The sequence below is a fragment of the Microtus oregoni genome, unplaced genomic scaffold, assembly GCF_018167655.1.
Source record: "Microtus oregoni isolate MIOR12 unplaced genomic scaffold, Mior012 000006F_ref0000085, whole genome shotgun sequence".
NCBI lineage: Eukaryota > Metazoa > Chordata > Mammalia > Rodentia > Cricetidae > Microtus > Microtus oregoni.
In genome coordinates this window covers 53,250,145-53,321,238 of record NW_024543065.1, presented here as the reverse complement: position 1 = coordinate 53,321,238, position 71,094 = coordinate 53,250,145, and the positions used below count along the sequence as shown (strand labels likewise).

The window sequence follows — 71,094 nt, the reverse complement described above, 5'->3', positions numbered from 1 at the left end:
CCAGTGATTGTTAATTCCTATTATTTTTCAGTGGTAGTGTTTGTGTTTTGCTTCTTTGGGGTTTTTCTGGTATGAGGTTATGTGTTGCCTGTGTTTTTGTGGGTACAATTAGCTTCCTTCAGTTGGATTTTTCTTTTTATTACTTCCTATAGTACTGGATTTGTGGATAGGTATTGTTTAAATCTGGTTTTGTCATGGATATCTTGTTTTCTCCATCTATGGTGAAAGCTTTTCTGGGCATAGTAGTCTAGGCTTGGATCCATGGCCTTTCAGTGTCTGCAGCACATCTGTCCAGGACCTTCAGGCTTTCGTGATTTTCACTGAGAAGTCAGGTGTAATTCTGATAGGTCTGCCTTTATATGTTACTTGAACTTTTTCCTTTGCAGCTCTTAATAATCTTTATTTATTCTTTATGTTTTGCGATATGATTATTATATGGCAAGGGAATGTTTTTTGGTCTAGTCTATTTGGTATTCTGTAAGCTTCTTGTGCCTTCATAGGGATATCCTTCTTTAGTTTGGGAAAGTTTTCTTCTATGATTTTCTTGAATATATTTTATGTGCCTTTGAGCTGGATTTCTTCTCCTTCTTTCCCTATTATTCAAAGGTTTGGTCTTTTCATGGTGTCCCAGATTTCCTAAATTTTTGTGTTAAGAATTTGTTGGATTTAATGTTATCTTTGACTAAAGAATCTATTTCCTCTATAGTATCTTCATCACCCGAGATTCTCTCTTCCATTCTTGTATTCTGTTGGTTATGCTTGCTTTTGTAGTTCCTGTTCATTTACCCAGATTTTCCATATCCAGATTTCCCTCAGTTTGTGTTTTCCTTGTTGCCTCTATTTCAGTTCAAGTTTTGAACTCTTTGAACTATTTGTTTTATGTTTCATTTTTTCTTGGTTTTCTTGGTTTTTTTTGAGAGATTTATTGATTTCTTTTAATTTTTGTTTGTATTTTCCTCCATTTCTTTAAGGTAATTTTTCATTTCCTCTTTAAAGGTCTCCATCATCATCATAAAATTACATTTAAAATCATTTTCTTCTGCTTCTTCTGGGTTCAAGTCTTCCTGTTGTATGAACACTGGGTTCTTGTGTTACCATGCTGCTTTTTAGGTTGTTGAATGAAGTCTTGCATTGGCGCCTACCATCTCTTCCTCCAATTGGTGCGGGCAGTGTCTTTGCCTCTTGGTCTGCTCTGTACTGTCGCTGTCTGTGTCTCTGGGAGCCGCTGAGTTCTCTTTTGGCCCACTTTCATGGCCTGCCCTCTTGCTTCACTTTCTTGGTCCATTCTGTGTAGTCACAGTTTGTGCTTCAGAGTTCCTCTCTTGGTCCTCTCTTGGTCCTCTCTGTGTACTTGTGGCCTCTTGGTCCTTTCTCTTAGTCCTGTCTCTGTAGTGGAAGACTGTGTTTCAGAGTTTTGCTAAGGTTTCAGGGGATCATGGATGGAATCTTGTTAGCTGATTCAAATGTAGATGCTTTAGAAAGAATGTTTGAAGAAATAAAGAAAATTTCGCCTTGTCGGTGATTACAAATAGCTCTGGGGGAAAAAATACAATTATTTAGGCTATAAAATTGGTTGACAAAAAATTAGACCCAGAAAAGTGCAAATTAGGAGAGATCAATTTCAGACTCTTATTGACTTTCAGAGATTGCTAGGAGCATTTCCTAACTACTTCCCATTATTGCAATAAGTCCTGATGAACTTTGCAATGAGTTCAAAACCTTAGAGGGTGACAAGGATTTAAATACTCCCAGGAAATTATCAGCTGAAGCTGAGAGAGAATTGGCTTTGGAGAAAGAAATTGCGGAAGGCACATGTGGATCATGTGGATTCAGGGCTTAACTGCAATCTTGTCATATTCATCTAAGAGTTCACATACAGGAACTGTAATGCAGAGGGAAGATAGTATCTTAGAATGGATCTTTTTACCACAGAAACTGAGTAAAAAATTAAAAACGTATGTGGAAAAGGTCCCGGAGTTATTTCTAAAAGGAAAATTGAGACACCATCAATTAGCTGGAATAGACCCAACAGAAATTATAGTGCCTACTAATAATGATGACATTGACAAATCGTGGGGAAAAGGTGAATCCTGGCAAAGAGCTCAGAATAATTTTTGGGAGATATTAACACAAACATCTCAAAGGCAAGAGAATTCAACATATAAAGAGAATTAGCTGGATCCTTCCTCACATAGTATGGGAAACACCAATATCTGGAGCCCATACATTCTATACTGATGTAAATAAATCGGGAAAGGCAGGTTAGAAATCAGAAAATTTAAGTAAAGTACACAATGCCCACATTACTAAGAGGTGGGGTGTGGTTATTTGTCTAATGGGTTATGGATATTTGTCATTCTTTAGGGGTACTGGTTACAAGTTGTTATCAGTAATGTTCAGGAAAAAAGCTAAACAAAGGAGCTTATCGGGATTCTTTTTTTTAAAATATTTATTTATTTGTTATGTATACAATAGTCTGTGTGTATGCCTGCAGGCAGGCCAGAAGAGGGCACCAGACCTTATTACAGATGGTTGTGAGCCACCATGTGGTTGCTGGGAATTGAACTCAGGACCTTTGGAAGAGCAGGCAATGCTCTTAACCACTGGAGCCATCTCTCCAGCCCCTAGATTCGGGATTCTTGTTTTGAAAAGCAAAAAGGGGATACACATGTTATAAGGGAGTATGAGTGCTAGAGCTCTGGAGATGCAGCGATATCCTGACTTACCGGGAAGCAAGGTTCTGCATAGAGCTGCAATAGGACAGCTCTGAAACCGATAAGGACATCTCAGCCCTGGAGGGAAAGATGTCCTGATTTTTCAAGCAGCCAGGCTCCCTGAAGTTGGGTTGCAGTGGAACTTGGTCTCCCTCCAGGGTATAGCAATCCTGCTCCTCTCCTGGAGAGGGACCTCACAGTTGAGCTCTGTTCTGTTCCCTAAGGAAGTGTCCTAGCAGAGCTATCCACTTCTTCGGCCCAAGATGTTACTTCTTCTGTTACACACTGCTAAAGGGGAAACTCCTGCAGAAACTTAGCAATCTTCTCTGGTTATGAAGAAAAGTTGTTCCTTTTTCTGCTCAGCCATGCCATCCCCTCTAAGGGAAGGTCCCAGCAAGGTTCTTCTGTTCTTCTGTTGTTTAGCTTTGCTCAGCTCCCCTAAGGGAATGTCTCAGCACGGTTTTTCAGCTCAGTTCCTGCTGTGGGAGCTCCTTCTGCTCCTTCAGCCAATAGCTTTTAAAGTACCAGCCCACTTGGGCGTGGTCTCTTTTGCTTTCAAAAGCAGTGGTAATTGTACGCTCGCTCTCTTGCTTCCAGCTCCTGCTTCCAGCTTGCTAGACTCTGTTTCTGGTCGCGCAGAGGACTGTTGTTTAGGACAGTGATCTCTAAGTTTTCCCCTTAAATTATTATTCATAATTCAGAACTAGTGTGGGATTGTTTTGTGACTTATGCCTTCAGGTTCCCTCAGGATATCCTAGCAAGGTTCTCTTATTCTGCCCTGGCAAGACCTTCACCAAAGTCTCTTTTGAGAAAGAGATTTATTTGGGAAAGAGGAGATCAGGAGAGTGGCTGCCTCTGCCAGGGTGGGAAAGAAAAGCCAGCAACTGAACAGGCAGAGAGGCTTATATTCGGGTTCTTAGGGGCAGAGTTTTCCCAGGGAGAAGTTTTCCTGCTCAGGGATTGGCTAGTATAGTTGGTCAGGGGACAAAGATGGCTCTGATTTCAGGGCCAAACTGTGTTTCTTTCACTGGCCCTTTCTAGCCTTTTACCTCTATTTTAGGGCCAGGGCCCATTTCTTTTGCTAGTTTAGACTCTGGAGACAAAGTGTATTTCTTTGGCACTGTTTTCAGAGTCAGGGTGTGTTTCTTGGATCGTGGTTCAGGGATAAAGAGTTTCACTGGTTCAGGTTTCAGAAGCTGGGTGTGTTTCTTTCACTGGCTCTGAGTTCAGAGTCAGGGTGCTCAGGATTTGTTTGGCTTCCTGCTCATGGTTTGTTCAGTTTTCTTGCTCAAGGAATAGTTGGTTTCTTGTTTCATTTGGTCAGAGAAAGATGACTCTCATTTCAGGGCCTGTCTTCTTTCACTGGTCCATTTTAGCCTATTGGCTCTAATTTTCAGATCAGAATGTAGTTTTTCACTGGCTCTGTTTCTAGGGACAGAGTGTTTTTCTTTGGCTCTTGTTTCAGAGTCAGGGTATGTTTCTTTAGTTCTGGGTTCAGGGATAAGTTGTTGCTTTCATTGGCTTTGGGTTCAGAGTCAGGATGCTCAGGGATTGGTTGGTTTTCCTTGAGTGACACTTTTACCCTACAGATATGATAAGTAAAAAGGGCAAATTATTGAATCTACTCTGAACAGAAACAGGGGAGGACATAGATATGATAAAAGGTGGATCATTGAATTCACTTTTCATAAACAACCACTAGTTTTATATATTTTCCATTAAATTGGACTTTTGTATATTGCATACAAATTTTGTATATTGATGCAAATTTTAGATTAATTTTCTTAAAACATACTATACATGTATTTCTACTCTTGTTCCATATAGTTTACCTATCAGTTCATTTAACAATGTTATGCAAATTTCTAGTTCTTGGAAGTTCTTATTGCCAAACAGTCTAGGATAATAAGGAAATGCAGGTTAGTAATTAGTCAACTATTTCAATTAGACTTATAGTCTTATTAGGTATGTTTTTGAGGTCAAAAGAGATAGAGTTTAGATAGACATGTCATCTGCAAACACTCTAGAGATATATACAATATGGCATTTAAGATGTTTTAATTGTTGTTCTCAGTGTCTATGCTATTGGAGTTATATTTAGGTGCCGTGGGAACTCCCTCAGCCTATAGTATTCAAGATACCAGCCCACTTTAGGTATTGTCTCATGTGCTATAAAAGCAGATAAAAAGCATGCATGGGCCTATTGGCTTCTGGATTTGGTTCCAGTTCCCAGGGCATACAGAGGACTGCAGATCACTATTCTTTCTGTGAGTTTATCCCCAGATAAATAAACCTTTGCTATACTCCATTCCAGGCTGTTGTCAAACTCTTTTGTACACCAACAAATTGGCTCCGACAAGGTCTGAATTCATGCCATTGCCAGGTCCTGCCTAGGGCCCCAAGTCCTTCTCCCACCCCATGAAGCTGAACTTCCCCTCTGCAGTCAAACTACCCCTCTGGGCAGCTGTGCAAGTTCTGGCGATTTGGCAGTTTCCCGCTGGCCCACGCCCTCATTGTTCAGCCCCGCCTACACTTGCCCATGGCCCCCGACTGTGTGGTTTGATTTGGCCTACTGCCCTACCGCTTTTTGCTCCAACTCCGCTGTGGCTTCTCTGGCTTCTGCCAGGCTGAGCTCTGACTCTGGGAGCAGAGGCTCTAATCCTGCATGTGAAGCACAGACTTGTGTTCCCAGTTCGGATCTGTGAATGCCTGGTCTGAGCTTTAGCCAGTAGCCTCACAGCTCATGACTGCCTGCAAGCTCTGAGGTTCCTTGATATTTTGCCTATTCAAACCTCTGTATGCGGATATGCTGCTCTTAAGTAATAAAATTTGTTAGTAATTTTAAATCTCAGGTGATTCAGGTACTGATCCGGGATCTACCTTACTGTTAAAATTGTGACACTTGCTGGGCAATCAAGATTATTATATTATATCAGGGACGCCGCTGATTGCCGGAGCCGCGGGACCAGAACACAGTGATGAAGCCAGGTTTCAGCCCCCGTGGGGGTGGCTTTGGTGGTGACAGAGGTGGTAGAGGAGGACGAGGAGGACGAGGAGGCTTTGGCGGAGGTCGAGGAGGCTTTGGCGGAGGCCGAGGTCGAGGTGGAGGCTTCCAGTCTGGGGGGCGGCCGGGGTCGATGTGGTGGCCGGGGAGGCAAGAGAGGAAACCAGTCAGGGAAGAGTGTGATGGTGAAACCACATCGTCATGAAGGGGTCTTTATCTGTCGCGGAAAGGAGGATGCCCTTGTCACAAAGAATCTGGTCCCTGGAGAGTCTGTGTATGGGGAGAAGAGAGTCTCTATTTCAGAGGGAGATGACAAAATTGCATACCGAGCCTGGAACCCTTTCCGTTCCAAGCTGGCAGCAGCAATCCTGGGCGGTGTAGACCAGATCCACATCAAGCCAGGGGCCAAGGTGCTCCACCTTGGGGCAGCCTCAGGCACCACCGTCTCTCACGTCTCTGACATCGTTGGCCCGGGTGGTCTGGTCTATGCAGTTGAGTTCTCCCACCATTCTGGCCGGGACCTCATCAACTTGGCCAAGAAGAGGACCAACATTATTCCTGTGATTGGAGATGCCCGACACCCACACAAATACCGCATGCTTATCACCATGGTGGATGTGATCTTTGCCGATGTGGCACAGCCAGACCAAACCCGGATTGTGGCCCTGAATGCCCACACCTTCCTGAGGAATGGAGGACACTTTGTGATTTCCATTAAGGCGAACTGCATTGACTCCACAGCCTCGGCAGAAGCTGTGTTTGCATCTGAAGTGAAGAAGATGCAACAGGAGAATATGAAGCCCCAGGAGCAGCTGACACTTGAGCCCTACGAACGGGACCACGCTGTGGTTGTAGGTGTGTATAGGCCACCTCCCAAGGTGAAGAACTGAAATTCCGAGCTATCTGGATTCTAAGAAATGTGTGTTGCTACTGTTGCACGTGTATTTTTTTTCTATTAAAAGACTCATCTGTCAAAAAAAAAAGATTAAAAAAAAAAGATTATTATACCTCAACACTTTTCTGAAAATTATAATGGAGGCAAGTTAATGTGATTAATAAATAAATAAAATTGAAAATTATAAACCAACCACAATATAATTGCAGACAATATCACCATCCAGGAATTTAACAGCCTTTTTGTTTCTACTATGAATAGAATTCTGCAAAATTTATATGAACTACTTTCTACATATATTTTTGTGATCATTGGGATTACTAGCTTTGTTCTTCATATTATATTCTTTTTTAAAATATTTATTTATTTATTATGTATACAATATTCTGTTTGTGTGTATGCCTGCAGGCCAGAAGAGAGCACCAGACTCCATTACAGATGGTGTGAGCCACCATGTGGTTGCTGGGAATTGAACTCAGGACCTTTGGAAGAGCAGGCAATGCTCTTAACCTCTGAGCTATCTCTCCAGCCCCTCACATTATATTCTTAAAGAAATGGTTTGATAACAGAGTCAAGAATGAGAAACTTTTAGAAAGGATACAGTCTTTAGCTGAAAGGATTCATGCTATTGAAAATGATAACCTTAATTTGACAGGCAAAATTCAATCCACATCAATGGGTTATGAAACTTTACAAAATGGTACTGAGAGATTATCTGAAAGGATTCATACTGTCCCAGAGCTAACACTGGTGGTGCTTCCACCATTTTAAAATTGGAGAGAGGCAGAGCCAACATCCAGAGCAGCTGCAACCAAGCTGCTTAGCATTTTATAAGCTCTTCTAGACAGTAGAGAATTGCAGACAATGCAATAAGGACAGATTCAGACATAAAAGACTTAAAAATGGGTCACAGTGTTGGATAAATGTATGTAGGCTTGAGAGAGAAAAGAAAAAAGAGTATAGAGAGTCATAAAATAAAGTTAATGTTTTTTCAAAAGGGTAGAGCCTTTAAAGAGACAAAGTAAAGTAATAGAGTAAAAACAAGCCATGTAAAGATGGAAAATTCACCGAGAGTCTAGATTATGTATATTATTGTGTTTTCTTTGAATTTTTTTGATTGTAAAAGAGCTAAGTACAGAGAGAAATTTTATTGTATGGGTTGCTAAGCTACACTTGCATGTATATTATATTGATAGGATTTGGGTCTAAGAATATGATGCTTTGGAAAAGAGGTTTGTTCTTTTTTTGTTTTCACAAGCAAAAGATTGCTTCTAGACAAATATGGTTTGATAGACCACGCCCCTCTGAAAGGTCACCATGAATGTCCTCAAAAAATTAGTTCACCCAACTGGTGACTGAGATGAATCTAGCACCCAGGATACACCATAAAAGACCTGATTTACAGCACTCCCATACAGCACAAAGCAGTTTGGAGAGAAAAAACTGCCCATATTCCCAAATATTTTTTATAAATGTTCTTTTACATTTAAAGGGGGATATGAAATAGATATGAATAATTTGCATTGGTATGAATCTTGGTTTACTGATACAAATTTGTCAAATTGGTTATATGTATATTTCTGCTCTTGATTAAGGTATTGTGATTGTGTGGTTCATTTTAAAAAATGTAATGTATAATTAAGACATATAGGTTAATAGATAATCATCTATAATAGTCAAGTTTATAGTCATGTTAGTAAGATTTTCTAAATGTGCATAGATATATTTCAGATGGATAGGCATTCTTCATATCTTTCAAAGACTACAGAATATGGCATTTAAAACGTTTAAAAAATTTAGGACTTTTCATGTCAATGAGACATATCTGCTTCTGGAAGCACCAAGCGACTTTGAGAGGAAAATGGGCATTGAAGAGGCTCCTTAGCCATTTGGGCAAGAAACTGTTCTTGCCTGGACTGCTTCACTGGACATGCAGTATCCACAGAGAGATGAATGCTGAACTTGCCTAAAGGTGAGATGGTCCTTCGGGGTTCCTGCTTCATGAAAGAGTCTGAGAGACATTCTGCAGGATACAGAAGAAAGTGACTGCACTGCCTTTGAAATTTCCTGCTTCATGGAAAAGTCTGCTGGATACTATGGGCCTGTAGGCTAAAGATGGATGTCCCAACAGTACAGAAGAACTTTGGGTGACTGTCCAGGCAGCAAGATGTCTCTGTCAATTCTAGAGTTTTGGAAGTTGCTTACAATGCACTTCATGTTTACTTAAGTAATATTATATCCTTCTGGAGTTTTTGATGGAGTTGAAGAATTTATAGTTATAGTTTTCTTTAGTTTTGATAAAAGATAAAGTAGATATAAATATGGTAATTATAGTTCTTGCTTGATACCTGTTTTGTTATATGTAATTTTACTATGTTAAAGTTAAAGCCTTTCTTTTTGTTTAAACAGAAAAGGGGAAATGGTGTAGGAGGTCCTTCTGTTTCTGTGTTGCTTTCATTGGTTAACAAATAAAGAAATTATCTTGGCCTTTTTATAGGGCAGAACTTAGGTAGGCGTGGAAAAGAGAGCTGAATTCTGGGAGGAAGAAGTCAGAGTCAGAGAGCCGCCATGGAGCTGCCAGAGTCAGACATGCTGAATCTTTCCCAGTAAGCCACTGGCATGTGGTGATACACAGATTAATAGAAATGGGTTAAATTAAGATGTAAGAATTAGCCAGTAAGAACTAGAGCTAATGGGCCAAGCAGTGTTTTAATGAATATAGTTTCTATGTGATTATTTCAGGTGTAAGCTAGCTGGGTGGCCGGGATAAACAAGCCGCCTCTTCTTACAACAGCTGTGTACGAGGTGATGCACAGAATCTTCAGCTGGCCCCTCTGCCCAAAACTAAAATGTTGTTCAGAACCAACCTATGCCCATGGTTACATTATCTTGAGGCAATCAGTATTTGGAAGATGTATTTGTGGTTTATAAATCTGTTGATGTGGATTAATCTAGAAGAGATTGCCTGTATGGATATAATCTAATGATATAAATAAACTCTCCTTTGATTAAATGGAGGTGACCATTGGTCAACCATGACCTTGGATAGGTCTCCACCTGTCATTAGGGCAATATCAACCTCAGTCTATCACTGGAATGAACTGAACTAGTGAACTAACAAGTGTTGTTTTAGCATCTACACATGAGGTCACATAGTGTTGGCTATGTAGCTCAGTGGGTAGAGGGTCAGCCTGGCATACCAGAGACCCTGAGTTCAATCACCAGACTATCTAAAATAAGGCAGTGGAGGTGCATAGGTCTGTAATCTTAGCTCTTCCAGAGGTGGAAGGTGGATGATAAGGAATTCAGGCTCACCTGGTCTCTAAATAATAAAAGGAAACTTTGGTCTAAATATGATAATTTATTACACAGCAATAGAATGTGATTATTGGTTTTTATATCTGATAGATTGAATTAGGTAAATATTTTATCATTAGAAATTAGACGGGACTGAAGAGATGGCTTAGCCATTAAGTGTACAGGTACAAACTGCTCTCCCAGAGAACTCCAGTTTGGTTTCCAGGACCCATATGAAGTAGCTCACAGCAGCCTGTAACTCCAGATCCAGAGGAATGTGAGATTTCTGATCTCTGAAGGCTCCTGCACTCACGTGTGCATATTCCCCTCCGCTACCCAGCACATATATACATAATAAAATTGAGATAGAGGACCATCAAGTCTGAGGACGTGAGTGGATCCCTGGAGCCCACATGGTGGAAAGAGTACAGCTGTTCTCTGGTCTCCACATTAATGCAATAGCAAGGCATCCCCCGATATGACTATATGCCTATAAAGAGAAAAATGAGATAAAATTCAAATTTATTGATGAGTATCTGGGTCTTGGTGTTGTGACTTTGTTTCTGCAGTGCTGGCCCCACTCTCCAAGGATTCATAATGTCAAACCTGCATCCTCTCTCAGGGATTCTCTCTAGTCTGTGTGTTTTTTTTACCTTTTGCCATAAGCATTTTACTGTGTAACCTAAGCTGGTCTCAAACTCCTGGGCATAAGTGATCCTCCTGCACCAGCCTCCTCACTAACTGGCAGGCACACACCACCATATCAGCTGACACCCTGAGTTTTGGTAAATATGTAATTGCCACTTGAATTATGATGTGTGATTTGACTCCAAAATCTCTTTGAATGCCTTTGCAGTATATCCCACCTTCAAGTGTCAATTCTTTCATAAAAAGCAGTAAGAATTTATGTGTGTAGTCGGAGACTGTTCATTCACTTCTTGGCTGCCTAGACCTGAAATAATCACACAGAAACTATATTAATTAAAACACTGTTTGGCCTATTAGCCTAGGATTCTTATGGACTAACTCTTACATCTTAAATTAACCCATTCCAATTATTTTATATTTTACCATGAGGCTTGTGGTTTACTAGCAAGGTTCCCAGGTGTCTGTCTCCTTCAGCAGCTACATGGCATCTTTCTGACTCCACCTACTCTGTCTCTACATCTCTGTTCAAATTATCCACCTGGTTTTACTCTGCTAAGCCATTGGCTGAAAGCAGCTTCTTTATTAATCAATGACAAAACATATTCACAGCATACAGAGGGGAATCCCATATCATATGTGTGTGGGTTTTTGTCTGCATGTTCTCCCATGCACCACTGTGCGTCTTGTTGTCCAAAGAAGGTAGAAGATGGTCCCATAAAACCGGAATTATAGATGCCTAGGAGCCACCATGTGGGGGCTGGGAATGCAACATGGGATTCTCCAAAGAGCAGGCAGAGCTATTAACCCAAGCTATCTCTCCAGCCCCACAAATGTGATTTCTTAGCACTATAATTTAGAATTGCCTACTCTTGGTAATTTATTTTATTTTTTTATTTATTTTTGCATGAGTAACTGCATTTTTATCTAATCATGCAAGGCAGGTTCAGCATTTGAAAATCGATTACATAACCTACTATATTAACAGACTAAACAAAGAAAAAAATCAAACAAAATATTAAAAGAATCCAATGTCCACTCACGATCTTTAAAACTTTTCAAAATACCAGATCACATTGCTCATTTTGGTGACACATGCCCTTCATGCCAAGGTGAGGCAGGCAGATTTCTGTAAGTATGAAGCTAGTCTGGACTACATAGCAAGTTCTAGACCATTGAAGGCAACCTAATGAGACCCAATTTCTTTGTTATTATTATTTATTTATTTATTAAAGATTTCTGTCTCTTCCCCACCACCGCCTCCCATATCCCTCCCCCTCTCCCAATCAACTCCCCCTCTCTCATCAGCCCGAAGAACAGACCAGGTTCCCTGCCCTGTGGGGATTCCAAGGACCTCCCACCTCCTTCCAGGTCTAGTAAGGTGAACATCCAAACTGCCTAGGCTCCCACAAAGCCAGTACGTGGAGTAGGATCAAAACCCAGTGCCATTGTTCTTGACTTCTCAGCAGTCCTCATTGTCTGCTATGTTCAGCGAGTCCGGTTTAATCTCATGCTTTTTCAGACCCAGTCCAGCTGGCCTTGGTGAGTTCCCTAAAGAACATCCCCATTGTCTCAGTGTGTGGGTGCACCCCTAGCGGTCCTGAGTTCCTTGCTCGTGCTCTCTCTCCTTCTGCTCCTGATTTGGACCTTGAGATTTCTGTCCGGTGCTCCAATGTGGGACTCTGTCTCTGTCTCCTTTTATCGCCTGATGAAGGTTAATATCCAAGAGTATGACTATATGTTTTTCTTTAGGTTCTCCTTCTTATTTAGCTTCTCTAGGATCACGAATTATAGGCTCAATGTCCTTTATTTATGGCTAGAAACCAATTATGAGTGAGTACATCCCATGTTCATCTTTTTGGGTCTGGCTTACCTCACTCAGGATAGTGTTTTCTATTTTCATCCATTTGCATGCAAAATTCAAGAAGTCCTTGTTTTTTACCGCTGAGTAGTACTCTAATATGTATATATTCCATACTTTCTTCATCCATTCTTCCATTGAAGGGCATCTAGGTTGTTTCCAGGTTCTGGCTATTACAAACAATGCTGCTATGAACATAGTTGAGCATATACTTTTGTTGTATGATAGGGCATCTCTTGGGTATATTCCCAAGAGTGGTATTGCTGGGTCCAGGGGTAGGTTGAACCCGAATTTCCAGAGAAATCGCCACACTGCTTTCCAAAGTGGTTGCACAAGTTTGCATTCCCACCAGCAATGGATGAGTGTACCCCTTTCTCCACAACCTCTCCAGCAAAGGCTATCATTGGTGTTTTTGATTTTAGCCATTCTGACAGGTGTAAGATGGTATCTTAAAGTTGTCTTGATTTGCATTTCCCTGATCGCCAAGGAGGTTGAGCATGACCTTAAGTGTCTTTTGGCCACTTGAATTTCTTCTGTCGAGAATTCTCTGTTCAGCTCAGTGCCCCATTTTTTAATTGGGTTCATTAGCCTTTTACAGTCTAGTTTCTTGAGTTCTTAATATATTTTGGAGATCAGACCTTTGTCAGTTGCGGGGTTGGTGAAGATCTTCTCCCAGTCAGTGGGTTGCCTTTTTGTCTTAGTGACAGTGTCCTTTGCTTTACAGAAGCTTCTCAGTCTCAGGAGGTCCCATTTATTCAATGATGCCCTTAATGACTGTGCTGCTGGGGTTATACGTAGGAAGTGCTCTCCTGTGTCCATGTGTTGTAGAGTACTTCCCACTTTCTCTTCTATCAGGTTCAGTGTGTTCAGACTGATATTGAGGTCTTTAATCCATTTGTACTTGAGTTTTGTACATGGTGATAGATATGGATCAATTTTCATTCTTCTACAGGTTGACATCCAGTTTTGCCAGCACAATTTGTTGAAGATGCTCTCTTTTTTCCAATGTATACTTTTAGTTCCTTTATCGAAAATCAGGTATTCATAGGTTTGTGGGTTAAAGTCAGGGTTTCTATTCGATTCCATTGGTCGACTTTTCTGTTTTTATGCCAATACCAAGCTGGAGAAATCAAGACATTCCAGGATAAGAACAAATTCAAACAATACGTAGCCACAAATCCAGCCTTACAGAAAGTAATAGAAGGAAAATCACAACCCAAGGAATCCAACATTGCCAACACAGGCATCTAGCGACCCTTCACCAGCACAACTCAAAGAAGGAAGACACACAAACTCTACTACCAAAAACAATAAGAATAGCTGGAGTAAACAACTACTGGTAATTAATATCAATTAATATTAATGGACTCAATTCACCTATAAAAAGGCACAGGCTAAGAGATTGGATACAAAAACAGGATCCAACATTCTGCTGCTTACAAGAAACATATCTCAACCACAAAGACAGTCATCTACTCAGAGTAAAGGGTTGGGAAAAGGTTTTTCAAGCAAACGGGTCTAAGAAACAAGCAGGTGTGGCCATACTAATTTCTAAAACTGACTTCAAACTAAATTCAATCAGAAGAGATCGAGATGGACATTTTATTCTCATAACAGGAACAATTCATCAGGATGAAGTCTCAATCCTGAATTTCTATACCCCTAATATAAAAGTACCCACTATGTAAAAGAAATATTAATAAAACTCAAGGCAGACATCAAACCACACACACTAGTAGTAGGAGATTTCAACATACCTTTCTCACCAATGGACAGGTCAATCAGACAGAAACCTAATAGAGAACTGAGAGAATTATTGGAGGTAATGAAGCAAATGGACTTAACGACATCTATAGAACACTCCACCCAAATAGGAAAGAATATACCGTCTTCTCTACAACTCATGGAACATTCTTGAAAATAGACCACATACTCGGTAACAAAAGAAACCTCCACAGATACAAAAAATATCAGTGTCCACCTGTGTCTTATCAGATCACCACGGATTAAAGTTAGAAGGCAAAAACAACGCTACACCCAGAAAGCCGACAAACTCATGGAAACTGAACAGTCAACTACTGAACCACACCGGGTCAAGGAAGAAATTAAAGTCTTCCTTGAATTTAATGAAAATAAAGAGACAACATACTCAAACCTATGGGACACGATGAAAGCAGTGCTAAGAGGAAAGTTCATAGCACTAAGTGCCCACTTAAAGAAAACGGAGAAAGCATACATTGGGGACTTAACAGCACACCTGAAAGCTCTAGAAAAAAAAAAAGAAGCAGACACACCCAGGAAGAGTAGAAGACTGGAAATAATCAAACTCAGGGCTGAAATCAACAAAATAGAAACACAGAAAACAATCCAAAGAATCAATGAAGCAAAACTTGGTTCTTGGAGAAAATCAACAAGATCAACAAACCCCTACCCAAACTAATTAAACGACAGAGAGAGAACACACAAATAAATAAGATCAGAAATGAAAAGGGGGACATAACCACACATAACCACAGACACAGAGAAAATTCAGAGAATCATTAGATCTTACTACAAAAACCTGTATGCCACAAAACTGGAAAATGCAAAAGAAATGGACATTTTTTTTAGATAAGTACCATACCAAAGTTAAACCAAGACCAGGTGAACAATCTAAACAGACCTGTTAGTCGCGAAGAATTGGAAGCTGTTATCAAAAACCTTCCTTCCAAAAAAAGCCCAGGACCAGATGGTTTCAATGCAGACTTCTACCAGAACTTCCAAGAAGAGCTATTACCTATACTCCTTAAGGTATTTCACAATATAGAAACAGAAGAGTCATTGCCAAATTCCTTTTATGAAGCTACAGTCACCCTTATACCAAACCTCACAAAGACTTAACCAAGAAAGAGAATTACAGGCCAATCTCACTCATGAACATCGATGCAAAAATTCTCAATAAAATACTGGCAAACCGAATGCAAGAACACATTAGAAAAATTATCCATTATGATCAAGTAGGCTTCATCCCAGAGATGCAGGGCTGGTTCAACATACGCAAATCTATCAATGTAATCCATCATAAAAATAAACTGAAAGAAAAAAACCATATGATCATTTCACTAGATGCTGAAAAAGCATTCGACAAAATTCAACACCCCTTTATGATAAAGGTCTTGGAGAGATTAGGGATACAAGTGTCATACCTAACTATAATAAAAGCTATTTACAGCAAGCCGACAGCCAACATTAAATTAAATGGAGAAAAACTCAAAGCTATCCCACTAAAATCAGGAACACAACAAGGCTGTCCACTCTCTCCATACCTCTTCAATATAGTGTTTGAAGTTCTAGCAATAGCAATAAGACAACATAAGGTGATCAAGGGGATTCGTATTGGAAAGGAAGAAGTTAAACTTTCGTTATTTGCAGATGATATGATATGACAGTATACATAAGCGACCCCAAAAACTCTACTAAAGAACTCCTACAGCTGATAAACACCCTTAGTAATGTGGCAGGATACAAGATCAACTCCAAGAAATCAGTTGCCTTCCTATACACTAAGGATAAGGAAACAGAGAGGGAAATCAGAGAAGCATCATCTTTCACGATAGCAACAAATAGCATAAATATCTTGGGGTAACTCTAACCAAGGAAGTGAAGGACCTATTTGACAAGAACTTTAAGTCTTTGAAGAAAGAAATTGAAGAGGACACCAGAAAATGGAAGGATCTCCCTTGCTCTTGGATCGGGAGGATCAACATAGTAAAAATGGCAATTCTACCAAAAGCAATCTATAGATTCAATGCAATCCCATTAAAATCCCATTGAAATTCTTTACAGATCTGGAGAAGACAATAATCAACTTTATATGGAAAAACAAAAAACTCAGGATAGCCAAAACAATCTTATACAATAAAGAATCGTCTGACTTCAAACTCTATTACAGAGCTACAGTATTGAAAACAGCTTGGTATTGGCATAAAAACAGAAAAGTTGACCAATGGAATCGAATACAAACCCTGACTTTAACCCACAAACCTATGAATACCTGATTTTCGATAAAGGAACTAAAAGTATACATTGGAAAAAAGAGAGCATCTTCAACAAATTGTGCTGGCAAAACTGGATGTCAACCTGTAGAAGAATGAAAATTGATCCATATCTATCACCATGTACAAAACTCAAGTACAAATGGATTAAAGACCTCAATATCAGTCTGAACACACTGAACCTGATAGAAGAGAAAGTGGGAAGTACTCTACAACACATGGACACAGGAGAGCACTTCCTACGTATAACCCAGCAGCACAGTCATTAAGGGCATCATTGAATAAATGGGACCTCCTGAGACTGAGAAGCTTCTGTAAAGCAAAGGACACTGTCACTAAGACAAAAAGGCAACCCACTGACTGGGAGAAGATCTTCACCAACCCCGCAACTGACAAAGGTCTGATCTCCAAAATATATTAAGAACTCAAGAAACTAGACTGTAAAAGGCTAATGAACCCAATTAAAAAATGGGGCACTGAGCTGAACAGAGAATTCTCGACAGAAGAAATTCAAGTGGCCAAAAGACACTTAAGGTCATGCTCAACCTCCTTGGCGATCAGGGAAATGCAAATCAAGACAACTTTGAGATACCATCTTACACCTGTCAGAATGGCTAAAATCAAAAACACCAATGATAGCCTTTGCTGGAGTGGTTGTGGAGTAAGGGGTACACTCATCCATTGCTGGTGGGAATGCAAACTTGTGCAACCACTTTGGAAAGCAGTGTGGCGATTTCTCTGGAAATTCAGGATCAACCTACCTCAAGGTCCAGTAATACCACTCTTGGGAATATACCTAAGAGATGCCCTATTATATGACAAAAGCATTTGTTCAACTATGTTCATAGCAGCATTATTTGTAATAGCCAGAACCTGGAAACAACCTAGATGCCTTTCAATGGAAGAATGGATGAAGAAAGTATGGAATATATACATATTAGAGTACTACTCAGCGGTAAAAAACAAGGACTTCTTGAATTTTGCATGCAAATGGATGGAAATAGAAAACACTATCCTGAGTGAGGTAAGCCAGACCCAAAAAGATGAACATGGGATGTACTCACTCATAATTGGTTTCTAGCCATAAATAACGGACATTGAGCATATAATTTGTGATCCTAGAGAAGCTAAATAAGAAGGTGAACCCAAAGAAAAACATATAGTCATCCGCCTGGATATGGGAAGTAGACAAGATTGCCAGGCAAAAACCGGGAACTTGGGGGTGAGGTGGCATGGGGCTAAGGGGAGTTGGGGTGAGATACGTGAGAAGGGGAGGATTGGGGGAGCTTGGGGGAATGGGATGGTTGGGATAAAGGAAGGGTGGACACGGGAGCAGAGAAATATATATCCTAATTAAGGGAGCCACCTTAGGGTTGGCAAGAGACTTGACTCTAGAGGGGCTCGCAGGTGTCCAGGGAGATGTCCCCACATAGTACCTTGGGCAACTGAGGAGAGGGAACCTGAAATTACCCTATCCTATAGCCATACTGATGAATATCTTGCATATCACCTTAGAACCTTCATCTGGCAATGGATCGAGATAGAGACAGAGACCCAAAGAGGAGCACCGGACTGAGCTCTTAAGATCCAAATGAGGAGCAGAAGGAGGGAGAACATGAGCAAGGAAGTCAGGACCACGAGGGGTGCACCCACCCACTGTGACAGTGGAACTGATCTATTGGGAGCTCACCAAGGCCAGCAGGACTGGTACTGAATAAGCATGGGATGAAACCGAACTTTCTGAACATGGCAGACAATGAAGGCTGATGAGAAGCCAAGGACAATGGCACTAGGTTTCGATCCTAATACATGAACTGGCTTTGTGGGAGCCTAGCCTGTTTGGATGCTCACCCTCCTGGACCTGGATAGAAGTGGGAGGACCTTGAACTTCCCGCGGGGCAGGGAATCTGGACGCTCTTCATTCTCGAGAGGGAGGGGGAATGGAGTGGGGGGGGGAGGGGGAGAGGAAGAGGAGAGTGGGGGAGGGGGCAATGTGTGGGAGGAGGGGGAGGGAAATGGGAGATGGGGAGGAGGCGGAAATTTTTTTTCAACAACTAAAAAAAAATAAATAAAAAAAACCAAACAAACAAAAAAAAGATTACTAGCACCCAACAATCAGCAAGAAGTAGTCTAAAAAACAAAGCTGAAATTCTAAAATTATTGTTTATAAATGTTTCTTTTTAGTGAAGAGGGGTTTGTTATGAATGAGTAATGATCATAGTCAATCTCTTTCTAAAGAAAGGGGGATATAATATAGAAATAATGGGAAACAGGTAGATTATTATGATAAAAGGGGCAAAATATTGAATCTCATTAAAAAACTGTTAATCTGAAAACAGCCTGGTATTGGCATAAGAACAGACAGGAGGACTTATGGAACCAAATAGAAGACCTGGATATTAATCCACACACCTTTGAACACCTGATTTTTGATAAAGAAGCAAAAAATATCAAATGGAAAAAAGAAAGCATATTTAACAAATGGTGCTGGCATAACTGGATTTGAACATGTAGAAGAATGAAAATAGACCCATGTCTATCACCATGCACAAAACTCAAGTCCAAATGGATCAAAGACCTCAACATAAAGCCAGCGACACTGAACCTTATAGAAGAGAAAGTGGGAAGTACACTTGAACATATTGGCACAGGGAACCACTTCCTAAATATAACACCAGAAGCACAGACACTGAGAGAAACAATTAATAAATGGGACCTCCTGAAACTGAAAAAGCTTCTGTAAAGCAAACGATACGGTCAACAAGACAAAACAACAGCCTACAAAATGGGAAAAGATCTTCACTAACCCCACATCAGACAGAGGTCTGATCTCCAAAATATACAAAGAACTCAAGAAATTGGTCATCAAAAGAATACATAATCCAATTAAAAAAATGGAGTACAGACCTAAGAAGAGAACTCTCAACAGAGGAATCTAAAATGGCCAATAGACACTTAAGGAAATGTTCAACATCCTTAGTCATCAGAGAAATGCAAATCAAAACAACTCTGAGATTCCATCTTACACCTGTAGGAATGGCCAAGATCGAAAACACTGATGACAACTTATGCTGGAGAGGTTGTGGGGAAAAGGAACACTTCTGCATTGGTGGTGGGAATGCAAGCTGGTATGTAGGGTTAAGCCCAGCCTTAGGGGGCGTGTACGCCTCGGGCTCATGTTTACCTATAAATCTGCCGGGTGTGTGCCCAGCTGCCCCTTCCTCTTCCTGTTCTCTGTGGGCTTAGCCAAAGTTGGTTGACTCAACATTGCAAAAGAGACTTTGGGTGATCACCCAGGTAGTCAGTTGTCTCTGTCATTTGTTGCACATTTTGGATATCTCTCGTTTGTTAAGTAATATTTATTCCCTTCTCAGATCTTTGAAGATTATATAATTGTAGTTACTCTCTACATTATTTAGACTCCTTGAGATAGAATGTTTAGCAAAACTTTTGTTCTCAATATTGTTTGTTATATTTATTATTTGTTATTATTGTATATAGTTGTATTTGGTTTAGTTCTGTCTTATTTAGACAAAAGGGGGAGATGTAGGGTTCAGCCCAGCCTTAGGGGGCGTGTACGCCTCGGGCTAATGTTTACCTATAAATCTTCCGGGCGTGAGCCCAGCCACCCCTTCTGCTTCCTGTTCTCCGCGGGAACCGTGGTACTGTAAGTCTATTTTCCCATTAAAGCTGTATATATTTTTTACAATCTGTCTGCATTCATTTACGCCGTTACACTGGTACAGCCCCTTTGGATGTCAATCAGGCTATTTCTCAGAAAATTAGGAAACAACCTTCCTCAAGACCCAGTAATACCACTTTTGGGTATACATCCAAAGGATGCACAATCATGCCACAGGGACATGTGCTCAACTATGTTCATAGCAGCTTTGTTTGTCATAGCCAGAAACTGGAAACAACCTAAATGCCCCTCAACTGAAGAATGAATAAAGAAAATGTGGTACATTTACACAATGGAGTACTACACAGCAGAAAAAATAACAACATCTTGAATTTTGCAGGAAAATGGATGGAGTTAGAAAATGTTATTTTGAGTGAGGTAACCCAGACACAGAAAGACAATTATCATATGTACTCACTCATGGGTGGGTTTTAAACATAAAACAAAGAAAACCAGCCTACAAACCACAATCCCAGAGAACTTAAACAACAATGAGGACACTAAGAGAGACTTACATAGATCTAATCTACATGGGAAATAGAAAAAGACAAGATCTCCTGAGTATATTGGAATCATGGGTACCTTGGGGGATGGCTGAAGAGAGGAGGGGAGGCAGGGAGGGAAGCATAGAAAAATGTAGAGCTCAATAAAAATCAATAAAAAACACTTCTTTAAATAAATAACTATGAGAGGCCATACCTTTGGTAACAGAGAAGTCAGAGAAATTTCAGATTGTAGAGGACCCATAGGTTGAATAACCTTGTTGATAGCCCTTAGATCTGTCACCATTCTCCATTTTCCAGATTTCTTTTTAACAACAAATACAGGAGAATTCTAAGGACTGGTAGATTCTTCTATATGTTGAGCAGCTAGTTGCTCTTATATAGTTCTAAAGCCTATAACTTTTCCTCAGCTAGAGGCTACTGCTTAACCCATATTGGTTTCCTAGTTAACCATTTTAAAGGCAGGGCTGTTGGTACCTCTAAGGGTTTATCAATTGCTTTGTGTTCTTGTACAGCCCAAATGGCTGATGTCTGTCGTTTGTAATATCTTCTAATATTTCCTCCAGGAACATAAGTTTTTGGGGCTTCAGGAATGTTAATTTGGGTATTCCATTGCTGCAATAGGTCACAATCCTACATATTCATTGCAATATTGGCTATATATGGCCTTAGTCTTCCTATTTGCCCTTCAGGCCCTATGCATTCAACCCATCTTGTGCTTTGTTTTACCCAAGATAGGGTTCCAATTCCCAGGAACTGAACATCTACCTCTTGAAGAGGCCAATTCAGATGCCAAGATTCTGGAGTAATGATACTTACATCTGCACCTGTGTCTAATAAGCGTTCAATAAAAATGTCATTTATACAAACTCTTCGCTTTGGTCTTTGAACATTTATAGAAGTCTGCCAAAATATACATTTCCTCTGTCCTACTGGAGTTTCTGACTCATCCTCCACATTTAACCCATCATTCAGACCAGTATTGCTTTTTACAGCAACCATTGGATTTTTTAATTTTCCTGGCAAGACATCATGGAGGCCTGAGAGAGGCCCCCACAGTGTTTCCCAATGGTATCGGGTTGCCTTGTCTATCTGTCATTGACCTACATTCATTGGTCCAATGTCGACTTTTGCCACACCTCCTACATATACTTGGAGGCTGAGTCCTCCTATTTCTGCCATTCCCAGAGGACATTATTCCTAGGAATCTATTGTCTAAAATCCATTTTCAGATGTCCCAGTCTACCTCAACTAAAATATCTGGTATTCTGATGTCATCTCTTACCATTGGAAATTGCTTCTCCTACCCATGCTTCAGTACCATAGTCAAGTGTCTCAACGTTCATTGTATGCAAGATCCATTCATCCATGGGTGCTGATCTGATCTTTAAAGTTCCAAGGATCCATTTTCACTCAATGTTGGCATTCTCATAAGCCAAAGATTCAATTATTACACATCTAGCTTCTGGATCAGTTACCCCTATTTGTACAGCCCTAGTTAGTCTTTGCAAAAAGTCACTAAAAGGCTCTGACCCTGTTTAACCCTAAGATATTATTCGACTCTCTTTCCTAGTTCCTGAATCCTGTCCCAAGCCTTTAAAGCTGCTGTGGTATATAGGGACAAGGTGTGGTCATCATAGAAAGCTTTATCCTAAGGATCAGAGTAAAGTCCTTCACCTAGAATTTAATCTAGGGAAATCTCAAGTCCCTTTCCTTTTTCTTGTTGCTCTAAAATTCTCGCTTCCCAAGCTCATCACCCTCTCTCACTCCAGAGCCTTAGGGGTCTTAAGCCTATCATCTCTGACCTTCTAAGAAAAAGCAACTTCACCCCATCTCTTCTCCTTTTAAGAAAAAACTAACAGAATTTATCACCTGGTTAAAGACCTCTGGCTCATTGATTCTGCAGTGGTCCCTCTTCATCCTGTAGTGCCTAACCCTTACACACTTCTTTCCACTATCCCTCCAGGAACCTCCCATTTCTCAGTTCTAGATCTCAAGGATGGTCTTTTCTCTATTCCTCTCAGCTCTCAATCTCAAGATATTTTTGTCTTCACCTGGACTGACCCTGATACTCACCTCTCCACACAGCTCAACTGGACTGTTCTTCCCCAGGAATTCTGGAACAGCCCACATCTATTTGGTCATACGTTAGCTTCTAATCTACTCTCACTTTCTCTCCCTAAGTCTAAACTCACACAGCATGTAAATGATGTTTTCTTTGGAGTCCATTCTTAGAGATAAGTCAAACTGATATCTCTGCTCTTTTAAATTTCATGTCTAAAAACAGCTATAGAGTCTCACCTTCTAAGGTCCAACTGTCTACCTCTCAGGTCATTTACTTGGGATTAACTATTACCCCCACCCAAAAACAAACAAAAATAAACATAATCTAGCTCCTTACAGTCCCTTCTACAAAAGATGAGATTTTATCATTCCTGGGAATAACTAGCTTCCTGTGTTCCTGGATCCCCTCTTTTTCTCTCCTTGCCTGCCCCTTATACAAGGCTGCTCTAGGCTCTCCACATGAGCCCCTCCCCTATTCCATTACTAAGCCCTTCCAGAGGCTCCAACAGGTCCTTATCCAGGCTCCAGCTCTCCATCTCCCGACCTAACTCGTCCTTTCTCCCTCTATTTAATAGAGAAGGAGGGATGTGCTCTTGAGGTTCTAGGGCATTAGCTAGGACCTTCCTTTGCACCTGTAGCATACCTGTCAAAGAAGCTGGACCTCACCACTCAGGGCTGGGCACCCTACATATGCGCTTTAGTGGCTGCTAAACTCCTTATTTGTAAATCAAAGAAACTAACCTTTGGGTCACCTACCACTGTCTTCTCCCACCACAATCTGCCTCATCTCTTAACTTACAAAGGCTTACAAACCTTATTTCCTTCTTGAGTTCTTTCCCTTCAGGTGGCACTAGTGGAAGATGCCACACTCACTTTCCAATCCTGTCCACCCCTTAATATCGCAAATCTCCTACCTCAGCCTAATATTAATTATTTCCCAACTTAACTTTGGAGGATCTACTGCTCCACTCCTCACACATATAGGAGGGCAAATTGCCCCAGGCCACTTATACCTGGTACACAGATGGCAGCTCCTTTTTATGTGCTGGGACCCATAGAGCAGGCTATGTCATAGTGTCAGATACTGGGATAGTGGAGGCACAGGCTCTATCCGCCTATACCAATAATCAGCAGGCTGAATTAATAGCTTTCACCCCTGCCTTCCAGTTGGCACAGGGACAATCTTTAAATGTTTACACAGACTTCAAATATGCCTTTCATATCCTCCTGTCTCATGCAGCTATCTGGAAAGAGCTTCTTATGACATAAGAAGGATCCATAACTAGCTCAGGTTACATTATGGACTTGTTAAAGGCCTCCCATCTCCCCAGAGCTATAGGAATTATTCACTGTCAGTCTCATCAGACCAACAGCTCCATTCTTTTCAAGGGAAACTGAGCTGACCAAGCAGCCAGGACAGCAGCACTCCAGGGCCCAAACCCACCTCAGTCACCTAAGGGTTTTATACAGTACAGCCCACATTCTCGCAGACATCCCCTGACAGCCAGCAAATTCTGTCCTACCTACATCATCTCTTCCATCCTAACAGCAAGGCTCTGTTTCACTTTGTCATGGCTCTCCTCCAACCCACCCCTGAGGACTTAGAGTTCTTAAATACTATCACTGCCTCTTATAAAATCTGTCAAAAGTCAGATCCCAAGTCCAAACATCATAGCTTCTTTTTTCCCACCCACCAGGCCAGGGACTTCCTTCCAGGAACTGACTGGCAGCTTGATTTTCTTCATATGCCCACAGTCAGACAGTTTAAATATCTCCTGGTTTGGGTAGACACCATGTCTGGGTGGGTTGAAGCCTTCCCCACCACTGACAAGAGGGCCTAGACAGTTTCTGATGTTCTTCTCTGAGAAATTATCCCCTGGTTTGGAACCCCAATCTCTCTTCAGTCAGATAATGTCCCAGAGTTTACCTCCCAGATTTCTCAAACTTTATTTAAGGCTCTTAACATTCCCTGGCACTTTCATATTCCATACCATCCTCAGTCTTCAGGGAAGGTAGAACAAACTAACCATTCCTTTAAAAATGCTCTTGTTAAAAAATAAATAAATAAATAAATAAAAATTTAAAAAATGCTCTTGTTAAGATGTCACAGGAACTTCACCTTGACGGGGTAATACTTTTGCCTCTGGCTTTTTTCAGGCTCCGGGCTCTCCCCAAAAGCCCCCTTTCCATCTCACCATTTGAACTCATGTATGGGCAACTGTTTTTTATTTCCTGACTTCTCACCTAAACCCTCACCCCTCCCTGATCACCTGCTCATGCCTTTGCTATACCACATCTGTGCCCTCGTATGGGATTTTACTGACCAGTCACTACCTCAACCATGTGTCAATCCCTGCCCATCTCCAATTAAAATCAGGGACCAGGTCCTTTTATCTCCCCCATTCCTCTCATCCCCAATACCCCTCATCCCTCTCCCCTAAATGGCAGGGTCCCTTGTAACTTCCACAGCTGCTAAGCTCGAGGGCCTCCCTCAGTGGATTCACCTATCTCATCTCAAACCTTTTCCTCTTCCAGCTCAGGACACCCCCTCCTTTTATATGGTAAGTCAAACAGGGCCCTGCTCCCTTAAGTTCCAGAGGACACCAAGATCAGCTATTTTTTCTCCAGTTACAGAAGAATAAAAGTCTCACCACAGTACTCAACTCTCCTGTGCCAAATACTCCATATGCTCTCCTTTCTGGTTCTCCATATTTTCCCTCTTTCTCATATCTGCTTTACCAATTTCTCTGTATCTCCAATGTCATACATAAATTTCCAGTTAACCATTCAGCTGTTGTTACAGGGGCCATAATTAAACACAGAACCAGAGGTGCAAAGACTGTCAGATGCCCAGGTGGTAAGAAACAATAGCAGTCTGGGGACATTTACACCCCCAGGCTCCAAACGGATGCTCACAAAACAGATTTTAAAATAACAGATTTATCACTGACTGCAGCAGTGTCTTCTGGATGCTAAGGTAATACCATGGTGCTAAAAGAAACAAGTGCCTTAAGGTTTGCTTCAGGTAAAACATTAAAAGATCTAATAATTCCCCTTTCTTCCCTTCCCTCCTCCCTCATTATACAACTATTCATAATCTTCTATTCCAGCACTATACTATCATAACCATAAGCTTTTAATACATCTAAAATTTATCTCTTTTTACAAATTTAAACATTCTCATAAGCTTCAGGGAGCCAAATTGGACCCACTTGAACAGACCAGACTCACCCAGGATAACTATCATTTAATTTCTCCCTGGTCTCGGGACCACTAAGAAACTCCCTCCTCCATCAGGAGCCCTGGGAAATCCCCCTCCATCTGGAGAACCTCCTCCCTCAATCACCAGGATATAAAATTCTTCTAAATATAATCTTTTGCCTTGCCAGCATCTTGTCAGAGTCAGGCTGCCGGCCAGCCAGTTTCATAGAGCCTGGAAAACACAGAAGTAACCAGCAACCACAAGACATGGTCAAGTACCCCAACTCTCTGACACCCACAAGCCAGCAGGAAGTAGCCTCAAGAGACCCAACACCCCATTCCCATCCATTGGTGACCCTCTTGTCCCATCAAATTTTTATAATAATATAAATAAGGTTTCCATCACCCAACACTTTTGCTGGCACTTCATGGTTCCAGGGCTGCGTGTGCGCTATCAAGCGCTCAGGTGGTTTACATTGTCATCCAAGGTCCTCAGGCCCTACATCACCTATGCATGCTGCAGCTATGCAAGCCCTTGCATGCATGCATATGCACATATGTTAGGCAGCCTTTAAAAGCCCACTTCGCCTTTCAATTTGCATCTCCTTGATTTCCTTTAGTTGTCTTATTGCTCTAGCTAAAACTTCAAGTTCTATATTGAATAGATGTGGAGAGAGTGGACAGCCTCTTGTCCCTGATTTTAGTGGAATTGCTTTCAGTTTCTCTCCATTTAGTTTGATATTGGCTGTTGGCTTGCTGTAAATTGTCTTTCTCCATCTATGGTGATTGAAAGTTTTCCTGGGTAGGGTTGTCTGGGCTGTCATCTCTGTTCTCTTAGAGTCTGCAGCACATCTGTCCAGGACCTTAATAGGTCTGCCTTTATATGTTACTTGGCCTTTTTCCCTTTCAAATTTTAATTTTCTTTGTTCTGTATGTTTAGTATTTTGATTATTATGTGGTGAGAGGACTCTGGCCACATGCAGCTCCAGCCTGTACCAGTGGCTACAAAGCCACAGGCAAGGGGCATAAATTTGTGCCCCACGAGTTGGATACCAGATGTAGAGCAAATTCTAATTGATCTTAATAATAAAAACCCAAGTTAGATATCAGGATAAATGCTGAAAGATCTGAGAAGTAAAGGAGCCAATTGCTAGAGAGACTTCTTATCTTTACCAAATCCTCAGACCAAAAGGACAAGCTCCTGTCTCCTCCTGCCTTATATTCCTCTCTTCTCCTAGCCATATCTCTTTCTGTCTCTGCCTCCCTAGTGCTGAGATTAAAGGCATGTGCCTTCCCAGTACTGGGATCAAAGGTGTGAAATCCCAAGTGCTGGGATTAAAGGCGTGAGCTTTTATTACCTGGCTCTGTTTCTCTTTTAGACTGGATCAATCTCGGGCAGCCCAGGGTGACTTTAATCTGCTGATCTTCCTGCTTCCTCCTCCTAAATGCTGGGATTAAAGTGTGGTTTCTATGGTTAACTAGTGGCTAGCTCCATACTCTGATCTCCAGGCGAGCTTTATTTGTTTGAGCAAAACCAAAATTCACCACAGGAAACTGTCTGGATTCAGTGTCTCCTAGCAAGAGCAGCTGAATAGCTTTTTCCATGAAAATGTCCCAAAATGAAAGGAGGCTCTTTATTCCTTTTCCACCAGGAGGAAAACTTTTTACAGTTTTTTATTTGTCACTAGAGAGGTTGTTATTGTTTATAACCATATGGTGAGAGGGAAGGCCGGTCCCATGAGGGGCAGTGGTCCCATGAGGGGCAGCAGCAGGTCATCTGAGGCCTCTACAGGGCAGTGATGGGTCACCCGAGGCCTCAGCAGTCCCCTTTGTGGGTGGGAGTCGACCGCAGGTGAGAGACAGACAGACACATCATGCACAAAGAGAATTTGGGTATAGAGTTTATTTAATGGGTTATGGAAGGGAAAAGGAAGGGGAAAGGGGGAGGGGGAGAGGGGAAGTAGCTACCTCTTCAGAAGAGGGACAGGGAGAGAGAGCAGGCTGGAGAGGAGGCAGAAGGGGGTGCTGGGAGTGGGCGGAGTTTGTCTCTTAAAGGGACAGAATACGCAGGTGACAGGGAAGGTCAGCAAAATAATAACAATTATACCTGGGGAGAAAGGCAGTTTGTGGTACTAAATGGTACAAAAACAAAGCGAATAAACAACCATAGCTGAGAAAATTTTAGCACTGAAAACGGATGCTGCTGGGAAGGAGGGACCACTGTCTGGTTAGGAGCCCTTGCTGCTCCTTCAGAGTCCTTAACTCTAGTTCCAGCAGAGCTGATGCCTCTTCTAGCTCCCACAAGCACCAGGAATGCAGACACGGAACTCACATACGTCTGGACAAAGCACCCATATACATAAAATGAAAATACATAATTTACAGAACAATTTGGATCTTCCACAAGGCATCAGAGCACACACCTGTAATCCTAGCACTGGGGGGACTGATGCAGGAAGAAAGTTGTGTTAAGTATTTTCTTCAGGCCAACAAACCTCTCCGCCAATGCAAATAATCCCAATCAGACTAAATCTGACCGAATTAAAAGATGACCAGGTCTAATTGATCACAGTACTCCCAGGTGGCCCCCAGGAAAACATGGAGAAGGAAAGAGAAAGAATGGGAATTTTACTTTTAGTGAGAGAACAGAGCTAGCCATCAGTTGACCAAAATTAACCATAAAGGTTTTGGAGGACTGGGGACAGATAGGAAACAGGAAGTAGTAAGGTAGGGCTGAGAGAGGATCTCAACCTTTTTGGATGGAGGGACAGAAGAGATAGGAGGTCACTTGTGGCTTTTCCACAGCTTCTCTGATCATTCATGTTCTTACCCTGATAGCTGACTCCTGAATTTTTATTGATAAGGAATAATTAGATAAACACTTCAGACATCTCTTTTGTATGTTGACTTCAATCCATAGACTCTGTACAGAATGATGGACTTCCTGTGTCTTCAGCAGTATAACTTGCCTAGCCTATGTGAGGCCACGAGGTATGAACGGAGAAAGCGCCTGGAGATGTGACACTAAAGACTGACGTGGCTCAGGATGTTAGCGTGGGAAGTGGTCTTTCGAACTGAACAGTGTCTCTGGGAATCATGATGTTAGGCTGCTTAATGTTCAAGTGTGAAGTGCACAGAAGAATCAGGACTTTAGGTTGAGGTCAAGACAGGGTTAGGAACCGGTCGTGAGAAGATGTTCCGATCCAGTTCAGAACAACAAGGGCTGACAAGAAGGCGCATGGATTAAAGGTGTTGCCAGCAAGCCTGAGTTCAATCCCTGGGACCCACATGGTAAAAGGAAAACAAAATAAGGAAACCAAAGGATGGCCGAAGTGTATGGTGTGGTTGAAGAGTCCAAGAATAAGAATATAGAAATTTAGATTCCAGAGATAAGAATGTAGAAATAAAGAAATGCAAAGTTGTAAGCCTAGGAGAATGAGAGCAGGCTGTCAGCAGCTTTCTTGGCAATTTAAGGATTGACAGTGGGTTACTTTGCTTTACAACTGGCTGCTCTATTTACAACACAGAAGCATCCCTCTGCAAACTGAGGGTCAACTCTGAAAACTGAGAGTTAGCCCTAAGATAACACTCGGCCACCCATGATCAACAAAGGATACAAGCAGAGTTAGCTTTTAGTGGGTGGGATGTGCGTGGCTTCTGGGTTATGCATTGTCCCTGCTACATGAAACTGGCAGCATTAGGGGGAGTGCAGAGCTTGGGTAAACACCACCAGGGAGTGCCAGGCAGAAACAAAGACCTAAAATACAAACACTAGTCTAACTAAAAACCTGTTACTGGAAATTGCAAAGAAGGGCAATTTGTGCCCAGGTTTCACCTCGAGATTGTTAAAATTTCTTTGTTCATGCCTAAAACTTGTTGCTTCTTGCTATAAAACTATGAACTTGCTGAACTATGGGTCTGAGAGAAAAATCTATGTCTGCTGGAAAACCAGTTTCTTATCTGGAAGGTCATTCCTGGCTGTGGTTGGGCCCAGGGAAATCAGTGTCCTGAACCTCAAGATACCAAGGGCATCATGACTTGACCTGCATGTACTGTCCCAGGAGCAGTCTGAGCATGAAGCCCTGACATTGTGGACATGCAGCAGACCCCATCCCCCAGGGGAAAGATGCTAGGGGATCAGATTCTAGCCACCTGGAGGACTCAGGTGAGTGCCTAGCCTGTGTTTCAGACTCCTAAGGCACCTGCTCCTCCTGCTTCTCCCACCACCCCACCTACAGCTCCTGGGAGTGGCCAGTGACTCCTTCCAGAGGAAGGAAAAGGCAGGCTGGGTTTCTGCGTGGGGACACCAGGCCCACGTGGATGGTGATTGTGTTAGGCTCTCTCTCAGAGGAGGCTGAAAGGAGAGATGTAGGGAAATCCTTCCAAGCATGGCCTTCTGTCTGCCTTGGTGTGGACCTATGCTGAGCCACAGGGCAAAGTGTTGCTTCGGGTTTTTGGGAGAAACAGGGTCACTCTAGCATGAATTTTAGATGTAGGGGAATCAACCTCTGGTGAACTGACTGACTGTAGCTTTGCCAAAGGCTTTTATTATTATTATTATTATTATTATTATTATACAATTTACACCTTAGCAAGTCAATTTCCCCATACCAAAACCTCTTATCTGAAGCTCCCCAAAGAGACAAATGCCAAAGCAATTCCCAGTCGCAGGACACCTGTTTTCTGAGTCCTCCCACAGCCAAGTTTTTGCATAGGCTTTGAACCTTTAGGAAACTCCCAGATCAGATTTACATACTTCAGACAGAAGGTATGGATGACGCAAAAGGCCAGGTACTAACACTCCGGAATCAAGCCAGCGGTGGAGTTCTGCGGGAACTCTGGCTACAGCTACGGACTTGAAAAGAAAAAATAAATAAATGGGAATGGAGAGGATGCGGATGGCCTTCTGAAGACTGATACCGAGAGCCAGCGTGCCCCACGGTCCTCCGGAGACCGGTAGAGAGATCCAGCGTGCCCCACGGTCCTCTGGAGACCGGTAGAGAGATCCAGCGTGCCCCACGGTCCTCTGGAGACTGGTACAGAGAGCCAGCGTGCCCCACGGTCCTCCGGAGACCGGTAGAGAGATCCAGCGTGCCCCCACGGTCCTCTGGAGATTGGTACAGAGAGCCAGCGTGCCCCACGGTCCTCCGGAGACCGGTAGAGAGATCCAGCGTGCCCCACGGTCCTCTGAAGACTGATACAGAGAGCCAGCGTGCCCCCACGGTCCTCTGGAGACTGGTAGAGAGATCCAGCGTGCCCCATGGCCCTCAGGAGACTGGTACAGAGAGCCAGTGTGCCCCACGCACATGCCCGTGAGAGTACAGGCACCACCAAGGAGGAGGCTCTCGGGGTTGGGTGGACAGTGTCAGACGGCAGCTCCCTAAATCTATGGGAAAGGCGTGCCACCAGAAAAGGGGCCAGGTTAGTCACACTGATTCCCAGGAAGGGCTACTTTGCTGGCGATCCTTAAAGAGGTTTCCATGAGTAGTAAGGAGGAAAGGACCGCAAGGCTGACTCTCAAGGCTAGTCTGGCTGTTGCAGAGTTGGGCTGAGGTCTAGAAACTGTGTTTCTTAGCCTTCCCAAAACGATTCCCTCTGGCCCCGAGAGCTTCAATATCTTCTTTGGAAATGGTGGGAATTTTTTCCCTAGCCAGACTGACTTGGGTTTGATGTCTTATCTTGTAGGTCAGAGGCTGTGTCATTGTCTTAGGAACTCTGACCTAGGAGAAGAGTGGGGATAGGTGATACCGACTCCCAAGATAAACTTCCAGGGTCCTTGTATAGCTTCCTCCACTGCTATAACAAAGTGTCACAGACTGGGCAGCTTAAAAAACAAAACATTCTCTCACACTCCCAGCACTGGAAGTCTTAGACTGCCCGCTGCCCTCTGTGTCCTTGGTGCGCGTGTGTCCCACCCTGTGCTGTGGCACACCTGTGGGGGACAACTCACAGGACTCTGTTGTCACCTTCTATCATGTGGGTCCCAGGGATTGAACTCAGGGCTCCAGACTTGGTGACAAGTGCCTTTGCCCACTGAGTGTTGCCCCCCCCCCATTCTTTTTGTTTCCTTCTTAACCAAGGGATTGACCCCCAACGTCTTCTTGCATGCAAGGCAAACATTCTATCAATGAGACACTTCCAGCCCTTCGTGAGTAGATTCCAGGCAAGTGTTCTATTCCCAGATTATACCTCCAGCTCTTATTTAAAAACAAAAAACCATAAAAAAACAAAAACGGGGCTGGAGAGATGGCTCAGAGGTTAAGAGCATTGCCTGCTCTACCAAAGGTCCTGAGTTCAATTCCCAGCAACTACATGGTGGCTCCCAGCCATCTGTAATGGGGTCTGGTGCCCTCTTCTGGCCTGCAGGTATACACACAGACAGAATATTGTATACATAATAAATAAATATTAAAAAAATAAAAAACAAAAACATTTTACTTTGAGACAAGGCCTTATGACGTTTCCCTGGTTAGCCTCGAATTTAAAATCTACCTGCATCAGCTTCCCGAATGGTTGAGATTTTAGGCCTCTGCCACTGGGTTCTGCTCAAAATGTAATCTTGTCTTGACTCTTTTTATTCAAATATAAGGATCTGAGAAAGAAAGAAAGATTTTGTATATCACATACCAGGAAGACACTGGGATCTTAAATTTCCTTGTCTCTATAAATGCACACAGCACACATATCCCATGGAGGCTCTGATTTACAGATAGCACAACATAAAATGCAATCATGGGGGTATCCAGGAAGTGTGCCAACTGCTCCTTTTCTTCCCTTCGTGTGTGTGTGTGCGTGTGTGTGTGTGTGTGTGTGTGCGTGGTGTGGCACACTTCTGTTGGGGGGACATGCACCTGTGTGCCAATGTACAGAGACCAGAGGGCAATGCCAACTTCCATGGAGACAGGTCTCTCCCTGAACCTGGAGCTAGACTGGTGGCCAAGAAGTCCTTGTTTGGTCGAAAGCATCACCTCAGCTCCCTAACACCCCTTTATACAAAAAGTCTGGATTGTTTAGTTGGGGGGTTTCACCCCAGCCTCATGGCATCCATTTTTGGAATGTTGGGTGGAAAACTCCATTCCAAGCTTTCTCCCCTGGGAGTTGCTTCAGTCCAAACTGCACCTCCAAGAAAGCCTGCCAAAGGTAACCCCTCCCTAGAGAAGGTCAAGACCACCCCCATAGGCTATTTAAACTGCCCTCCAGAGAATGAACACACGATCTCCCCCTTTCCCTCTTTCTCTTTCCGTGTTTTCCCTGGAGCCACCCGGGAGTGTTGGCACCCATTAAACCTGGGTATCTTTTAATTCCGTCTGATTTGGTATGATTGGGATTATTTGTGTCTGCAGAGAAGTTGGTCATTTAAGGGAAAATACTCAGCAGTCCTATCCATCCTCCTGCCTCTGCCTATCACAGCACTGGGGTGACAAGTGTATGTCACCACTCCCAGCTTTTTACACGGGTTCTTGGTATTAAAATCAAGTCAATGAGCTTGCTCAGAAATCATTCTTATCCCCTGTGCCTCCTCCCCAGCCCAGGTCATTTCCTGATTATATTTTGATTACAATACTATGTCATAAGATTCTACTGTGGATCAGGTACTGAGGAACCTAGCCTAATGGACATTATTATTATTTACCAGTCTCCAACTATTTATTGGACAAGATTTTATTTGTTTGTTTGTTTGTTTGTTTGTTTTGAGATGGGGTCTGTCTGTGTAACCCTAACTGGTCCAGTACTTATGCAGTCAAGGCTAGCTTCAAACTGACAGCAATCCTCCTGCCTCAGTCTCCTGAGTCCTGAGAATCCAGACACTTAGAAACAGCAAATACTCCCACAGAATCAACTAACCTGGGCTCATAGGGGCTCACAGAGACTGAACCACCAACCAGGGAGTCTGCATAGGACTGACCTAGGTCCTTTGCACATATGTTACAGTTGTGTAGTTTGGTCCTCTTGTGGAACTCCTAGAGTTGAGAGCAAGGGCTGTCTCTGACTCTGTTGCCTGATTTTGGCACCCTTTTCACTTACCTTATCCAGCATTAATAGAAGAGGAAAGTGCCTAGTCTCATTGCAGCTTGATATGCCAAGGCTGATATCTGGGGGGGGGGGGGGGGCGGGGGCTGCCCTTTTCTGAAGAGAAATGGAGGAAGAGTAGATGGGAGAAGGGAGGTGTGGGGAGGGGGAAGAAACTGAAGTTGGGATGTAAAAACAAATAAATACAAAAAAAGGAAGGAGGGAAGGAGAAGAAAGAAAGAAAGAAGAAAGGAAGGAAGGAAGGAAGGGGAGGAGAAGGAAGGAAGGAAAACAGGGATGGTACTGAAAAAGCATTTAAAGATGATCTGGTTCTATCCATTTTCTTCCCTGAGGATTTCTCCATTAGCAGCTACAACATGACATTAAAATGGGTGAAGCGTCCAAGAAAAAGAATATAAAAATGTAGATTTCAAAAATAAAAATGTAGAAATAAAGAAATATAAAGTTGTAAGCCTAGGAGAATGAGAACAGCAGCTTGAGGATTAACTATTAACAGTGGGTTATTTTGCTTTACAACCCATAGCTCTGTTTACACGGCCAAAGCATCTCTCTGCAAACTGAGAGCCTAACACCCGCAGCCATCCTTGATTAACACAGGTATGAGCTGAGTTAGGAGATGGATATATGACCTCTGGGTTACACATTTTCCCTGCTATGTGAAACTGGCAGCATCAAAGGGGAGATCACAGGGCTTCAGTAAACACCACCTGGAAGAACAAGGAAGGCAATAGATTAAGTACAAACACTAGTTTAACTGAAAGACTCTGTTAATGGAGATTGTAAAGTTAAGACAATCTGTATCTGACTTTTACCTTGAGATTGTAAAAATTCGCTTGTTCAGACCTAATGTTTGGTGCCCCTACTATAAAAAGGTGGGCTCAGAAACCGGCCTTTGTCACAGCCTAACAAAATCCATCTCTGGCTGTGGTCTCAGCTAGCTAATAAGGTTTTTGTCTCCCATGGAGATTTTTTTTACTTTATTTTTTATTTTTTTTCCTGGATTCTGGTTTCTGGAATAAAGTTTACTTCTGGTTTGTTAGACTTTGGTGGTCTGTCCCCATCTTTGTGCACCCCACTCTGGACCCAAAAATGGAGATTGGGGATCTGAACTCTGGTCCTCATGCTTCCAAAACAAACACTTTAGCCTCCGAGGAATCCCCCATTCTCTCCCCTGACATGGTTTGTGTTTTAGGACAAGCTCTCTCATTGGGACTTGGGGTTTGCTGATTAGGTTGGGCTGTCTGTCTAAAGGACTCCAGAATCCTCAGTGCTGGACTTACAAGCACATGCTACTGTGCCTGGCTTTTTTTGCTTGAGTTCTGGGGATCTAACTCAAGTCTCATGCTTACACACCAAGCGCTGTACCTACAGAGCTACCTCCCTCCTTTATCATATGCGCTTCAACCCAAATGCAAGTCACTGTGCCCAGCACATACCTTTCCTTTTCCAGAGAACCCAGGGCACTGGCAGGGGAAGAAATTCGAAATGGATCACTCAAGTGACTTGGGCATCTGAGCAGCAGAAAATGGTGTTAAAAGTCCTGCTCCTGGCCACCATTTCCTGGCTTTGTGAGCCAAGCGTTCACTTCTCTTTTTCTTCGTTTTTTAGCTTTTTAGAATCATACATATATTCGTGTCTGTGTGGGTATGTACATGTATGTGCGCGTGTCCTCGGAGGTCAAAAGAGGGGCTTGAATAGCCCCTCCAGAGCTAGTTAAAGGCAGCTGTGAACTGTGCGACATGGTGCTGAGAATTGAATTCTAGTCTGTTCGGCATGCCCTCTTAATGCTGAGCCACCTCTCCAGTCCTTTTCTACTTTTCTTTTCTCTTCTTGTCTTGTTGAGACACAAGCCTCCCAAGGTAGCCTAGGCTGGCCTTAAACTTGAGGTCCTCCAGCTTCAGCCCCCAGAGTACTGGGATTACCGGGGTGGACCACCAGGCCCAGTTGAGCTGGAGCTGAGGATCAGACCCAGGGTTTTGTTCACCCTAAAGAAGTCCTTCTCCACCCACCCAAAGCCCCCAGTGTGCTTTAGTTAGTCAAGAATTCAACAGATAGGAGGCAAAGACTGTTGCTGAAAACCAACAAAATTGGGGCTTGGGCTGTAGCTAAGCAGTAGAGCACTTCACCTGTGCGGGTTTAGGTCCAACTTCTAGCACTCAGTAATAATAATAATATAAAAGAGAATCACGCCTTGAGCAGCTCTGAAGAAGAATGGGGTGGGAGATTCTTCTCACTCCACTGGCCTTGTGCAGAGAGGGCTTCATGCAGGGCCCTGCTTAGAATTAGGAGGAAGAGACAGTCATACCCCAGGAAGATTAGGGCTGTGGTAGGTGCCAACGTTGGAGCTGTTGGAAAACCCAGAGGGAAATTGCTTCCTTCTCATGTCAGTAAGGAAGTTTGGGAAGGTGTTTTCTGGCACTGTTATCTCTCAGGAAGAAATGTTCATAGGATACCATGTAGAATCATATCCGTCTCCATGGATACGGATATGCCACTTAAGTGCTCAGGAGTCTGGCTCAAAACTATGGGCAAATATCTGGTGCGAGTTCTAACATGCCCCAGCCCCCTCATGGCAGATGAGCTGCTCTGCCAGCAGAGGAGAAACCAAGCACGCGATTCAGCCAGACTGTGGGCTGAGGACCCAGAGCTGAGTCTTGAATGAAGACTACAACTGACCTCCAAAGCCTTGAGCAAGCCCTGTCCCCCAACCCTGCAGTCGATTTCAGGACTGGTGGTTTTGCGGTCCTGCTGGGCACGCCTGTCCTCTGAGTCAAATTCCTGCTGTCTTCATGAGTCCAGCTGTGCCCACTTGCAAAAGACCACCATAGCTGGTGACTATTGATCATTCCCTGCCAGTGCCACCTGTGGCCAGAGGGCGGCGAGGGGAGAGTCACAGGACCTTCACCCGAGTAGCAGGCCCAGTCGGCTGGGCATATGCAACAGGTGTATGCAATTCTGCCCTAATTACATGTGACCTCAGGGACAAGCCAGAAGTACACAGGCTGGGAAAGACTAGGGAGGGGGCTCATCTGTGTGGCCTTAAGTGAGTCCTCAGTCACCTCCCAGTGTGACTGCTTTAAGGCCACCTCTGCTCCTGCCCACGACCTCCATTGCTCTGCCAGTGAGCCTAGTAAAGGCGTTGGTTCCCGAGGGGGAACTTGGTAGAATCGTACCTTGGGTTGTCGTTGGGACCTTTGCGGGAGGGGTAGATGTTATGTCTCCCCTAGGGAATGAGTCTTAGCAATGGCATCTAATGAAAAGAAGAAAGAAGGGGGTTAGGACTGTGGTTCAGTTCAAAAGTGCTTGCCTGGTTCAGGGCCCTGCAGCGCACAAGCTAAGTGTTGCAAGAGAATGCGTGCCAACAACCAAACCAGGCCAACATTTATGGAGACCATTTTTCTGGAAAAAAAATTTCTAGGAAATCATTTTTTTTCCAGTCCTTTTGCAACAAGGAAATTTTGCATTGCCAAGAAATACCATTTTAAATTTATTCTCATTTTATGTGCTTGTTTTGCCTTCAGGTGTGTATGTGTATCACGTGCATACCTGGGACCAAAAGAGGCTGAAGAGTTTGTCAGATGCCCGGAGACTGCAGTTATAGGTGCTTGGGAGCTGCCATGTGGGAGTGGGTGCTCGGTACTGGACCTGGGGTTTCTGGAAGAGCGGCCAGTTCTCTTTACCACAGAGCTATCAGTACTCCAACCCTACAAGAAATATGTTACTTCTCCATAGATGTTCACCCTCCGCCAACACCTGCTCAGCTGCTTCCCAGATGGGAGGGAAGTGAAGGCTCCAGGGCATAAATTGTTCTGTGAGGAAAAAAAAACCACAGAGGACCATCTCTAAAGGTGGAGGAACAGATAAAAAGGCAATGCAGGAAAAAAGCCAGGGAGACAGAGATTACCAGTGGGGGACAGAAACAAGGGCAAGAAGGCCTGAGGTACATTTTGCAATATCCTCACAGAGTTGACCCATTTCCCCACCTGACTAGAAGGTAGCTGAGTAGCCCTGAGATGAAGAAATGGGGTTCCTGTAATACTTGGAAACATGGTAGGGGCCCCATGGGTGGCTCAAAGGGAAGTGCCATTGGGTCAATGGGGAGCAGGGTAACTCTAGTTCTTACTGTGGAAGGAGCAGGGTCTGAGGAAGTGGACCTGGGGCCTGGAGAACTGGGTCTGAGGGAGGAGGGCTGGCCCTGGGGTCCTCAGTCTGAGGAAGGTGACCTGGTGTCTGGATTCCTGGGTCTGAGGGAGGATAGTTAGGTTCTCAAACTGTCAGCCTGAAGAAGGATGAGTACTGGACTCCTAAGTCCAAGGGGTTTGGGGTCTGAATCCCTAGGGCTGAGGAAAGGATGGCCGGGTCCTAGACTCCTAGCTCTCGGGAAGCTGTCGAGATGTGGACCCCTGGGTTAGTGGCAAGGCTTAGACCAAGATCTTTCAGCCCAAGGGAGGAGGGTTTGGGAGCTGGATCCCTCCTGGTTCTAAGGGTTGAAGGCTGGGTCTGTACTCTTCAGTCCAGGGGTAGGGACTATTCCAAGAGTCTAGCAGTAGATTCAGGGTGGGGCTCTAGTCTGGTGTTTATTGCATGGCAACTCCCCCGTTTCCTGAGCTGCCCTGGGTAATCCTGGGTATAAAAGGGTTGCATTTCCTGCTCTAAGAGCGCTGGAGGCATTTCTAGCCAGGGACAGGAGTCATGAACCTTATGCCAGTGCTGACCCTCCTGGGTGTCACGACTCTGCTACCTGGTACATGAAAAATCCCACCTGGAAGGGGACATCTGTCCCAGGAGGTGGAACAAGGTAACCGACTGAGATGAAGCTGATCTTCCCAACCCAGGTGTACCAGCTCTGAGATGCCAAAGCGGCAAAATAGAGGCTGTGCGCAATGCCTCAGAGCTGCCCCTTAAGTGGAACATCGGCGAGGAAACTTGTGAGGTTGGTGACGGTTGCCAAGACCTGGTGATGCTTCTGGAGAATGGTAAGAAACCCCCTGAAGAGCCTGGTCCCACTGCCCTTGGGCATCCTGCATCCCTGGGAGGGACTCTCCCTCAGCAGAAGGTGCAACCCATCCATGCCCAGTCCCTTCTTTCTTAGCATCTCACCCACTTCGGGATGCCCACACTCACTCCAGGATCCTGAAATCCCAATCCCCACCTCCACCCGCTTTCCCTTCTCCATCCAGGACCCCAAATAAACTTGTTGATCAGCAAGGGCTGTGTTAAGATTGAGGACCAAGAGCCCCAGGTTACCTGGCTCAGGACCGGTCCTGGACTCTCTATCGTCTCCTACATCCGTGTGTGTCGCCATAGTGACTTCTGCAATGATGTGTCCAGCACTAAAGTTCTTGGAGACCTACCCACACCCACAGGTGCCACAGGGAGGAAGAATGACAGGTGGGGACGGGGGGGGGGGAGTCCTATAAGGAAGGGGTGGAGCTATGGGAGAGAAATCAGCACACAGGATTATTCTTTTACAAACACTCACCAACGGAAGCTTGGCCAGCTCACTGGCTCCATCCCACCCTTTACTGCACATCTGTCCTTCTCCCTCTTCCAATTCACTCACCCTCTGTCTCTTCCCACCCTCTCTTCCCTCCATCCTGCCTCAGAACACTCCTGCCAACATTCTACAACAGAGTTGGAGTTATGAGCTAGCTATATTTTCTGATGTTGAACCACCAGCCTTCAACTCTGGAGCTTCATCCCCCCCACACTCTTCCAGCATGGTGCCTCTTTCTGGGTGGCTCTTATATAGGTTTCTGTGTTTCCTTTACCTAAGGGCACGATCATGAATATGTAAAGAAGCCAGAGTCTAACTTGGGGTGTTCTTCCTTATAAACCATCTAGTTAGTGTCTTTGCAGCGAGGTCTCTCCTTGGAACCTGGAGCTATCTCACAGATTATTCTTGGCTGGCTGACCAGCCAGCCTCAGGGATCCACTTGGCTCTGCTACCTAAGTATCAGGATCATCAATAGACGAGTGCACCTAGCTTTATACATGGGTGCTGGGAACTGAAAGCAGATCCTCATGTTGCCAAGGCATGTCTCCCCAGCTCTGGCCTGGGACTTCGTCCTTCCTTGCTGCTGTCACGTGACATCTGGGCAATGGCGCACTGGAGGATTTGCTGAGCAAATCCTCACTTTCCTTCACTGTTTAGCAGAAGCTGTGGGTGAAACCACAGCCCCGTTCTGACCTCAGTCCCGGGGTCTCTGATCACCTCCATACTCTTTCTGTCCTTGATTCCCCAGCTAGATCATAGCCTGAAATCCCTGAAGCTGGGCCTGTATGAGGGGAACCTCAGGAAGAAATGTTGGGTAACAAAGTAGGGAGGAGGTGTCTGAACCACAGCCAGGTCCTCCCCACTCACCTTATCTGTCGCCTGCAGTCCCAGGGACCCTGAGCTGCCCACTGTGCCTTTCCGAAGATGGTTGTGAGAACGCACCCATGCAGGTCTGTCCCACAGGCAGCACACACTGCTACAATGGAGTCCTCAGGCTCAGGGGAGGTAAGTCTGGAGGTCGGGCCCAGGGAGGGGGGGGCGTGTTAGGCATTGATATCTGAGTGTCTGGAGAACAAGGGTAAACTGAGTTTGGGCACTGAACCTGCAAGAAAGTGCAACTGGCCTCCTGGAGCTGGGTTTGCCTGAGATTTGGAAAGTTTGTCAGCTTTCTCTCCCCGCCCAGACCTCTCCTCTCATCCTCTTCCCCTTGCCTAGACAACATAATTACCAATCTGAAGGTGCAGGGCTGCATGCCCCAGCCAGACTGCAACCTGCTCAACGGCACCAAGACCATCGGGACCTTGGATATGAGTGAAAAGTGTGGTCTTCAGTTGGGTGAGTAGGAAAACGAGGCTGAGCTTCGGCACAAGATCATCCTTAGAAAGTGTGGAACACCCTAGAGCCACCAACCAGGGCCAGCCATTCCCAAGAAGTCCAGAGGGAGCGCAAGGACCCTTCCAGAGGGTGACTGGAGGGCTAGAGAAGGCATGCCAGCTGCGGGAGACAAGAAAGGGGTGTGGTCACGGGCAGAACTAGAGAACAGAGACACAGCTAATGTTGAACCAAAGGCGGGTGTTCTGGGTGGAACAGAGGGGCGAGGAGGAAGGCTGCTGAGAGGGGGTTCCTCTGTGGTGTTTTGCAGCAGTCAGCTCAGGACCATGTGCTGAGGCTCTGGGGGAAGTGATGCCAGCCTTCTTTGCATGGGCCTGGGAAAGCCGAGGTCTCCTGGCAGCTTTTGTTTTAGTGGGTGTGGGTGTGTTCATGTGTGAATGGGTGGATGTGTGTGCCCCCATGTGTACATGTGTGTGAAGGTGAGAAACCAACCTCAGACATCACCCTCAGGAACTTCACCCACCTCCTTTGAAATGGAGTGTGTGTGTGTGTGTGTGTGTGTGTGTGTGTGTGTGTGATGCCAAGGGTCTGAAGTTTGCCAATTCGGCCAGGCTTGGTGGTGAATCCACCTGCCTCTGCTTCCTTAGGACTGGGATTGCAGGCATGTGCCCTACACCCAGAGTTTTGAAGAGTATTTTTTTAGTGTGTGTGTTTATGTGTGTAGGCTCTCAGAGAGGCCAGAAAAGGATGTCCCTGGTGTTATAGTCGGTCAAGAGCTGTCTGATGCAGGGTGATGGTATCTGAACTCGGATCCTCTGCAGGAAGAGCCACCGCTCCAGCCCTAACACACACCCAGCTTTTCCCTGAGTGTTCGGGATCACAGATTCAGGCCTTCACGCTTGCTTAGCAAACACTACTCTGACTGAGTCTCATCTCCCCAGCTTGGTGTTGACCTTTTTACCCAAGGAGATGGAAAAGCCTGAGGATTTGGCTGGATATCACTAACACCAAGAACTGCTGCCTCTAGTAGCACAAGAGAGGTCTACAAAGGGGGCCAACCTGTTAGTGTTTATGACATGTGTCCCATCAGAAAGGCGTCTCTTGGGGCCTGGGGAAGCCCTTGAGGTGGGTTCCATCTCCCAATCCAGGTCCACAGGCTCTGGACTGCAACAGTGTGGCCTTAGACACTATACGGAATGTATCAGAGCTGCACCTGAGCTGGACAACTGGCTGGAGAATCTGTGAGGCGGGCCAGGGGTGCCTTGAAACATTGATGCTAATACAGAATGGTAAGAAGAGGCCCCGCCCTATCACTAGTCACTCCCACTGCATGCCCCTCCCACCACATCCTGGGAATGACTCCATAACCCACCTCCCTGGCACTGAAATCTAGGACTCCTTCACGAACAGGGGAACCCTTCCTGTGCCTGGGCCTTCCTCGCTAGCAGCTGTGCTATCTCTCACTCGGACCTGGAGGTCTGTGCTCCCAGCAGCCTCCCTCTCTTTCCAGGGCAAGAATTTCACATGGTTCTCAGTAAGGGATGTACTAGTGCTGCAAACACAGAGGCTCAAATCACCAGGCACAGAACAGGCCCTGGAATCTCTATCATCACGTATGTCCATGTGTGCCGCCACAGGGACTTCTGTAACGACCTGTCTACAACTGAAAATCTTTGGACTCCACCCCCTGACACAGGTACCAGAGTAGGAAGAATCCCTAGAGAGGGGAAGGGGTTGTCTAGAGGAAAGACAGGGCTATGGGATAGAAGTAAGCACACAGGGGCTATTTATTTTATTGCAAATTTTTAAATTTTTGGTGGTATTGGGGATGGAATCCAGGACCTTGCAAAAGCTAAGCAGGTACTCTCAATCACTGAGCCACACCCCCAGACCCTCAATGGGGGATTCTAGGTGTTGGGGGAGGCTGCTCCTTTGTTCCTGGCCGCCCAGACTCAAAATAACCACACAGAAACTGTAGTAATTAAATCACTGCTTAGCCTATTAGCTCTAGTGTCTTATTGGCTACCTCTTATATCTTAAGTTAACCTATTTCTATTAATCTGTGTGTCACCACGTGGCTGTGGCTTACGGGCAAGGTTCCAGTGTGTCTGTCTCCTGCGGTGGCTGCATGGCATCTCACTGACTTCACCTACTTTCTCCCAGCATTCAGCTTAGTTTTCCCACCTAGCTCTATTCTGCCCTAACACAGGCCAAAGTAGCTTCTTTATTCATTATCCAATAAAAGCAACACATATACAGAAGGACTTCTCACATCACCTAGGCAGGGGCTCTACCACTGAGCCACATCTCTAACCCCTCACTGGAGGATTCTAGGCAGGGGCTCGACCAGTGAGTGACATCCCCACCCTTGGGGCTGTTTAAAATCACTGCCACTCTACTGACTGGCAGCCTGTTAGCTCCCTCCACCTTGACCTCAAATGACTTCCAGTTCAGGCTGTGCATCTCTCCTATGGTCCTTCCTAGATCCCTGTGCTGGCCTTGTCTGCACGCACCTCACTAACTCTCCCATGTTTGTTTTCTGATGCTGAACCACCAACCTCAGAGAGGCCTTGCTCCTGCCTGGCTCCTCCTGCTTTCTCTAAGGCTGATTTGGGACCCTAATGGCACTTCCTCTTCCTGTTGAACATTAGTCTAGAACATTCCCTTCTTGTTGCCTGGTGTCAAAAACAGCTTGAGACGATGCTTTGTTTCTTCCTATTCTGAAACAGTACAGCTCTCTTTCCCTTGGTTATTTAGCAGAAGCTGGGAGCAAACTGGGGTGGGGACTGCTCGGTGTTAAGAAAACTGTTGCTCTCCATAGGACTCAAGTATAGTTCTCAGCCCTCACCTTGGATGGCTCACAACAGCCTGTAACTCTAGTTCCAAAGACCCTGAAGTCGAGGCACCTACACACACATACGCAAACCCACCCCTCACCCTCCACCTACACAAAAATACACATAATTATAAATAATAAAAATAAATATTTTCAAAAAATAAGTTTGGAGTAAAGTCAGTGGTCCCTTTGAGGTACTCTCATTCTTTCTTACTTAAGTTCATGTCTCTTGTCCAGCCTCGGAAACTCCCCCAGACCCCACCTAGGAAAATAGCACCTCTTATATTCTTGGCCAGAGGCCTCTTCTGCACTCTCTACCCCTTTACTCCTGCAGCTGGGCCTGTACAGAGAGAGTGGAGCATGCTGGGAAAATAAGTTGGGAGTCCTTTGAACCCAATCCAGAATCCCTACTGTCCCTCACTGCATCTACTGCTTCCAGTCCCAGGGACCCTGAGCTGCCCACACTGCCTGTCAATACGTGGCTGTGAACACGCACCTGAGCAGGTCTGCCCTGCAGGCAGCACACACTGCTACAGTGGAGTCCTCAGACTCAGGGGAGGTAAGCCTGGACATGGTGACCCTACCAAGTGGATGAGGAGGACTGGAAGTCGATATTCAGTATCTGGGAAGTGAGAGTAGACAGACAGGGTATAAGACCCAGAGCGGGGCAAGGCAGGCCTCCTGGAACTGGGCTTGCCTCTGAGGTTTGCATGATCCTTATGTCAGTGTCTCTGTCTCTCTCCATCTCCTCCTTTCCTAGGGGGCATAACCACCAATCTGAGGGTGCAGGGCTGCATGCCGGAGTCAGGCTGCAACCTGTTTAATGGCACCAGGGTCATCGGACCCATAAGAGTGAGTGAGAATTGCGGGCCCCAGTCAGGTGAGTTTCGTACAGGAAAAGGAGACGCATTCTCTGCACTGCAGCCCTGACAAGATGATTCTTGTGGGGTGTGAGACATCCAAAGCCACTCACCATGGCTGGCCAGCCCAGAGCATCACTTGCTCAGATGTGCGCAAGCAACTGGGGGAGGGAGATTCTTCAGGGAGGCTGTGGCAGCAGCATCGAAAGGTATCCAGGTAAAGGAGACTGGGAGCGTGACCCAGGACACAAAAGCATTGAGGAGAATGTTGGATAATTCTGGAACTAGTGAGCTCATGTGGCCCTCCTTACGGAAGGACAGGCTCAGTGGGAAAGGGCCAGGTGCACCTTGTTTGTCCCCATTCTATACACCCAGTCCTGGCGTCAGTCTGGGTCTCAGGGTCCTTTAACCACCTCCAGTCTCTCCATCCCCTTCTCCCATCCTCATCTATGATGCCCAGCAGCCTCACTCCATTGGAAAGAAAACCAGAGAGTGGAGAATGCAGGACTCAAGTGGGGGCTCAGGGAGTGTCCCTACTTGTGCAGCCACAGTGGCACTCACCTGGCAGGTGTGGGTGGCGGTGGAGTTTCTCAGAAGGGATGCAAGGGAAAGAGTAGCTATCGTAGAGACAGAAAATGGATTATCTTGCCTAAGTGCCCGGTCTTGTCTGTCCCAGCCTCAGTTTCCTAACATGCCTGTGTCGTCTTAACCCTCAGAGCCTCAAAGAGAGCATGTAGACGGGCCTGGGGAGATGGCTCAGCAGGGAAAACACTTTCCACACAGCACGAAGTCCAGAGTTTGCAACCCCAGCACAGTGTAAAACTGAGCAGAGCAGCACACATCCAAACCCTAGCACTGGGGTTGAGAGAGGGGAGGGAAGAAACAGATGAATTCCCAGAGCCCCTGCTACGCCAGTCAATAAGGTCTGGGTTCAGTGGGAGTCTGTGTCTCAAAAGATAAGGTGGAAGATACCCAGAACCCACCTCTGCCCTCCACACTCATGTGCACACACAAAGCACACACACACGCATGTTCACACATCTGCACACACACATGCATGCTGGCACACTTGTATGTAGGCATGCATGCTCACACACCCGCACACATATATCTGCATACACTCATGCATGCTCACACACCTGTATATAAGCATGCATGCTCACACACCTACCTACACACACACATCTGCACACACACACACGCATGCTGGCACACTTGTATGTAGGCATGCATGCTCACACACCCGCATATATATATCTGCACACACATATACATGCTCACACACCTGCATGCTCACACAACTGTACATACACATGCATGCACACACAAACATTTTAGAGAGTTGAGTGGATTCCTCAAATGTTCCTGTTTGTATTTTCTTTATTTTTTTAGTACATTTACCTATTTATGTGTGTGTGTTCATGTGCACACACATGGCCATGCTGTGTGAGTGGCAGGGTGGGCAGGGGGCGGTAAGAGGAACTTCAGGGAACTGGTTTTCTCTTTCCATTATCTGAGTTCTGGGGACCAAACTCAGGACTCAGGTCGTCAAACTTGTCGACAAGTACCTTAATCTCCAGTGCCACGTTGGCCTTGTTTGAGTTTTAATTTGTCTCACAATGTTTGACTTCACGACTTGAGTTGTGTGTCACTGCTTCATGTAGCAAGTACAGAGGCGGTTTATGGTGGCTAGACGGTAATCCCGGAAGTCAAGCTGAGAGACTTCCTTTATAGGTTTTCTCCTCCTATCCCAGGCGCTCAGGCCCTAGAATGCAAGAGTGGGCAAGTAGATGGCCTAATTAAAGTGTCGTCGCTGCCCCTGGACTGGACAACCAGCTGGGAGACCTGTAAAATCGGCGAGGGGTGCCAGGAAACAGTCTTACTCATAGTGAATGGTGAGACCGGAGCTTCGGTGTGCAACCCGCCCCTTCTGGCTCAGCCCTGCCCCTGGAGTTCTGCCGGGAATTCGCGAGGCCACGCCCCCAGCGCCCAGTCCCTACCCACCATCTCACCACCAGGAGGCCGCCCACCTCCCCGAGGCACAACATCCCACCACGACCCCCCCTCCCCCCGTCATCCTGACCCTCCCGGTCTCCCTCTCTCCTTCCAGGACCCAATGTGAACTTGGTGTTCACCAAAGGCTGCACAGCAGACCAAGACCACAAGCCCCGAATCACCCGGCACAGAACAGGCCCCGGAGTCTCCATTATCTCTTATACCCACGTGTGCCGCCACTGGGACTTCTGCAATGACCTGTCCTCCACCCATCCTCTCTGGATCCCACCACCTGTCACAGGTGCTAGAGGGAAGTGGGGGTCACAGATGAAGGGGAAGGGGTGACAGAATGAAGGACCGAACTGTGGTTCTAAAGAGATCACTAAAGGTGTTCATTTCAGGTTGCCCCTTGCTGTACCCCGCCCCGTCCCCCCCACCCCGTCCCACCTAGACTTCTGTCTCTCTCTCTTACTCCCTCACCCCTCTCTCAGGCTCCACCTATTCCTTCCTTCTCCCACGTGCCCTGAAATCTGCACCTCTGAACTCCCAGGAGCACTTCTCATAGTCACAGAACAGCACTGGTGGTTTTTCTTTTGTGTTTGCGCGCGTGCGTGTGCACAAGAGTGGAGGCCAAAAGGCACAGGTGACATTCCTCAGAAGCCATACGCCTTTTTTTTTTGAGACTGGGGTCTTTTATTGGCCTGGAGCTCACCCATTAGGGTAGATTGGCTGGCCAATGAGCCCCAGGGGCCAGCTCATTGCCACCTCCCCAACTCTGGCATTTTGAGACTATGCCATTCCATGTGGCTTTGGGATTCGGGGCTCTGCAGCAAGCACTTTACCTACAGAGCCATCCGATAATGACTTTTCTGATGCTAAATCATTGCAGATTCTGTCACAGTCTGACCTTGCCATCCCGAATAGTCTTTTTCTCTCTGCTGGGGTTAGTCACTAACGGGGGCCTGTCACGTTTCTTCTCCAGGAAGGATCCTGGCTTGTTACTTCCCACTGGCCTTCCCTGATATTTGTTAAACAGAGTATGAGATGGTCTTCTCTGAAATGTTGGTACCTGTCCTCCTTGACCTTCTAATAGACTTTGAAGTCACTGGTACTTTCCAGGACACCCCCTCCCATCCTTGGCCAAGTCCATCTCTCTGTCTGGTCACAGAAAAGACACTGCTGGTTGGCAGGCTCAGGCACTCAGGCCTGGGGTCTCCACAGTCTTTCCTGCCTTCAGGCATGATGCCCTCTTAGGACACAGAGTTTTGAGCCACCATGAGACCCGAGGGCACCAAATAACTTAACTTCATTCTTAGGACCACTGGGGCCTCCCACTGTCCCTCACTGTGACTTGTCTCTCAGGTCCGGGGTCCCTGCGTTGCCCATTGTGCCTTTCCAAAGATGGCTGTCCAAAGAATGCCCCTGAACAGGTCTGCCCTGCAGGCAGCTTGCACTGCTACAATGGAGTCCTCAGCCTCAGGGGAGGTAAGCCTGGACTCGGGGCCCCTGGGGAACTGAATATGATAAGCCAGTAAGCTGGGAGGGAGAGAGCTGGGTAAACTGAGTGAAGGAACTGAGCTTCTAGGAGTGTGCGGCCAGCCTCCAGAGCTGGGCTTGCCTCTGAGGCTCACATGATCTGCCTGTGAACTCTCTGTGTGCGCTTCTCTGTCTCTCTCTTCTCCTCCTATCCTAGGAGGGCTCATCTCTGATCTGAAGGTGCAGGGCTGCATGTCCCAGCCAGGCTGTGACCTGCTCAACGGCACCCAGACAATTGGACCCATAGATGTGCGTGAGGACTGCAGTCCTCAGTTAGGTGAGTCGTATGCTGCAGCGCCCAAGCAACAGGATACTTGTGGGGTACCCCAAACCACCAACAGAGGCAACCCAAAGTTGCCATTTAGATGAGATCACTCTCCGGTGTTTGCCTGGGAGGAGATTCTCCAGAGAGACTGCTGGAGGTTGGGAGGTGGTGGACCAAGGAGAGACTGTGGCCAGTGATTGGTGAGGTGGCTTAGTGAGTATCATCCTTACTGACTTGGGTTCTGCCCCTGAGACCCACATAGTGGAAGGAGAGAACCCATCCTAAGTTGTCCTCTGGACCCCACTTGTGTGCCGTGACGTGTGCACACCCACAGCACACAAGTAAGTGATAAAAGCACGATGCTGGCCCAGGTGAGCCTGTGGGTGTTAGAGATGAGGGCTGAGTGGAAGGAAAGTCCAGGTGCAAGGTGGTCACTCTGCATGGGATTCCATGCTGTTGTTAGTGCTGTGACACCCGCAGGGGTCCTGAGCGCAAGAAGAGCTTTCTGATTGCATCTTTTTAGTTTATTGTTATGTCTTCATTGTGCAGAGTGGTGGGTTTTATACTGGCATTTTCATTCAGCTGTGTTGTGTACTTTGACCCCAACTACCTCCTTCTCTCTCTTTCCTCTTTTGCTAGCCCCCTCTTTTCCCCAAATAGTCTCCTTTCTTCTTTCGCATCATAGATATACAAATTTAGGGGTGTGCATGTGTGTGTGTGCATGTGTGTGCATGAATGTGTGTGTGCATGTGTGTGCATGAATGTGTGTGTGCATGTGTTTTAGCATGAGAGAACACGTGAAATGTTTCTTTCTGAATCCGTTTTATTTCATTTCATGTAATGATCCGCAGTTCCTTCCCCTCCTGCTTTTTTTTTTTCCGAGAGAGGGTTTCACTGTAGTTTTAGAGCCTGTCCTGGAACTAGCTCTTGTAGACCAGGCTGGCCTCGAACTCACAGAGATCCACCTGCCTCTGCCTCCCGAGTGCTGGAATTAAAGGCGTGCGCCATTGCTGCCACCACCACCCGGCTTTTTTTTTTTTAATGACATTTCTTTCCTGTTCTTTTAAATATCTTAACATGTATTTCATTACTATTAATATAATGCACTTTTAACCACTGTCTTGGGGGCCAGCCTCCAGCAATACAGGGCCTTGGCAGGATCCACATAGTGACAAGGCTAGAATTTGCTGTCTAGAGTGGGGGTGAGGGAGTGGGGAGTGAGAGGAAAAGACACAAACTCTCTTGATGCTTTCCTTCTTTATTCTTTATTCTCTTTTTTATTGTCTCTCTCTTTCCTCTCATGTTGTTTCGCAGCTTTTCTACCCCAACAGACTCTTCCAGGCAGTACAAGAGTCAAAACAGTTGCGTTCCATTTCCCAAGTGAATGATTATAGGTAAAAACATGTTTTCCACCTCCCTCACAGGATTAAACATTTTATATATTACAGGGGAAAAACAAATTACCCCAGAGCCCACATACATACATACCCAAGTAACTTGTTACAGATTAACCATGTGGCAAGCAAGGTGTTCTCCTTGGGTCTTTTAATGGCAGGCTGCATTTGCAGTTACAAAGAAAGGACCAATTATTTTATTACTTATCTTGAAAGGTCTGTAGTTCCGTGGCTTTGCCTAAATGAGGCTGACCCATCAGGGGATTTCCTCCTGGTGGAACTTCAATCGCAGCTCCCTGATCCTCTGGCATGGCCAATGGTGACTTACGCTTTTGTGAGTGTGATGTGTGTATGGTATGTGCCCACTAGGCTGGCTAGCCCAGACTCCCAACGTTCACCTGTCTCACTTCCTAATGCTGGGATTTCGTGGGATACTAGAGATCTGAACTTGGGGCCTCTTACTTTCACAGTGAGCTCTCATGCATGAAGCTTTGGGCTCTACCCCCAGTAGAAACTAAACCAGCAATGATAGAACATGCCTGTCATCCAGGCACTTGAGAGGTAGAGGCAGGGGGATTCAATGTTCAAGGTCATCATCCCTGGCTGTACAGCAAGTTTGAGTCCAGCCTTAGCTACACGAGACCCCGTCTAAAAGGAAAACATCAACTCCACGGTGTGCGTATGCCGTGCATGTCCACAAGCCTGATTTGGGGCAGCCTTGGGTCTCCAACTTCTACTTGACAGACTCCCATTTTCTCCTCCATCTTCAGCCATCCACACCTGTATGTAGTACTAGGGACCCCCGTGACCTTGCTTCATAGAAATAAAAATCAGGCCGGGTAATGGTAGTGCACGCCTTTAATCCGGGCCCTCGGGAGGAAGAGGCAAGCATATCTCTGTGAGTTTGAGGTCAGTCTGGTCTGCAAGAGCTAGTTCTAAGATAGCGATGGCTGTAACACAGAGAAACCCTGTCTTGAAAAACCCAAATAAATAAAATAAAGGAAAATAAAATCATAGAGAATCAAGGGGCCTTTAGATATGGTGCAGAAGGCAACATTTAAGTGGGGACTCTAATGCGTCCCCATGATGTACTTAAGTGTATTGCCTGTAACACACGGGATTGAGAGCCATGGACAGCCTCAATAATGACAGCAAGGCAATAGGGAGCCATGGTAGGGAAAGAGGATCCAGTAGGAATCCGGCACACTGGAAGTATGACCTTCTCTGACCCAGCCTCTGTTTCCTCTTCTGCCTCTCTCTAATGTTAGACCTTCAAGAGGGGACTGAGTGCATACTTTTCTCACTGCTAGATCTGGGGACCTGAGGGCATGGACTAGACGGCACAGGCACCAAGGCTTCCTGCCCTGAACTGCAGGAGAGAAGGCTCTTGTTGCTCTCTGTGAATGAAGTCCCGCCAGAGAGTCAGTTCGGTACTGAGAGGGATTTGCTCTCTCTCCTCTTTCTAGCTGAAGAGGCTCTGAAATGCCAGTATGGAGGATTGGAGATCACAAGGAATGTATCACAACCGCCTTTCCAGTGGACAGCTGGCCAGACAACCTGTGGTGTGGGTGAAGGCTGCCAAGACACGTTGATGATGATAGAGAATGGTGAGACGGGCCCTCTGGGGATAGACGCCCTTTTACTTAGCCCTGCTCCCTTAGATCTGTTGGGCAACAAAAGGCGACCTCCACCCCAGCCTGCGCATTTCTGTCTGTCCAGGAGAGATGGTGAGGTGGATTCTCACAAAAGGCTGCACAACAGCTGAGGACCAAGAGGCCAAAGTCACAGAGCACAGGAAGGGCCCAGGGCTGTCTGTCACCTCCTACACCCGAGTGTGCCGCCTAGGAGACCTCTGCAATTACCTGTCTACCACAGCCCCTCTTTGGGCTCTACCCTCTGAGACAGGTGAGGGAGGGCCTTGGAGAAGCCAGCTGCTGGGGAGAAGGAGTCATGATGCTCTTGTTTTTCCCACAGCAGGGCCCCAGTCCCTGCTCTCCAGGCCACCAGTCCCTGCTCTCCAGGGCCCCAGTCCTTGCTCTCCAGGCCCCCAGTCCCTCCTCTCCAGGGCCCCAGTCCCTCCTCTCCAGGGCCCCCAGTCCCTCCTCTCCAGGGCCCCCAGTCCCTCCTCTCCAGGGCCCCAGTCCTTCCTCTCCAGGGCCCCAGTCCCTGCTCTCCAGGCCCCAGTCCCTCCTCTCCAGGGCCCCAGTCCTTCCTCTCCAGGGCCCCAGTCCCTGCTCTCCAGGCCCCAGTCCCTCCTCTCCAGGGCCCCAGTCCCTGCTCTCCAGGCCCAGTCCCTCCTCTCCAGGGCCCCAGTCCCTCCTCTGCCTTCTCTCACCTGCAGTTCAAACTCCCCCATCTGACCTCTTCTCGCAATCCTGAATTAAGCAGATTTCCTTCTTCTTCTTCTTCTTCTTCTTCTTCTTCTTCTTCTTCTTCTTCTTCTTCTTCTTCTTTTTAGTTAGTTTTAGTTGTGTGTGCACACATGTGCACAGGTTCCTGCGGAGACCAGAGGAGGACACTGGATTCCCTAGAGGTGGAGTTATAAGTTGTGAGCCTGGCAACATGGGTGCTAGGAGCCACACTTAGGTCCTCTACATGGGTCTTATCAATTCTCTTTTTTCATATTTTTTATTAAAATTTTTTATTTTCATTTTACCTACCAACCCTAGTTTCCCCTTCCTCCCCCTTTCCGGCCCCCTTCACCTCCCACTTCCCACCTCCCATCCACTCCTCAGAGGGGGTAAGGCCTTCCTTGGGGAGTCAACAAGGTCTGGGATACCAACTTGAGGCAGGACCAAGCCCCTCCCCCATAGCAAGGCATCCCACCATAGGGAATGGGCTCCAAAAAGCCAGTTCATGCACCTGGGATAGGTCCTGGTGCAACTGCCAGGGGCCTTTTTTTCCTTAAACATGCAAACCAATGTTTCCCCCTTCCTCCTCTCCTCCCAGTGCCTGTCCCCACCCCCACTCTCTACTTCTGTTCTGAAAGGGGCTGGCCTCCCATAGATATCAACAAAACATGGCATATCAAGTTGCAGTAAGACTAAGCACCTCCCATGTATTCAGACTGGGCAAGGGAACCCAGTATGAGGAGTAGGGTACCAAAAACCAGCAGAGTCAGAGATAGCCCCTGTTCCCATTGGCGTTATCCATCCTTACCTGCTGAGTCACCTCTCCAGCTCCAGATCTTTTTGCTTTTTCTTTTCATTCATTTTGTTCAATTATGAGTGGGGGTTGCCCGGAGGCACCAGGGAGTCTGTGGAGCATAGCCGGGCAAATCTGTTCTGTCCTCCAACATGTGGGTCCCAGGGGTTGAAGTCAGAAGGTCTGCCTTGGTGGCCGGTGCTTCACCTGCTGAACCTGCCCACTGACCCCCTGGGTGGGCGTCTGACAGACCCCCAGCCTCACACTCTGGCCCCAGCAGCCCTGCTTTCCCTGCGTCTTTTCCCTCTTTCCATATGGCTGGCTTTGGTTCACTCGCCTCTCGTCTGGGGCTTTCATATTTCTTCCTCCTACTGGACACTGGGTTCAGGCTGCCCACTATCCCTGTGTGGTGCTAAACTGGCAGGCTTCGTGTTTCTGTGTTCTGGACTACTTTGTGATGAGGGATTTTTCTCAACTGTTTAGGAAAAGCTGTGAGTAAAGCCACTGCTTGCTTCCCTGGTCCCCCTCCCCTAGTCTGCCTCTAGCCCCAAAGGTCCTCACAGCTCTCCCTATGCCCCGCCCCAGGGTCTCTGCAGGCTCTTCCTGCCCTCCTAACCACAGCCTCAGTTCCCTGTGGTCAGACTTGCATGAGAGGAGCTCAGGAGGGCTTGCTAGAGAGACTGAGGCATGTTGGGGAACTAAGAGGGGGGTAACTGATCCAAACCCAGAGACTCCCACTGCTCCTCACTGTGTCTGTGGCTGCCCAGCCCCAGGGACCCTGCGCTGCCCACTCTGCCTTTCCGAAGATGGTTGTGAGAACGCACCCATGCAGGTCTGTCCCGCAGGCAGCACACACTGCTACAACGGAGTCCTCAGGCTCAGGGGAGGTAAGTCTGGAAGTGGAGACCCTGGGAGTCTGAACATGGTAGGCTGGGGGGGGGGGGGGTGCTGGGTGTCTGGGGAAGAAAGGTAAACTGAGCCAGGGAATGAGTAAGGAACCAGCCTCCCAGAGCAGAGCAGGGCTTGCCTCGCCTGCAAGGCACCCATGACCTGCATGTGTGAGCAATCTGTGTCTCTCCCCTCTCCTCCTATCCTAGGGGAGATCATCTCCAACCTGAGGATTCAGGGTTGCATATCCCAGCCAGACTGCAACCTGCTCAACGGCACCCAGACAGTTGGACCCATGGTTGTACGTGAGGACTGCGGTCCTCAGCTAAATGAAGGTAAGTGACACCTTGTGCTGCGGCCTCAAGGCAAGATGATCCTTATGGGATATGGGACTCCAAAAGTGTCGTGGTCTGGGACCAGCCCCGACCATAAATTATTTCTCGGGACCAGAGGGGAGGCGCGGGATTAAAGACACAACTCACATGGCTTTATCTGGAGGGAGATTCTAAGGGATCCCTCATGAAATCCTGAGTTCACATCCTGAAAATTCCTAGCGTTTATTCTCCAAACAGCCTTTATACCAAAACATAAACTGAGGGTAAATTCATTAGCATTCTGTTTCCCAGGTAACCAGGTGAATGACTTTAGTCACTTTTACATCTTCCTCTGCCCTCTCTGTCATGTCTTCCGATCTTTCTGCTCTGTGTGCCTGCTCTGTCACACAGGCTGAATTGGCATCTCTATCCCAGGCGTCCTCCAAATTACAAAGAAGGAGCAGAACAACATTAGCATATTCTGAGCCTGGTGACAGCCTGTCTGTAAATGCTAGGCAACCACCTCCCGTAAGGCAGGTGAAACTGTAACCCAGTGCTGTGGGAGGCAGAGACAGGAGGCTCTTGCTGATTGCCAGTCTTCAGCCCAGTGACGGACACTGTCTCGAGGGAGGGATGAGGAGGAAAGCAATAGAAAAGCACATTTGTCATTCTCACCTGGCCTTGGCACATGCATGTATACATACATTAAAATAGAAAAGATTGGTCACCAGAAAACTATGACTGCAGAGGCCCTGACATAAGACAGACAGACAGACAGACTCAACAAGAGGATGGAGCACTGGTGGTGTTGAGCTGTGATTTCACTTTCCAAGAAGATGAGGTGATTCTAGGATGAAGACAGAACTACTCCAAGCAGAGAAATCACCAAAGCCAGGGAGTCAGGATGCCACCTAGTATGATGGGGTGCAGAGCTAGGCAGAATCCTGATGGCCAGGACCCCTTGCAAGACCCAGCTGAGGATGAACTTTCTCCCAGGACTGAGGAACCATGGAAGGCTGCAAAAGATAGTCAGGGAGGCAGAGGCCAGACCGCTCTTCTTCCTTTTGATTAGTGCTCATTAATTAAGTCTGTTTTTTGTTTCTAAGATTATGAAACACTGACAGTCTGCAGTATGCTTTAAAAATGTATCCCAAGGGCTAGAGAGATGGTTCAGCTGTTAAGAGCACTGACTGCTCTTCTTGAGGACCTAGGTTCAATCCCCAGCACCCACACGGTAATCAACATGTTTGTAACTTCAGTTCTAGGGATCTAATGCCCCCTTCTGGACTGTGCAAGGACTGCATACATGTGATGCACAGGCACACACAGGCACAATCTCATACACTTAAGAGTAATCTTTCCTTAAAAAGAGAAAGCACATTCCACATATACTGTGCATGCCACACAACAGCCACAAACATGCAAACATGCATCATCACACTGTGCTTCATATATCGCATCCCACACATTTTGGATCCTGTGTTCCTCGTTTATATGAGGAACCCCAGAAACCTCATGAGCCCTCCCTACAACAGAACCCATAGTTCAAGGTACACACAGCACATGCTACAGGCCACATCCAAACTAAATACAAATAATACAGAACACCCACCTGCCCAACACACATACAAGGCTATACCACACACATCATACATCTGTACACACCACGTGTGCACCCCTCACATCTCCACATAGCATACACAGAAAACCCATGCATGCTGCATGAAACACAACCCTTGGAGGAGCATCGCTGTCCCTGATTGGGTTCAGTTGGGCATTTAGCATATGCTCATTGGGGTTCAGCAAAACCCACTGGCAGAGGCTAGGAGGACAGAATGTGTGTGGCGGGGGGAGATCTGGGGGAGCAGAGCAGCTCTTGCAAAAGTTCAGCAGTAAGGGCCCCATCGGCCATTTTAAGAAATCAGATCTTATTCTGGAGAAGATGGAGACCTAACAGAAGTTTCTGTCTTCTCGGGCTTCTCAAGAGTTTCTCAGGCCTGACAGGATCACCTTGTCCTTTAAGACGACCCCTGTAAGAGCTGGGTGGTAAAGAAGGTGGGGGAGAAGTAAAGAGGAGATCAGAGAGACCCAGGACAGGCAGGCAAAAGGCCTGGCATCTTGCAGCTGGGGGGAAGCATTAGAGGCGGCCACAGTGCTCAGGTGCTGCAGTTGCTGTGCAACATAAGCCACAGGGTTTCCTGGAGAATGCAGCAGGGGCTGGAGGGAAAACATGGATGAGGATTTGGGTAGCTCTGCCTCTTGTGCCCCAGGGGAAGGGGCCACCTTTAAGCAGGATGAGGAGGATGTGGTGGGATGGAGCAGAGAGTGCAGATCTGGTTGCAGGAGCAGGGCAGCTGAGCTGCACATTCTCCCCTGGGAAATGAGGAGATGGCCAGTGCCGCACTGGGGGCCATCACGGGGATGCGCTTGTGGACACCCAGTGCCAGCTCCCAGAATTTCTGCATCCTGGGGCACTTGAGGTCATACGATGATCATGTGAGGTCGTCAGGGAAGGTCAAGCTCAAGGTCCTCTAACTGGACTGCTGTGTTCAACCCTGACCCTAAGGAGACTGAAAGCCAAAATTCCGAGTCCAGCTCTGCCACCTCCTGCCTGGGTGATACTGGACAAACCCCCAACACTTCCTGCCTCTGCTTCCCTCCCTTGAGAATGCTGCCACCTGCTGTGGGGCTGTGGTGAGGAAGTGAGGCAGTCCTGTCAACAGTGAAGACAGGAGCTGGCTCTGCAGTCCCAGTGCTCCAGAGGCAGAGGCTGGAGGACTGCCAGAGGGAGGCCAGCCTGGACCACGCAGCTAGAGCCTGTCTCAGACACACACACGCACGCACGCGCACGCACGCACACACACACACACACACACACGTACGCACATGCACACACACACGCACACTCACGCACGCACGCGCACACACACACGCACACACACGTACGCACATGCACACACACACGCACACTCACGCACGCACGCGCACACACACACACACACACACACAGTGGATGTAGTGGGCTCATCTGTGCAGTCATTTCTGTATCCAGGCACCATGCAGGCCCAGTGCTCACTAGAGGTCAACCTAGTGATCTCTTTGGAATCTAGGGCTTCTCAGTCCAAAGAAATCCATTAGCTGGGGAGGTGGCTCAGGAAATAGGTGCTTGCTATGCAAACATAAAAACCTAAGTCCAATTCCTAGCACCCATGGAGAAAGATACACAGAGAGAGAGAGAGAGACAGACAGACAGACAGATAGACAGACAGACAAAGAGAGCTATGGTGGAACATGCTTGTAATCCCAGCCCTGGCAAGGCAGCGATGGGCAGACCCCACGACTTGCTGCCCAGTCCTCCTCACTTACTTGGCCTTACTTCAAGAGCTTCAGACCCCTGAGCCACCCTGTCTGGAAAAACAAGTCAAGGGTAGCTGAGGTGACTCATCAGGTTAAAGCACTCTTGCCTGACGTCCTAAGTTCACTCCCTGGTCCCATGTGGTGGAGGGAGAGAACTAACTCCTGAAGCTGTGGCACATACAGAAACCCACATACGAACACACGCATACACACACACATACGTGCACACACACATAATGCGCTCACGCATATGTCATAAAAGTATATAAATAAGAAAGGAGAAGCTTGACTGGAGAGATGAAAGTACATGCTGTGGGAAGCAAGATGTGTAACTCACTCCAGATGGCTTCCACATGCGTGCACACACACACGAACAGGAATACACACATGTGTGCACACACAAACACACACAAAAGGTAAAGGTAGCTTGAGACCACCTTCCCCATGAAACCCCATGGGGAGTATAGAATGGCCGAAGAGGGGCCCTCAGTGGAGGAGCAAGTCTTCCTCAGGAGGCTCTGAGGGGTGCAGGTGCTCAGGGAGGAACAGGGTGAATGGAACTACAGGCTTGGGGACTGTGACTTCTGAGTCCCTTAATCCAGACGGGGATGTCACAGCCAGGGCATGGGAAGTATGACTCGGAGCATGATGGCCGCCCTTAGCCCGGAAGCTGAGGGGCAGACATGATGGCTCCCTGACTCTCACTAATCTTGACGGTTTTTCTCTCCACAGGTGTTCTGACATGTTACAAGGGGGTCATGTCTAAGCTTGGCACTGGCTTTGCTAAGGAAGCTGTCGAGTGGTCTGCTCTGTCGACCGAAGTGTGTGAACCTAAGGAGTTATGTCAGGAGACGCTCCTCCTCATAGACGTAGGTGTGTGGGACGAGACGAGAGCCGCACTCCTGCACCAGGCCAGCACAGCCCTACCCTGGGTTCTGTGTCCCGCAGTTCCTGCCCACCTCCTCCTCTTCCTGGGCTTGCCTTGCTGGGTGGCAGTGTAAGGTAGCCCCAACCCCGGAGATGAGAGCAGTGTTCGAATAATGGAAAGGGCCCTGATGACCGCCATCATTTGAAGCATTCTCGGGCTGGATGTGGCTCAGTCAGTTCAGTGTCTGTTTACCATGCTGAAAGCCCTGAGTTTGATCCGTAGCACCAGGTAAACTGGACACATCTGTAATCCCAGTGCTGGGAAAGAGGAGACAGTGAAATTGAGATTTAGTGCCATCCACATCTATATAGTGAATTCAAGACCAGGGTGGGCTGAGACTCTCAAAGAGAGAGCAAGAGAGAGAATGAAGCAAAGAGCTACAGAAACTGAGAGAGGAAGGGAGGGGGAGAGACGGGAAAGGAAGGGGGTAGAAGAGATGGTGAGCAAAATTCAAGAAGTCCTTGTTTTTTACTGCTGAGTAGTACTCTAATATGTGTATATTCCATACTTTCTTCATCCATTCTTCCATTGAAGGGCATCTAAGTTGTTTCCAGGTTCTAGCTATTACAAACAATGCTGCTATGTACATAGTTGAGCATATACTTTTGTTGTATGATTGATTGCTCTTCGAGCTGATGAGGGAGGGGGACTTGATCGGGGAAGGGGGAAGGAAATGGGAGGTGGTGGCGGGGAGGAGGCAGAAATCTTTAATAAATAAATAAATTTAAAAAAAAAAAAGAAAAGGGGGCCGGGCGATGGTGGCGCACGCCTTTAATCCCAGCACTCGGGAGGCAGAGGTAGGCGGATCTCTGTGAGTTCGAGACCAGCCTGGTCTAGAGAGCTAGTTCCAGGACAGGCTCCAAAACCACAGAGAAACCCTGTCTCAAAAAACCAAAAAAAAAAAAAAAAAAAAAAAAAAAAAAAAAAAAAAGAAAAGGTACCAAGTCATGTAGCTAAACATGGATAAGAATTGTGGGTCAATTTAAGTTGTAAGAGCTAGTTAATAATACACCCGAGCCATTGGCCAAACAGTGGTGTAATTAAAAAAATAAAAAGGAAGAGATGGTGAGCCCAGTGAGGCTGCAGCCTGTGGGAGGGGCTCAGGGAGACTGTGGAGACAGTGTGCAGTAAGGTCTGCAAGGGGGCAGAGCAGAAGGAGCCAGGCTTGAGCTTCAGGCTTTGACTGACACAGAACATGCTCAGTTGTGTCCTTCCTGTGACTGGGAGCTTCAAGGAACCCAAGAACTGGGCTCCCAGGCCTTGTCACCCTCCCCTTCCCAGCCCAGCTTTCACTCTCTTATACCCACAGGACCAAGGACACTCCTCCTAGGGAGCAAAGGTTGCTCAGGCCGTGGGGGAGAGGACAACAATGGTATCTCCATATACTCCCAGCCCCCTGGAATGCTGGTAGCTTCCTACACACGCTTCTGTTCCTCCAACCTGTGCAATGAAGCCAGCAGCAGCAGCGTCCTGCTGAACTCCCTCCCTCGTCCAAGTATGGGACCCAGACATTTGGGGGTTCAGCTGGTGGCTGGCGTTGAGAGCATACAGTGCGCCCCAACCTTTCTTTCTGTCCTCAGATGTCCTTCCCCCTGGAGACCTGCAGTGTCCGGTGTGTGTAGAGTTGTTTGCATCCTGCTTCCAGAGCACCAACTTTGTCACCTGCCCTCAGGGGACCACTCGCTGTTATAAAGGGGACCTTGTGCTCCAGGGAGGTGAGTGCGGGAAGGAAAGAGCCAGGGCTCCAGGGTTTGAGGATGGAGGGTTGTATCAAGATGAGGCTACCTCAGATGGAAGGAGGCTGGGCCTGGACCCCTGGGTCTGAGGGAGAAGAGCTGGGCCTGGACTCATGAGGCTGAAGGTTGGCCCTTTAGCCCTGTCAGGGAGTGGAACTGGGACCTGGAGTCCTGGGTGGAGGAAGGAAGGCAGGTGTTAGATTCAAGGTTTGGGGGAGAAGGATGGGTCTGGGATTCCTGGGTCGGAGTTTCCCAGCATTGCTGGACTGTGGCACCCCTGACTGATCTTCACCCTCCAGGTGGAGTGTCTTCCACACTGAGCCTTCAGGGATGCATGTCCTCACCTGACAAAAGCTTACTGGGTGGCTCTAGAACAATCGGGATCTTCTCCACAGAAGAACTCTCTGAGGATGAAGAGGGAAATGATCAAAAGCCTCTGGGTGGAGGTGCCTCGGCCTCTTCCCTGGCTTGGGTGTTAGGGCTGGGGCTCTTCTTAGCCCTTTGTTTGTAGGGCTTTGTCCTCTCTGCTGAACCCATTTCCCTGCAGTCCTTAATCCCTGTTGGCCACCCATACCCAGCCCTCCTCTGACGTCATAACCTAAGACCTTACACTTGGAACCTTCTGCCCATGCTGTCCCGATCCCTCACCTCACATCACTGATATTGATATATGGGAGCCACTGATCTCACCCTGTGCCAGTGGACCCCAACATATTGGCCATACATGTGGAATAATAAAGTCGCTGTTGTTTCTCCAAATACCAGGTTTCTCTTTATGCAAGGAGATGATGGCAGGCAGTGGGATCATGAGAGACCCACTGCCAAGGCCAGCCTTCCTGTGTCTGCCCACAGAGCCCTCAGGGTGCTGCCACCTAAAATGCTGGGCCTCACTGTGACCTGGGAGGGGCCCGGAGCACAGCAAAGGGCTTTCACCTCTCCTCAGTAGCTGGGTAAGAGGCTCTGAGTGATACAAGTTGGCGTTATTGACACGGGAGCAGAGAATAAGGCTTGATACAGTTTCTTAGGACCATTACCAGGTAAGTGCTGCTATTGTAGGCTTGAAAGGGTAAGGATCAGGGAACACACACACCATACACATACCATACACACACATACCATACATACATACACTGCATCCACACAACACATGCACCACATGCCCCATATACACACCACACACACACCATATCCACACAACATCTACGCACACCATACACAGACATACCATATACATATACACCACATCCACACAACACAGACACATCCCATGCACCATACATACACCACATGAACACACCACATACATGCAACATACAGACATACAACATACCACATTGACACAACTACACACACATCCATACAACATACACACACACAATGTACACACACCACATCCACCATACACACCACATCCATACAACACACACACACAGAGTCACTCAAACACAGGTGTTACATTTTCATGCCAGACTGAAACTCGCATTTCAGAGTTTCAGGCTCTGTGAGAGAGGAGTGGTATTGCGGGAGAATTGTCTGTCTTCTGTCAATCATGTTTTAAGTAAACGCTGATTGGCCAGACAGGAAGTATTGGTGGGTCAACCAGACAGGAAGTAGAGGTGGGGCGATGAGAACAGGAGTATTCTGGGAAGAAGGAAGCTCTTTCCAGAGTCCTGCACAGACTACCGAAGAAGCAGAATGTGATCTGCCCAGCTGAAAAAGATACAGAGCCATGTGGCTAACATAGAAAAGAACAATGCGTTAATATATAAGAGCTAATATGAAGCCTGAGCTAATGGGCCAATCTGTTTATAATCTTATGGAGACCTCTGTGTGATTTTCTTTGGGACCTTGCCGACTGTAGGGTACCGGGCGGGACAGAAACCCCAACAAGCTAGCCCTCACGTTACAGAGTGGAGACTTTTTTCCAATGTCATGGTCCTCCTGGGACCCCGCACATGGGCTGAATAAGGCAGTTCCCACAGATCTGACATCCACACCAAGGGGAAGTGGGAAGAAGAGTGAACCTAGGTGCACAGAAGCAGCGGGCCCAGTCCTCAGGGTCCCTCAGTAAAATTAGCCGCTCTGCTGCCTGTCAAAATGTGGCTTAGGGATCGGAAGGTTCATCGTAGCTCCTGGTTTGATGGGATGCAGGTGATCACTGTGGGGGAAGGCATGGGAGCAGAGGAGAGCATACAGTTAGCACGTATGTGAGCATTGCTCACATATGGAAGGACTGGGAAAGAGAACAGGCAGCTTTCACACGGGTTTTGGAGATCAACCTTGGGTCTTCATGTGCTGGACTGCAAGTCCTAGATAGGCTGGGGCAGCAACCAAGCCCATCACTTTAGTCCTCATTAACAGTACTTAACCTGGCTCTCCAAAAGCCATCCACACAGACACTGGCTCTGGGACCACAGCTGACATGGGATTCACAGGAGGAAATGAAGGGACAAAGCCAACTCCATTCTGTGCTAGGCCCCAAGGTGGATATCAGCAGAGCGGGAAGTTCCCTGGATTGCAGCCAATCAGAGAGTCACCTGTACCCCTTATGCCCATAACTGTAGTTTTGTGGGGTTTTTCCTTTATAAACCCCGCCTAAAATGGTGGGGTACCTCCTCTGGCCCCCACCATCGGTGTGTGAGACGAGGTCCCTACCATGGTTTGTGCTGTGTGATTAAACTTGCTTTTGCTTTTCGATGAGTCTGTGTCTCTGGTGGTCTTCATGGGGTCTCTATAACCAGGGCGCAACAGAACCCCCTGCCATCTCCATTCCAACATCAACTCTTTTGCATTGTTCCCGTTGGCCCATGCTTGCTTTCTAGAAATGCCCAAAGACACCAGCCGAATCTGCATAGTTGGCATGGTGATGGAGTACCACAGGCTGCTGGGACTCCCAATATGTGTCTGCTTGCTTTTTCCACTCTCCAAATTTGATTTTAGAATCTACCCCTTCTTCTGCTTCTCCTCCCGACACACATTCTCTAACATCCATCTGTGCTTGTCTGCACAGTGAATGTCCTCTCTCCCTGCTACACCTGTTACGCCCACATCATGAGTCCCCCAGAGATCACCAGGAGTCTGAGTTCATATGCAAAGGCAAAGAGCTTTTTTCCTGCAAGCTCCAGCTTGGGTTCTCTGTTCCTACACAGCAGTTAGACCAGGGAGCACATTGAGCTCAGCTGTGGCAGAGTTTTTAAGGAGTAAAGGAATGGGGGTGGAATTCTAGATTCAGATGGGGTTGAACTCCTGACAGGGCAGGAGTGGGGCAACAGGAGTGTTGTCAAACAGTCATTGGTACTGGTGTTGCTGCAAGGAAATTGGCAACCTATACACAGGTTAGGCAATGATCTGGAACATCTAGTACTTGTCTCAATTCTGATCGGTTCCCTTGTCTCAATTCTGATCGGTTCCCCACAGAGTACAGCTTGTAGTTTTTCCTGACTACTGTAAGGGTGAGGCCCAGTTCCAGTATTGTTAGTCTGCAGCCTGTTATGGCTTCACTAATGTTAAGTTAGGCCTCTTCAACACCTTTTTGGGGTGACCACCCCATGGGCATCTCCCTGGTACACCCTTTAGGGCCCCCACACGTGGGCAATCCTACTCACTGAGACACTTGCGTGTCTCCAGTGTTTTTTCCTCTGCCTGCTCTAACCTCTTGTCTCTCCCCTTCTACTGGGTAAGTGTCACTACGGAGCTCCCTGCTTTGTCTGCTTTCACACCGGAAGCCACACCAGTGTGCCAGGAAGCTTCCTCTCCTCCTACCAGGCCCCCATCACGAGGAAAGGGACGCCTCTCCCCTGCGATTTGGGACATTTCTGACAAGTCTCTCAGTCCTCTTAGGGACACCCTGGTTTGAAATTCTTGTTACTGCAGCATCTACCCTTCAGCTCCCTCATGGCTCCTCGGCTCCTTCCTGGAACTTCCCCACCTTGCTCCTAGTAGCTGCCTACTAAATTCCACAGCTTCTCTACGTGCTCCTGGGTCTGTGACCCTATCCTTGTCCCCTTCCCCTCAAAGCCCTCCTTGTGCCCTCCTCAGCCTTTATGTTGCCAGTTGCCTTGCCTCCCGTAGAATCTGCTAAGTCCCTCAGCTTCTCTATGTCCTCACGGCTTCTGTGATATTAGAACCTTCCCTCAGGTGGAGTTCCTGCTGGGTCCTCCTCGTCATTTATGGCTACCCCTAGCTGCCTAACCTTCCCCATGGTGGAGTTCTTTTCTCCTCCCCTTCTGCCTTTTCTCCTCTGACTCAATTCCTTTCTCAGACTCAGAGATTTTCTTAAAGACTCCTTGTCTTACTGAAAACGGCTTGGCCTCAGTATAGCTCACTGGCCAAAGATGACATAGGAACTCCAGATCCCAAGATTGTAACGACTTCTGCCACACAAGCCAATGGACCCAAATTCTTATCTCTAAGGTTCTACAACTTTCCACGCTTAAATCATTTACCTCTATGATTTCTCTGTGCTCTGCTCCCAGGAAACCTGTAAAGACCACTGTGTAATTAGTGCTTATCTTGGGACTGATTTGTAAATGCATTGGGTGTGGCTATAGAATCTTGGAAAATCTGTAACAAAACCTGGCTTAAAACTTACAGCAAAGGCTCAGAGTTAAAATCTATATTTAGGAATTTGAATTTGCTACTATGTCCTATATATGTGATTCAGCTCTGCTGTAAAGTGCACTGTATATGCAACTTGGATTCATAAATTCTTGTTTTCAGAAAATAGATCTACCAGGGAAACACGTCTTAAACAGCAGCCACATGACTTGCTTCCAGCTTGGCTGATGACCTCAGTGAGAAGTAAGCAGCCGCATGACTGGCAGCCCTCTTGACGAAGGTTAAAGAGTACAGACCATGTGACCTCATCGTCTTTAGATGACTGACCGTACGGCACAGAGCAACAACTATCAAACCTCTCGGTCCTACTGACGCCCTAGTTTAACACTGCAGCTCTTTTTAGACTAAGGGAGTAACAACAGGCCTCTGAAATATATTGGATCGCTGTGGATTTTTGTTTGATGATAAAATTTAAGGTTATATCTGCTATATACTATATATGTCATTCAATTCTGGTTTAGAACATACTGTATATGATGTTAAAATTTTAAGGTTACAAAGATCTAGTAAGACTAACAGAAGCTGATTTGGAGATTTACACCTAACAACCTATGTCTTTGCTAAGTGTTCAACACAAAGATTCTAAAAAATTTAGATAAGTAGTTATGCCCAGATCACAGAGTCCCCCAAAACCAACTAGGAGATGGAATCTTGTATGTAAAAGCAAAAAGCCTTTATTCTTACATAAGTTTGCAAACTCGGTCTCTCCATGTGCCCAACATATTGGAATAATCGGAGAGCCCCAAGCTCAGTTAGGGTTGGGTTTTTATAGTAGCGAAGGTGGGGGTGTCCTGATGAAAATAATGGGTGTGTGCTGGCAGGTGATCCTATCTACAACGTTGGAATGCTAGGAATCTCCTGTGGATGGTCTGCTCCTGGGTGGTTCCTGGGTAGTCTCAGTTTGTGGTCTTTCTTGGAACCAGGTATTGCCTTAGGGTAAACTACTGAGACTCGGCCACAGTTGGGTCCTACAAAATAGCAACATAGGTTTGATAAATGAGGTATATTTGATAAATAATATTTAGAAAGGCCTAAGGATTACTTGGGTTCACAGTAATAATTGTCTAGCAACTGTGTCTTTGCTCAAGGGTAATCTTTAGCTATTCAGAAAACTAAGCAATACAAAAATTGAAATATTCATTAATGGTGTACTATAAATGGATCAGAAAAGTTGCCAGTCTCCCTATGGACTGAGTGTAATTGTCTGCTCTGTCCCTTTAAGAGACAAGCCACACCCACTCCCTCCCCACCCCCACACCAAGGCAAGCTGACCTTCAGCTTCCAGCCTAAGTCTCTTCTCTTTTCTGTTTCTCTACCAAGAGGCAGCTTCTGCCTCGCTCCATTCCCCCCACTTCTCCCCTACCCCCTTCTCTCTCTGTCTCTCTCTGTGTCTCTCTCTCTGTTTCTCTCTGCTCTTCCAGTAATGGTAAAAGTAAGATGCTGCCTGGTCCCCAAGTGGCTGCAGAGAGAGAAATGCTGCAGTTCCCCAAGGGAGGCAGTGGGCAGCAGGTCCCGAGAGCAGCCAGTCCCAGACAGGGACAGAGCAGTTCCTAAGTGGCTGCAGTCCCATGAGGAGAAACAGACAGATGGGCACGCCACAAGACCATGCCACAGGTCTCTGAAAGCAGCTGGTCCCGAGCAAGGAGCCATGTGGTGGGTGAGAGACAGAGACATGGATAGGTATACCATGCAGAGTGAGGCTGGATATGTATTTAGTGGGCTATGGAAGGGAAAGGGAGAGGGGGTAAAGGAAGAGGGGGAAGAGCAGAGAGAAATAGAGAGAGAGATGGGGTGGGGGAAAGGGGAGAAGTGGGGAAAATGGAGCAAGGCATAAGCTGCCTCTTCGGGAGAGAGATGGAAAAGGAAGAGACTTGGGTTACAAGTAGGAAGGAAGATCTGTCTGCCTCATTGGATAAGGGTGGGGGAGCAGCCGGTGGGGCTTGTCTCTTAAAGGGACAGGACAGATTATTGCATTCCCATCACTTTTTTATAATAAAAAGGCGGGAGGTTAGGCACCACAGGTTAAAGGAATTGGGGCGACAGATTCTCAAGACTGCTTCCTGCTTATTTGTGGGTGTTATCTTTGGGGTGGAACCTGAGAAGGCTGGGTGCTGGCCACATCCTGGGGTAGCTGGTCTCTTTGTTCCTGTCCAGTGTTTGTGGTATGGAAATGTCTGGTGTCTCTTACACCTGTTTAAGGTATTGGCAGAACAGAGGACAAAGTTAAGCTAAGGAAAAAAAAATTAGGACCAGGGAATTGAGAGGGGTGTATTTGACCTGTTTAAGGTGGATCCTTCTATTTGTAGCCATGGAACTCACAAGAATTCTTTGGGTTTGTGAAAATAGAAGTTTTAGACATATACATTGAATAAACAGCAGCATATTTACGTCAGAATGACTATGACAGATATTTTTACACAATGAAAAGTATTTTTAAGACTATGGAAGGCTGATGGGGGAGAGTCTTCTGTTTTGTCTTAATTTCATTGGTTAAATAAAGAGACTGCCTTGGCCCTGATAGGACAGAAAATTAGGTAGGTGGAGTAGACAGACAGAATGCTGGGAGAAAGAAGCCAAGTCAGGCAGTTGCCATGATTCTCCCGCTGGACACAGATGCAGGTTAAGATCTTCCCTGATAAGCCACCAGCTTGTGACGTTACACAGATTATTAGAAATGGGTTAGATCAATATGTAAGAGCTATCCAATAAGAGGCTGGAACTAAGGGGCCAGGCAGTGTTTAAAAGAATACAGTTTCCGTGTAATTATTTCGGGTATAAAGCTAGCCGTGAGGGCAGCCAGGTGGCAGGAAGCAGCCTGCCACTCCATTACAACAGAAGGCAGCATGAGAGAGAAATATGATAACTTGTATTTGTCCTCACACCTTTATAACTTGCGGGTCTTGTATTTGTATTTTACTGAAATTTATTTGGTGAGGTTGTCCTTTTAAACTGATAAAACCTATCAGCTGTCAAACTGCATCAGAGATCTTTGAAAAGGATCAAATTTTACTTGAGTTACTGATTAAATGATAGAAAACTTACTTGGTTGGCACCTAGAGCCACTCCTCAGGGTCCCCCATGGTCTCTGAAGGTCGTATTTGCCTTTTGCTGTTTAGCGCAGGGCCTGCTAGGCTCCAGAAGTTCCTACGGACTAAGAAATCTGTAGGAAGACAAGCCTACCTTGACCTGAGCAGCTAGGCGGTTGATTCCAGCAATTCTGTCCACGTCTGGAGATCTTCAGTTTAGATAAAAGGCAGTTTCACCCAGTGGTCAGTACTTGGCAGTTGAAACAAATTACAGATGGACGTTGTTCTGTGCCCATTTGTCTTCCATCTTCTTTGGAGGAAGTAGAACGCTGCTGCTAGGAGCCAACCTGTCTCTTTTTGTTATGAAAAGTTTTTTAATAATTAAATATTTAAATGCCATATTCCTCAGATCTCTGAGCAGTTGAGGGCTTTTTCAGGTACAGGTACAAGACAGAATCAGCTTGGAGAGCTGGGTTTGAGCTTGACTGTAGTGGCTTTTAACTTAACAGGTAAGATTTATACTTGTAAAAAGACAGAAAGAAGAAAAAATTGCTTGCAATAGAAGGTTAACAGCAGAACTAACAATAGTAGAGAACATCTTAATATATTTTTAACGAGGCTTGGATTAAATATAAAGTATTTTTGTAAGACACTTAAAAGTACATACCAGCTTAAAACATAAGACTTATTGTTTTGTAGTCTGAAATGAGATGCAATGAACAGACAATTATAACATTTAGCAGTAAACATAAGTGCATTTAAGTTATATGTATGAATACACACACATAGAGTGAACAGGAATTGGGTGAAGTGGGCCCTACCAAAAGCATGCCACTGTGCAAAACACACAGGTAACAGAGTCAGCAAGAGGAATTTAGAGACCAAAACATAAGTAAACTGGGAGACCAAGCCGGGTATACCTCAGAAAAGATGGCCAGATGTGGTCACCTGACCTGGCTCTCAGTTAAGATGGTGGTGAAGTTGCCTGACCTCAGTTAAGATGGCAGTAAGGTAACCCATGTAATAGAGTTAATACTGGGGAACCAGGCAGGGAATAACTCAGTAAAGATGGTGGAACATGGTCACCTGATCTGGCTATCAGCCAAGATGTCAGTGAAGTCACCTGACCTCAGTTAAGATGGTAATAAGGTCACCTGACTTCCCCTTCTTCCCTTACCTCCTCCTCTCCCTTTCTCCTCCATAACCCACTAAATAAATATCCAACCTCACTCTGCATGGTGTGCCTATCCATCTATCTCTTGCCAGCCACATGGCTCCTTGCCTGGTACCGGTCACCTTCGGAGACCTGCTGTGTGGTCTCGTGGCGTGCCCACTGCAGCCACTTGGGGAACTAAGCCGTCCCTGCCTGGGAATGGCTGCTCTCAGGACCTGTTGTCTACCTGCCGCCACTTGAGGACCTACAGCGTTTCTGCCACGACAGCCACTTGGGGATCCGCAGCAATTTTACTTAATCCATTACACTGATTCTAAGTTAAACCTTTAATTTTGATATCAATAAAAAAATATTATTTTTAAGTCTCAAACTTACCAGGGATAAAGCTATAAAATCCTAATTTTATAAAAGCTTTTGTAAGTTGTAAAAGATGATTGAGATATGCAAGGTAAGAGTCACCTTATAAAAGACCACATTCTCTGATGTGTTCAGAACTGTACTTGTAGTCATGCCATGTGCTAATGTATTAATTACAGGAATAAGCTCTTATTAGCTTCCTGCATGTGTTTTCAAAGTTAAGCATAAATCAAGTAGCTAGACACAGACCAAGTCCGTTTTGTTTAGGTATGCGTAGTAGAAAGATGGTCCTCAACTCTTCAGAGACCTGATGAATATGACAGTTGCATGTTTCATGGAAAAAGCTTCCAGTTCCTGGCAGTGACCCCAAAGTTTCCAGAGAAGGTGATGGAGCACAGAAGAACTCTGTGGCTGGATTTACCATACCCTGGATTTGTGAGTGTATTTTCCACCCATAGCTTAATAAAGTCTTGATACCCCTTAAACACATGCATGTGGATTTCTTACTACACCCACTACTGACAAAGGACCAAGGGACATAAAAAGCTTTGACTTCTCTCTGAAAATCAAGGCAGGTTTTGGGTGACCAGAGTGGGTCAGTGAAGTAAGGGGCGTCTCACACATTGTCCTCCTCAGGGTCTTTGCACACATTCTCCTCCTCCCACATCTGACATCATTTCCTCCTCCCCAGTCTGTTAGAGATTCTCAGTGAAGACTCTCAAATGACGGTGTGCCCATTGCTCTTCTCTACATCCTCACCTGAGAAGGGGGTGAAGCCCAGCAGGAAGAGGAGCCATAAGTACTGGATGCAGCAGGCTGTCATGACTTCTCTGAGGTTGGGAAGAGCTGATCAGGACCTGGGAACTGATGGAGAACAGGAGACAATTCAGCCACACAGACAGAGATTAACCCCTGGTTTCTGGCCAATGCCAACTTTAGGGGACACAAGAAAGTGAAGCCAGTCCGTCCTGAGTTGCTTGGAAGTTACAATTTACTGGGCCTCTATGATTACAATTCTCAGACTCAGCCATGGATTCCCTAAGCAAGAACCCAGCAGCTCTGCTCCTTCAGTGTCTAGATGCAGGATACCGGGTCCGGGAGCCCTCTGCTTTAAGCCTCAGGACTTCAGGTCCCAGGCAGAAGCTTCTCCAGGCCTCAGAGTTTCAGTTCTCAGCACCCAGCTCCCCCAGACCTCGGATTCTAAGGGCCCTGGTTTGTCCATCCTAGGAATGTGGAATCTGGTTTGTGCTCCTCCCACCTCACAGGACCCAGGATTCTGGTCACCCTCTTTCCTTCTTCAGGAGAGTACTCAGCACCCTGCCATGAAGGAATAACTACAGCGGCCTCCTCCTGAAATCACACCCGGCTGGACTTCTAGTCCCCAGAAGCTTCCCATAGACACAAAGTCCAGACCTGAGCTCTCTTCAAAGACCCAGAAAACAAATCCAGTTTCCTAAAACCAAAGCCCCCGTCCTTCAGATTTGGGAATCCAGGGCCCAGTTCTCCCTCAGACCCACGGCAGCCACAGGTCCCGTCCCCCTCTGTTCTCCTGCTCACCCTCATTGGCTTCTTTCCTCAGACTGGGGGACCTGGTCCCTCGTTGCTTCTTTTCTATTTAAACAGCCCAATCCTTTCTGTCTCCAGAATATTTTTACCAGAATCAGGCTTGGAAGGCCCTTCCAGATGAGCTCTGGTGTTAGCTGTCAGCACGTGCATGACTCTTTCCAGGATCCCCGAAAGAGGCAACCTTGGCCAGATAAAACCTCGAAGTCCAGTTGGTTGACGAGAACTCGGCACCTGGCTTCACTGGAGAATCCTGCTGAATCACTGCGTCTCATCGGTCTCCAGAGAAGCCAATTACTGCCTCTTCAAGAGGCAGGCGTGCACAGAAAATGAGTGTTGGGTCT

The 71,094-nt window shown here is 46.3% G+C and overlaps 1 protein-coding gene, 2 long non-coding RNA genes and 1 pseudogene across 5 annotated transcripts; 2 read left to right on the top strand and 2 right to left on the bottom strand.

The window, feature by feature from the left end:
- The first annotated feature begins 5,692 nt into the window (after positions 1-5,692).
- LOC121450070 lies at positions 5,693-6,608 on the top strand (annotated as a pseudogene).
- Positions 6,609-31,270: 24,662 nt separating this feature from the next.
- Positions 31,271-34,594, bottom strand: LOC121449026. The gene is made up of 3 exons (XR_005974474.1): positions 34,561-34,594; positions 32,393-32,492; positions 31,271-31,286 (listed from the first exon to the last, which is right to left on the bottom strand). It is a non-coding gene; the product is annotated as an uncharacterized LOC121449026 (long non-coding RNA).
- A 3,995-nt stretch (positions 34,595-38,589) lies between these two features.
- On the top strand, positions 38,590-60,772 carry Cd177 (CD177 molecule). 3 transcript variants are annotated; one of them, XM_041653950.1, is made up of 21 exons: positions 38,590-38,675; positions 38,767-38,907; positions 39,112-39,297; positions 40,314-40,433; positions 40,644-40,763; positions 41,909-42,049; positions 42,271-42,456; positions 44,036-44,155; positions 44,357-44,476; positions 46,211-46,351; positions 46,567-46,752; positions 47,814-47,936; positions 48,145-48,264; positions 51,113-51,253; positions 51,366-51,551; positions 53,558-53,677; positions 53,888-54,013; positions 58,082-58,222; positions 59,587-59,772; positions 59,858-59,992; positions 60,313-60,772. In XM_041653950.1, the coding sequence occupies exons 1-21, from the start codon at positions 38,624-38,626 to the stop codon at positions 60,522-60,524; spliced, it is 3,003 nt and encodes a 1,000-aa protein (XP_041509884.1). In that variant the 5' UTR covers positions 38,590-38,623; the 3' UTR covers positions 60,525-60,772. The 3 variants fall into 3 exon arrangements, with proteins under 3 accessions (XP_041509884.1, XP_041509883.1, XP_041509885.1); XM_041653949.1 differs by having other exon boundaries at positions 53,519-53,677; XM_041653951.1 differs by lacking the exons at positions 44,357-44,476; positions 46,211-46,351; positions 46,567-46,752; positions 47,814-47,936.
- Positions 60,773-65,286: 4,514 nt separating this feature from the next.
- Positions 65,287-68,003, bottom strand: LOC121449079. Its single transcript, XR_005974480.1, has 2 exons — positions 67,811-68,003; positions 65,287-65,598 (listed from the first exon to the last, which is right to left on the bottom strand). It is a non-coding gene; the product is annotated as an uncharacterized LOC121449079 (long non-coding RNA).
- Positions 68,004-71,094: the final 3,091 nt, after the last annotated feature.

Coding starts and splice junctions, on each gene's coding strand:
- Cd177 (XM_041653949.1), top strand. CDS start 38,624: ATGAACCTTATGCCAGTGCTGACCCTCCTGGGTGTCACGACTCTGCTA. Junction 38,676..38,766: donor TGTCACGACTCTGCTACCTG/GTACATGAAAAA, acceptor TTCCCAACCCAG/GTGTACCAGCTCTGAGATGC. Junction 40,764..41,908: donor AAAGTGTGGTCTTCAGTTGG/GTGAGTAGGAAA, acceptor CTCCCAATCCAG/GTCCACAGGCTCTGGACTGC.